Genomic DNA, 72,089 nt, shown 5'->3' on the forward strand with positions numbered 1-72,089 from the left:
AGCTGGGTCGTGACACATAGTGACTCAATTATAAATTTTAGACCATGATGAGGCAAGTCGCGAAGCCTTTAAATCACTAAGTAAACTATGGGAGTTTTAGTGGCATCACTATATCTATTTCAGTTCAGCTATATGTTGGATAGGATCTTAATCAATGTTGAGTTGCCTGATGAATTCTCTGCAACCTCAGTGATTCATCTTATTAGGGTGTGTTCAGATCATGAACCTTTACTGGTGTCTATGAATTTTTTTTACTTATACTCCTATTTCTATTAAGTGAAGCTGAGCTAAACAAAGCAAAGTCAGAGTATGTTCACTCCCAAATGCTACAAGATATCGTTTTGAGGCAAAAAGCTTAAGCTAAATGGCTAGAACATAGGGACAAAACCACTGCATATTTTCACAGTGTGATCAAAAGGAGAAGAAGGATATTGACAATTCAAAGAATACAAGATGATAACTGACCTTGGAGGGAAGTCAATACAGAGATTTGTACTCCCTAAAGCTTATTGAAAGTGACATTGCCATGACCCAACCGGAGGGCCATGACTGGCACCCCAGAGCTAACACACCGAGCACCTCTAAACATACGTTTCATAATCATTTCTGAGTGGACCATAAAGATAGCTCATGGATATCATAATCTGTAAGGACATATATCACAACATAACGACACATCTCTATATAATCTTCAACAATTATGCCCATCATCACCAGCCGACAAGGCTACTAAAATGTTATACAACGACATGAACCAGTAGGGTTATGAAACGTCTAACTGTAAACACACATGTCTACGAGCCTCTACATAGAATACAAGTGACCATAAAGACCAATACTTATAGACAGCAGCTTCGAAGCAAATGGAGCGCTCCTGAGATTTCGCTGATGAAACTCCTATGGGTCAGATCCGTCTAGCTATCTAGCTGCGGGCATGAACGCAGCGTCCACAAGAAAGGACGTCAGTACAAACAATGTACTGAGTATGTAAGGCATGGATAACATCATAACAAGAAATAGGGAACATAACATGAGATAAGGATAACTTGTACATCTGATTGCCTCATTAGGCGGATACCATGCATGCTAACTTTAACTTTTTAAATCAACATTATAAGTATAGATATAAACTGCCGGACCATGTAGGTACGTGTTATGCTTCCCAGCCATATAGGCACGGTGTTATCATAATTAGCCCGCGTTCGGGGTAATCATCTCACGCCGCCCACTAGTGGTGTCTGCTCATCCATGTAGGCATGATGTTATTATCATTATCTATAAGCCTCCCACCGTAGTGGTGTCTGCCCGGCCATGTAGGCACGGTGTTATTAAAATACATACATATATATATAAAGCATGCATGAAAGCCCAATTAAAAGCCACAACTCTATCGGAGTGACGTAAGGTCGGTAGCCTCCGATTATATTATGGAACAATCATTATCGCTACATGTCACCTTGAAGGGACGAATATCATAAGGTGAGATCAATAACAATGAATAAAATTAAGGAAATCGTGAAATAAGCTCAATAGTCTCATAATAGCATCAAATCCATAAGCTTTGGAATCTCCAAAAATGGAATCATCATCATCATCATCATCATGGAACATACTTATCTTTAGCATCATAAGAAATTCTAAGAATCATGAACTTCTAACTTTTGGGAATAAGAATGTTATGGAAAATATGTATGGGTTCATAAGAAAAGAATCATGCCTTTAGAAAGAAAGGGACTAGTCTTAACATACCTTTTTGGTCTCCTACTACTTAACGCTTATCCTTCCAAGCTCTTAAATCTACATTCAAATTCACACTATTGTTAGGCTTATCGTCATATGCTTATCTTAAGCCTTCAAATTAAACCCCCTTAGAATCTGCCAAAATTCGGACAGCATCTCTCCGGTTTATATCCCTAGCCCGAAATGACAATATCAACAACCAACACAACAACAACAATACTAACACCAACAACATCATCATCAATACCAAAGTATTCCATAAAACATCCCACACAATGTTTATCAACATACAATAACAATATATACTTCCTTTCTTCCCAATCAAGGAGCATAATCTCATCAACACACCAACAACATTAGATACCATCCATATACATGGAAATTAGCTCAACAACACATCCACAACATGCTCAAAACAGTCCATAAACTCAACAACTACAATACAACACTTTATGACCTTTCCTCCATAACTATTTTTCACTTTTAAGACTTGCTAAACCTTCAAATCAACTCAACATAAGAGATGGGATGAAGAACATATCTTATACTTGAAGAAATTTAGTCACACCAACTTTATTCACGACCAAACTCACCACAACATCAAGTAGAAACAAGAACAATCACTTTTCATAAACTAGTTTAGTGTTATCTTGTTGAATTCTTGATTTAAGGGGTTATAAGTGTTTAAGAGAAGTGTGTGGATGTTTCTAGAGCTCAAAAGAAGTGTAAATGATGAAAAAAGTGGAATAATAGGGTATTTATCTTGAAAGTGGGGCCCGCGGGGAAGCCATTTGGCAGCTTAGAGACTTATCTTGAAATGCCCATAACTCCCTACTCCGATGTCGTTTTGATGAACGGTTTGTTGCGTTGGAAACTAGACTTCCTGAACTTCAATTTAGGCTTTTATTTCGCTTCAAAACTCCTGATATACTAGGAGATAGACCCCTCTAAATTTGACCCAAAATTTCTGTCCAAAATTCTGCCAAATTTTCCAAATTTTTGACAAATTTATTTTCTTCGATTTTCTTGGTCCCGGAATCTTTCGAAACTCTCCATACATGATATTTATCATCAATTATACTTGATAAGGGTCATGTCCTTTGGTTCCAAGGTTGTCCTTCCCGGTTACGACTTACGAGATCGTAATTCATCCTTTACTTCATTATTACGTACTTCCCATGGCTAGTACCTTCCAAAACCTCATGGGACGTCTCTGATACTCCATTCATACGATGAAATACGTGGCGTGCTCATGTTCTGAAAGTGCGAGGTGTAACAGACATCCATTTTAGGGTAGAGATATTAGAAGAGCTCTTCTAATATAGAAGAACTTAATTTATAATACTACAAATAAAGTATCTCCAATTTTTGAAGACTTCCAATCTCTTTGGATATAATCCCTGCCAACTTGTAGAGATAAAAAAAGATCAATCAATGTGTTTTTCTAACTTCAGTGAAAACCCTCAGAAAGAGCATATCTGGATTAAGTTTGTCTGACTACTCAAGTTTACCAATGTTGCTTCCATGTATAGATTATGATATACACTATCAATGATCCAATTTAACTTCTATAGACTTCATATATCAACAATCAATAACTTCATGCATAATGCAAGTAGAGACGCAGTTTAAACTTTCTATATTTTAAATTTTAGGGTCGTGACATCAGGTATTAGTAACTAGGTTCTAAATTTAATTTTTGTTCATATTTAGTGGATTTCTTAATACAAATACATGATTTGAATTAAAATTACTAGATTCGACCGAACCCGTCTGTCAACCTATAAGTCAATCCCTGCATTGTGAAATGCAAGCCCCCAAGCAATAAAAGGGGAGGTCAGTACATTTGAATTATACTGGTATATAAAGCAACTGAATGAAATAAATATGGCACATGAAATAATAGAACTGAAACTGTATCTGTAAGCTGAACATGAACATGAGTATCATCTGAACATGCAACATGAGTAAAACATTTTAAGTGGAGAGCCTTAGTATAACCGACATGTAACCACCACGTGAGCACGTGGCATCTGATCTCTGCCCGATCAGCTAAGCCATCTTGTACCTTGTCGGGGTACAACACATGAACATGACATGAATGGATCCAATAGCTCGCAATCGGTAACATGAAGGAATCGTCGCGATTCTTATCCTACACTGGCATATGTAGTTCAGGTTGTCCGAGCCTTCTCGGTAATCTATGCAACTCCCAAACATGAACATAGATATAATTGTCTTAGTAGCCCATGAATTATATAAACATGATTGTAAACATGATTCGTGATTGTATTATAACATGAAGATAGATATATAGTATAACTTGTATGAAAACATGGAAGCATGTAGAGGTTCGTGCAAAAAGCATAACAGTTCATCTTTTACATTTAAGAACCCATGGAATGCAAAGCATGGGTGTACATGGATTAGGATTCTCAATAACCAAAATGGAATATCAAGAATACAACAACGAAATAATACTACAAGCGTGGTATAACATGGCACTTGTAACTTAGGGTTATCATGAATTATAATAGAAACCCTAGGTTTATGGAACTTCGTGTTTTCATGGATGAACATGGCGTGAAGAAGAACAATGATGTTCCCACATATAGATAGAAATCCTACATACCTTCGCTCCAAAACTTGTTGTAATGGTCTGAACTTGAAGAAGAAATCCAAAAGCTTTAATCTTGAATCCTTGTGACGGGTTTTCTTGAAAACCCTAGGTTAGAGCAATGATTTTCTATTTAGAATTCATATACGTATGTTAGAATTCACTTGGAGGACTTGGAATAGGCTTAACTTGGTGTATTGGATTGATAGGAGAATAAAATGTTTGTGCTAGGGCTTGAGAATATGAAAAATAGAATAAAAGGCTGAAGTCCCGTATTTATACTTTTATTGCATCCGCAATCATACAGCCCATATTTAGATATAAGGTCCGTATATCTTGGTCATATTTCAATTAGTCAAATTTCCATAAACTAAGGTTTTTCCCATGAGATATACGGATAGGAAGTACAGCTCGTACTTAGATATACGGTCACAAATACTGCCCGTACTTAGACGTACGGTCCGTATAAATTGGACGTATTTTACTTTGGCAAATTTCAGTAGCTCAAGATTTTCAACGCATCGATACGGACCAAAAGTACAGTCCGTATTTATTTATATGGTCAACTGTATGGCCCGTATAACTGGGCATATAACTAATACTTTACTGAACTGAAACGAATTTAATTCTAACAATTCCCGTCTAGTTTTCTAAGTCCCGAATCATGAACATAACTTAGTTTGAAGGTACGAGGTGTCACAGGGCACATGTCAGTTTATTGATGTCAAGAGTCTTATCATCTGATTTCTTGCCAAATGAAAGTACTCTTCCACTTCTAGGGCATAATATGCTCGAAAAGTGGGGGACTATTTGTATGGGGTAAAACCCAGACTTGACGGTTGTATGATTCGGGAGGCGACATATGGAGAGTAAAGACAGAATGGGCATGATTAAGCAAGGATGACACTGGTCTCCACGCTTGACCACGATCGGTGAGGTTGGTTTCTCTCATTGGAAGGAATGGGATTATGATGCGAGTCCATCTATCTCAGGAGATACATGATCGTGTAGAAGATAATAACCGGTCAAGATAAATTCAAACTGTAACCATCCTCGAAGAATCCAGAATTCACTCATGAAGACTCTCAACCACGTACATAACACTGAATTGTGTAGATAATGACCATCAAGAGGGGAGTGCAATACGAAAAATATTACTTGGGGTTTGGCTATAAAACTTCCCTTCCGCTCACTTGTATCCCGTTTGATTTTTCATCACTAAGATGACTACTTTACATCATTGTTGCTCTCAAGCTCTTAAGTTCACAAAGCTATTGTTATAGGCGTATAATAAAGTCGTTATAAAAGCCAAAAAAATTCGGAATGAACGAGATTGTTATAGAGAGGTTTGATTGTACTTAGTACGCATTTGAAGTTTGAACATAAAAAATGTGAAAAAACTAGCATTTGAAGTTAAGTTAAAAAAATATTTGAAAATCGAAGTTGTGTTTGGATATGCGTTTGACTTGAAAAAAGTTAAAATTTTGTGACTGCAGTTGAAAAGTCTTTAAAATATTGATTTCTTCAAAAAAAAATTTAATTCAATATATAATCAAATAATGTTTTGAAATTACTCACGGGGGAGTATGAGGAGGGTCTAATCATGTAGTTGGCAGGTGTTGGAAAAAATAGAAGTCTTTTCATAGAAAGTGAAATAAAGTTTATTAAAGACATCTTTCTTTTCTCTGCTATGCACCCTAACTATCATCTGGTTTCCCGCCAAAATGAAAGAACTCTTCAATTTCTCAGGCATAATTCCATCTTGCTCGAAAAATGGGGGACTATCTGCATGTGGTAAAATCTAGACTTGACAGTTGTATGATTTGGGAGGCGGCATGTGGAAAGTAAAGACAGATCGGGCATGAGTCAGTAAGGATGACACCGGTCTCCACGCTTGAGCACGATCGGTGAGGCTGGTTTCTCTCATTGGAAGGACCGAGATTATGATGCGAGCCCATCTAGTTTCAGAGATACATCAGTGTGTAGAAGATAATGACTGGTTAAGATAAGTTCAAATTGTAACCGTCCTCGAAGAATCCAGAATTCACTCATGAAGACTCTCAACCACGTACATAACATTGAATTGTGCAAATAATGATCATTAAGAGTGGCGTGCAATACGAAAAAAGTTACTTAAGGTTGGACAATAAAAACATCCCTTCTGCTCACTTGTATCCCATCTGATTTGTCTTCACTAAGACGATTACTTTACATCATTGTCGCTCTCAAGCTCTTAAGTTCCCGATGCTAATGTTATAGGTGTATAATAACGGTCGTTATAAAAGCCAAAAAAATCTCGGAATGAGCGAGATTGTTATAGAGAGGTTTGACTATATTTGGTACGCATTTTAACATAAAAATGTGAAAAAACTAGTATTTGAAGTTAACTTTAAAAAAGACATCTGGAAATCGAAGTTGTGTTTGGATGCATTTCACTTGGAAAAAGTTGAAATTTCGTGAGTGCAGTTGAAAACCGATCTAAATTAAAAAAAAAATTTCTTCCAAAAAATAAAGAATCTAAAATATAATCAAACAGTAATTTGAAATTATTTGCTTGGAAAAAAGAAAAAAGAAAAATAATTCTATGGGCAAACTCCTTAAAGAAACAAAACTTTCTTCCCAAGGAAAGTGTGTGCGCTAGTGTGTATAGACTTAAAAGTGAAGGGGCAATATGGGTAATTTGTTCTAGCTTAGAGGGTTTTTGGAGGGTTTTAGCTTCTTCCTGTTGTCAATGGCAGTTCTGAGTAAGTAGCCGAAACTAATAGACGAGCCCATCAACATCCCCTTTTGAATTGATAGGAGTTTGCTGCAGCCATGTTGAAGGTTCTCAAATCCTCATGTCTTCTACAAAGTCGTTCCCACGCTCAAGTTCGGTCCAATACGCCATTGCTTCGGGTTTTAGGTTCAAACGGAAGAGGTCCCTATTTGTATCGACGATTCTTTTGTTCGGATTCTACCGAACCAAACTCCGAGGCCAAGCAGGCCGAGGCCGAAACCGAAGGCGGTGGAGATGCTGCTGATTCAAAGGCTTCCGCAGCTATTGTTCCCACTGTATTTAGGCCTGAAGATTGCCTAACGGTCAGTTGGACAGACCAATAGATATTTACACGTGTCTTTTACACAATTTTACATATAAACTAACATGTTTGGTGTTGGAAATACACAATAGTCTAATATTTGGTGGCTGCGCACCTCTCTACCTCACAAGGTAGGCCCCCTTGTGGGATTATACTGGGTATGTTGTGGTTGCTAATTTGGACCCCCAAACAAAAAAAATGTAAAGTGAGATGCTTCTGTTGGTTTTAGTTTTGCATTGGGTAGTTGTGGCATGATTTGTCATGCAAATTTGTACATATGGATGACTGCTTATGATGAAATTTCTATTCATTGTGGTTGGCACTGACCAAGAATTGGAATACTTTCATATAAGATATTCCCTCCGTTTCAATTTATGTGAAGCTATTTGACTGGAAAAATAGAAACTTTCAAACTTGTGGTGTAAAATGAGGCACATATATTTTGTGTGCCTATAAATCATTGCATAAAGGTAAATTATTTTCAAATATGAAAAGGGTTCACATAAATTGAAACGGAGGGAGTATAATTTCGACTTTGGTTACCCGCAAGGGTGGCTCAGTTGGTTGAACATAGGGCTTTCATAATGGATGTCTCAGGTTCGAACCCCCCTGCCTACGACAGCAGGGGATTTGCCTTCTGGGTTGAGCTCGTCGCACGGGGCTTGTCTAGTGCAGGTTATCTCTCCTGTGTGGTTTGCGAGCTATACACAGGAGCTGGGTTTACCCTGTGCGCACCCGAAGGGTAGCGGCTGTGGGTTCCCATGTCATCAAAAAGAAAAAAATCGACTTTGGTTGCAACACTATGTTAAGATTAGGGCAATAGCAAGGGACGCTTGGTTAATAAGTTAATTTAGCTTTGTAAATTAAAAATGTGGATCACAAAGATTATATTTTCTAGTTTAATTGTATCCTCATTATTCTGTAGTGAAGGGCCTTCCCTACCTTGAGTTGTCCTCCTACAACATTGTGAAGGTCTTTCAACATTTTTGTTTTCAAAGAACAACTCTTGATACTCTCTCCATCTCAAAAGAATGGCTTTATCATTAGATGCTTTGATGCGAACCCTGCCACTCCATTTGGGTCAAAATGAATAGTATTGTAGACCTTTTTTAATCATGTTGTAGTATTAAAAGAACCTTGATTTGCATCTTAGGATCTTACCAGCCTCACATCGCTGAGCTACTCTTTTAACGCTATTGGAGCTTCAATTAGCATTATCATTTTAATGAAACAGTCTTGGAACTCTAAGAAATTTTATGAAGGCAGAAATTCGAGATGCCTATGGTTAGAGTTTGGGGATAAAAACACCAGATTCCTCTACAAGATGGCGAACACTTGTAAAATATTTAATTGCATTGACTATTTGGAATCAAACTGGAGAGTTTTTGGAGGATGAAAAACACATAAGCAGTGAGATCTTGAGAATTAACAAATCCTTGTACACTGCCTTGACCAAATGAATACTTTCAGGAATCAGGACAACACTCCATCTACTTCTTGAGGAAGAGAATTAGTGGATGCAGAGACAAAGAAATTTTAGGTGTCATTACAGATTCTAATGGGGACAAAGCAGCAGGAGAGGATGTTTTCATCATTTCTTAAAAAAAATGTTTGAATACTATCGAATTTGATCTTTACAACACAAAAATGCTTGAGGTGAGGGGTTCCACTTTCCCTATTATACTCTACAATGATTATGGAACATTTAAGTAAGATGTTTTCAGCAGTGGAACGTTAGGGACGGATGCACCTAACGGTGTGGCCTAGTGATCAATGAAGTGGGTTGAGAACCATGAGGTATCATGTTTAAAAGCCAGCAGAGCCAAAAAAACTAGGTGATTTCTTCCCATCTGTCCTAGTCTTGGTGGATAGAGTTATCCGGTACCTGTTGCTGCCTTGTTGGTGGGAGGCGGCTATCTCGTGGAATTAGTCGAGGTGCACGCAAGCTGGGCCGGACACTTTGGTTATAAAAAAAATTAGGGACGGGTTCAGGGGTTCAATCCTAGTGTGCGGAGTCATGGGGATTTTCATCTTACTCATATTCTTTACACTGATGATTCCCTAATTTTCTGCGAACATAACTGGGGTCAGATTCTCCATCTTAGGTTGATTGTTTGTTTTTTGAAGCAGTGTGCAGGCTTCGTGTTATTACCCATAAATATTTGGGCCTTTTTCTAGGTGCGAAAACAAAAGCCATAACAATCTGGGATGGCATTTTGGAAAAGTGTGAGAAAAAGCTTCTTTGGAAGAGAAAATATCTTTCACTTGGAGGCAGGCTCTTATTGACAAAAAACATGATTCTCCACCCATGTGCACGATGTCTTTGTTTTGTGTACTTGTTTTAGTGGCGAAAAGGTGGGATCCAGAGAGATTTCTCGTGGCAACGGAACAAATATCACAAAACCTTCAATTTCAATTTGGTAAAATGGGATAGTCACTTTAGTTAGGAGAGTACGGGGCCGCTTAGTTAAACATTTCAAGGTTCAAAACATCTGCTTGATCTACAAGTGGCTCTGAAGATTCAATCAGGAAGAGAAGGCTCTTTGTAGGTCAATTATTGAACTGAAATATGGGCTCTGGAATCCTTGGACAACTAAACTTCCAGAGTCACATTGCTTCTACGGCATTTGGAAGCACATTAGCTCATTGGAACAAGTTGAAAATAAGAGGAAGATCAAGTTTTAAAAGGATGTTTGGCTTGGCCAAACAAATAAGGGAGCAGTATCATACCCTCTTTAATGTTGCAATGTCTCAGGAAGCTATAATGTCAGGATTTCAGATGCTATGACCATATAAATTGGAAATTCTTATTAAATACTCGCAGGCAGATGGGGTTTGGTAGTAAATGGCTGAGCTGGATTGAGTTTTGTATTAAAACTGTCAGGTTTTCTGTTCTTGTAAATGGAGAATTTGTGGGGTTTTCCATCTGAGGGGGTTGGAGACAGCCAGACAGGGTGACCCTCTATCTCCTTTCCTTTTTATTCTGGCAATGGAAGGATTTGATAGCATGATGAGAATTGCAATACATAATAGATGGATCAGGGGATTTCAAATTGGTGGTAGAGCTGGGGAGGAAATAGAGATCTGCACTTATTGTATGCTGATGACACTGTTATTTTTTGTGAACCCAAGGCTGAATAGATTTGCTATATCAAATCGATGTTGATAGTTTTTGAAGTTGTAGCAGGTTTGAGGGTCAATTGGGAGAAAAGCAGTCTATTTCCTGTCAAAGAAGTCCCTCATATTCTAGAACTGGCAAGCATATTAAGGTGCAGAGTGGAGAATTTGCCTACAACTTACCTAGGTATGCCACTGGGTAGCCAAGCATAAGGCACTGGAAATCTGGGATGGTATAGTGGAGAAAACTGAGAAGAAGCTTGCAAGGTGGAAAGCATAATATTTGTCACTTGGGGGAAGATTAACCTTGATTAACTCTGTGCTAGATTCTCTTTCCACATATGTGATGTCCTTATTTCCTATTCCTTCAACAGTAGTGACAAAATTAGACAAGCTAAGGAGGAAATTTCCATGGCAAGTTTGCAAAGAAGGAAAGGGTTACAGTTTGGTGAAATGGGATAAAGTAATACTTAGTAAAGTAAGGGTTGGATTGGGAATCAGAAATCTAAGACTACAAAACAATAGTCTTATGATAAAGTGGCTATGAAGATATAATGGGGAGGAAAATGCCCTATGGAAGGAAGTGATCATGGCTAAATTTGGTGAACTTAGTCCTTGGTATACATAAATAGTCACTGAACCCTTTGGGGTTGGAGTGTGGAGAACTATCAGCGCTTTGTGGCCATTGATGGAAGCAAATCTGAAAGTTAATGTGGGTAATGGAGTCAAGATTAAATTCTGGAAAGAAGGATGGATTGACCAAACTCCTCTAATGGAATCATTCCCAGATCTGTTCATTATTTGTAATAATCCCGATGCAAGAGTGTGTGAATGTTGGGCACCCCAGGGGTGGGACCTTTCTTTTAGAAGGCTGCTAAATGATTGGGAAGCGGAGATGGTGGCATCATTACTTGGAAAACTAAGAGGCTCCAACGGTATCAAAACAGAATCTGACAAGATTATATGGAAGCATAGCAAGGATGGTTGTTTCACAGTCAACAGAGCATACAAGATAGAGATGCAAGGTGGAGCTGGAAGGCCATAATATCAATGGAATTCCATCTGGAAAACCTTGTTGCCTACGAAGGTGAAATGTTTCACATGGTTAGTGGTAATGAGAGCCTGTCTTACTCAAGAAGTTTTACAAAAGAAAGGGATGCAGTTAGTACCCAGATGTTTTCTCTGCAACAAAACAGGGGAAACTAACAAACATCTGTTTCTTCATTGTGAGTTCACTGCCCATCTTTGGGAAATCTTTCTCAAACATTCTAATACAAGATGGATCATGCCAGAGCACACTTCAGATCTGTTCAGTTGCTGGATTAGAAGGGGAGGGAGCAAAATTCAGAAAAGGTGGAGGATAATACCAGCGTGCATATGGTGGACTGTATGGAGAGAAAGAAATGGGAGATGTTTTGAAGATAGATCCAATTCTATTCAGAAAGTTAAATGGAATTGTCTTGTATCTTTACTTTTCTAGTGTAAACAACTTTGTATTGAGGAAACAGATCAAATTGTAGATTTACTAGGTTTTCTGTAAGTATTTTTTCTTTCTTTTGGTTACTCACTTTTTGGAGGTGGCTAGCGTACCCATAATGCTGAGGAATACAACTTTAGCCGTTTCAAAAAAAAAAAAAAAAAAAAAAAAGAAAGAAAAGAAAAGAAATTTCAATATGAGATACCACTCTATGACTGGGAAGTGGACACTGTGTCCTCATTACTGCTCCAGCTTCACAACAACAATACTCTCTGATTTGGAAAGGTGATGCAAAATGTAAATTTATAGTAAATGCTGCAAGAAACTAAGTGACCTTTCCAGTACTTTACCTCATTGGCCTCAGTGTTATCAAAAGCGAAAAGCGCAAAAAAGCTCTAAGGTCACCTGGAGCTTTAAGCGCAAATAAAGTGTGGGTTTTAACATACAAATATATATATATATGTTTAGTCCAAGACTATTAATAATAACCATGAATAACAAATATATGGACAAGGAAATTGTAGAAACATTACGATAAAGTGAAATATCAATTATCTAGTGTCACCTCATCAAGAGAGGCTCATTGGCAAGGAAAAGTATGTCTTAGAGCCTTGATGATGACACTGAAGCGCACATAAAGCGAGGCGAAGCGCTCAACATGTTTTGAGCCTCGCTTCAGGGCTTAAGCGCACTTTAAGCGCGCCTTTGACAACACTATTTGGCCTTGGAAGTGTATTTGCAGGAACAAGGTACCGTGAAGGTGGAGTGTTCCACCTAGCTGCTAGTGCAAGGGAGCATGCTTAACTCATGAAAATCTTCAAAAAAGAGGGTTCAATATATGTAGCAGATACTCACTATGTGAAAGGCAAAGTGAGGATATCGATCACATCTTCTTACATTGCTTATCGATCACATCTTCTTACATTGCTCATTCACCAAGCAAATCTGGCATCTCATACTAAACGTTGTGGGAGTTAACCGGATAATGCCAAGGGCAAACATAAAGCTGCTGTAATGCTGGTGCATTAAAGGGGTGGGAAAGGCAAAAATGAAGACATGGAAGTCAACTCCCTTAGCCGTCTTGTGAACTATTTGGATGGAAAGGAATGCTATCATGTTTAAAGCAAAGCTGGATCAGTAATTAGCATTAAATACAGATGTATCAAATGATATAGAGGCCATGATAGACTTTTTGAGTTTGTTATGGATTCAGCAGTGATGCTCTCTCTCAGGGGCGAATTTACATTAAAAAAATGGGTCACGTGAACCCATGGTCATCCGACTAAACTCGGTATATTATAATTCTTAAAATATATCTAATATTAAATGAAGGAACACATGGTCAAATGAGATTGAGTGGAGCACTGGTTAAGCATTGTATTTAAGCCCTTAAGATCACGGGATCGAACCCTACTAAATGCACTTTTGCGTCTTTTTTTTTTTTAATTTCTAAAATGGTGAACCTATCTTCTTGAAATCCTGAATTCGCCTCTGCTTTCTCTGTACATAGTCTAACAGCACCTTCTGGTTACTGGTTATTCAATATAATTACCTTTAGTGATTAAAGAAATTATTCTCTTTTCAATCATCTGAAACTAAATCTGTTATGACTGATTCTTCCTAATGATCTTGAATGATTTCTCACCTGCAAGAAAGCTGGTGATTCACATTGTTCAGCAAAAGTAAAAACATTGTTTGCTAATTGTAATTAAAATACTCTTCTTCCCATATCCTATTTCTAGAAGCCAGTTTCAACTAGTTATGCCTCTTAATTGTGGCTGTACAGAAGGCACTTTGATGGATGTTAACTTTTAACATTTCGTCTTCCATGTGGAGGCCTAGGAGAAGGTCACTTCATGCTTTAATTTAATTTAATGAACAACTTTTAGGTTATATAAAAAGTAAAGAATTGGATAATACATTAAAGATAGTGTAATAGGATTAGTCGGGGCTCAAAGAGACCCGGACACCCGGTGCTTAATCAAAAAAAAGATAGTGTAATAGGATTGTCCTAGTACCTCATTTTTTTTTTCCAAAAGAACTTTTGGTTCATTTATGTATCCCGAATTTTGCTAGTTGAGATAATGCAAGATCCGTGTAAAAGTGGTACTTAGCAACCTTCCCTAGAAAAAGAGAGGTACTACTGCAATGGAAACATCATTTCTTGTAGGCTTCTTATTTGCTCATAGTTCTATCTGTTCGTAAGATTTAAGGGGTGCTACCCATTTATTGCCTTCTTGTTTGGTTAAAGTTTTACTTTTGGATAAGATTTATCTGTAAGACTTGCAATTAAGAGCTTTATGTCATTTATCATGCTGAAGATACATGAAGTGCGCTAATTCTTTTTAATGATGCACGTTGTTTTCTTGGTGCAGGTTCTAGCACTGCCACTTCCTCACAGACCATTATTTCCAGGGTTTTATATGCCTATTTATGTGAAGGTATGGTTCCTTGTCTAGGACAATAACTATGTCTTGCTTTGTCTTTTAGATGTCCAGAATAAAAAACTTAAAGCATTCAGAGCATAATTACTGCCATATTTCTGAGAGTTGTACTGTTTCAACCAGCATTCAGCTTTAAGAATTCTACTTCATTGATAGAATATTCCTGGCTGTATACGGCTAAGATGGCATTGTTAATAACAATGAAACTTTTTACTTGATCAAAAAAAAAAAATAAAAGAGAGAAGATTCCTGGCTGAAGTTGTAAGATTGAAAAGCTAAAAACCTTCAATTAGGAGCACTGAGCATCTTTTGCTCAATTGTAATTTTCTTTTTTCCTTTTGTTAGTTTCCAGAACGATACGTAATGACATGCAACAAATTGCTCTGAGGCTCCATAAAATCCGTAAATTTAACTGCAGGATCCGAAGGTATTAGCAGCCTTGGTGGAAAGTCGAAAAAGGCAAGCACCTTATGCTGGTGCTTTCCTTCTGAAAGATGAGCAAGGGACTGATCCTAATGTTGTCTCTGCGTCAGATACAGAAAAAAACATCTATGAGATCAAAGGAAAAGACTTGTTTAACCGTCTTCATGAAGTTGGTACACTTGCTCAGGTACATCTTGTTGTTACCTTATGTATTCTGGTGCTTTATTTTTGGTAATTGAAGAAGTTTCTGATCAAGGTTGATGCAATTTATGATGAGCCAGATAACAAGTATTCAAGGAGACCAGGTTATTCTTATTGGTCACAGGCGGATACGTATGACAGAGGTGGTAAGTAGATGTCTGCTTATGTTTTGCTGTTATTAGTAGCTCCATATGTTTTTTTTTTGTCCTCTTTACTTCTGTTTTTAACCACATTTTCCATCATCACCTTATTTTGAAGACTGTGGATTTGACATCTTGGGTTCGTACCTTTTCCTTTGGGCTTCATATATCTGAGAAGCTGTGAATTGTTAATCGATAGTGGTCTCCCTTTTGGCTAAATGAGTTGTTTCTCCGCTGTGTGTATAATGTGTTACCAATAGAATGAAACACTCTTATTTATTCTTGATTGCCTGTTTGCTAGAGAAAGTAGCACTACATTGTGTTAATTTTGGACAACTGGTTTCCTGCAAAGTCATACGAATATATTTCTTATTGAACTTCGGGGTTGTAGAAGAGAAAAGCAAATGAACTAATTCTATGTTGTCTAGTTTAGCATGTGTTTGATTGTCGACGCATTTGGTTTGAATGCATCCTAGACTTTTCCAATATCAATATTTTTGAATGAAATCCCGAGGGCAAGTGGCGTATGGTTCAGCACTCGCGGATAATGGGCCTGCCCCTATACCCTTCTCCACCTTAATACTAAGCTTTTATCTGCAGCAAGGTTTGAATCCGTGACGCGCGCCTAACCCACATATCATCTTGCGCTCTTACCACTAGACCAAAGCCCCTCCTTGAGGCCGTCACAACAGTTGGCTCCAGCATCTGTAGATCTGCATCGTGACAAAAAAGATGAAATTGAAGAGTGGGCGTACCAGAAATTCATTCATGACAAATTTGAATATAGAAAATAGATAACTGCAGTCGGCGCTTAAACATATAGTAAACATATAGGAGTTTGAACAGAATCCTAAATGTTGCTCTCTAATCTGGTACAGAGTCATCTTCTTTGTTTTAGGTGTAAAGTTGGATACTGATGTCTCCTTATTTTTCCTTTTATTTTGTGGTTGAGGACCTCTTATCCTCTTGTATTGGACTTAAGTCTCTCAATCCCTCAGCTTTCTCAATAATAATTTTCCTATTATATTGTACATACTATTTGACATTTGCAGTCAGTATTCCTTATATAGTTATTTCTTTTATTTCAATAAACCTTTCTTCAATGTGGTTATCAAAAAGAAAAAACCTTTCTTCAATGTATTTAGTTTGTAACAATTTGTAGACTATGCAGTTATATTTGACCCGCTGTTGAATGTCCGCTGTCAGCATATTGTTGTTTCTTTTGTCTCGATAAACCATTTTATGAAATGTACAAGAGTATCACTTACTGAAACTGTGACATCCATTTGCAGGTCAGTGAGGAACCCCTTACAGTGAAAGTTGATCATCTCAAGGCATGCCTCAATTGTTTGCGCATTCTTTCTACCCGGCAGTGGTGAACTCTTAATGCCTGATGTTCAATTTAAAGTTATTTCAAGTTTGTTTCCTTAATTATGATGCAGGAGGAACCGTACAACAAGGGCGACGATGTTATAAAGGCGACATCTTTTGAAGTTCTATCAACCCTAAGAGATGTTCTGAAGACAAGTTCTCTTTGGAAAGATCATGTTCAAACTTATATCCAGGTGTGATTCATTTCTTCCTAAATGTTAAGCCCTAATTGTTTGATTTGGTGAGAACTCCGATATAAATATTTCATTTGCTAATCCACTACTTTCTTGCCCACTCATAATTGCTTGCCTTTTGATATTCCGAGCGACGCTATTGTGTGAAGCTCCACAATGACGGTGATTCTGCTTAATTTCATGCCCTATGTTTGGCATTTCATGCCGTTCGTTTTGGAAAATCGTTGTTCGTCTTGGTGGTACTCAAAGCCGTGACTAGATTCTCTGCCTTATATTTGGTGCCCTACTGAAAGAGTAGACTAACAAAAGACGTAAGGCGGCTAAGAACTGGAAGTTGATACATGTGGATGTGGTTGTCTGAACAAAATGTATAGATTTATAGGGAGCTGGGAAGTTTATATGTATGGAGAACCTCCTGATAAATTTCTAAAGAGACAATACTGATTGTCTTATCAATAGTGCCATATCCAAAAGATAATTTGGTAGCATGTTTCGCTGAAGAAGTGGAATGGGATGGTAAAGGGACAGCGACTTATTGCTTTCATTCTTCTAAGGGAAGCATTTGCGTTCTGAGTCATCTCCAGCAATCTGTTGATGCTTTCAGTCTCGCAATCATTGAAATTTCTTCTACACTGAAAGATCCAGGTGCTGCCATCACAACTGTCTGATATGGTAACATCTTTATTCAACACTAGACTGCATAAATCAGGCAAAGAGTTGGCTAATGTATCATTCCCAAGCCGCTTGTCTTGCCAAAATCTAAACCTCTTCCATCTCCGATGCTTAATCTAGTGTATGTTTTGAATTCCTCCCACAGATTCTTGATATGTTTCCATATTGCAGTGCCCTGGGGAGATGCTATTTGAGTTGTTTCCCCAAATATTGGAACCCATATTTAGCCTTGATGACCTCCTTTTAGTGCTCTTACTTATGTCGCTCCATCTCCATAGCCATTTGAAGAGTAAACTTCTATTATGGAGCTTAATGTTCCCGACACCCAAACCACCTCCTTCCTTGCAAAGTGTGACTATTTCCCACTTTATCAAGTGAAACTTCTTGGAATCCTGATTACCTTCCCATAAAATTTCCATCTGATCCTTCACATGCTCCTCCAACTTGGTTGGCATGGGTATCGCTGACATTGAAGATGTCAGAATGCCATCAAGTACGCTGTTAAATAACATCAATCTTCCACCCAAAGAAAAGATGTCTTTTCCATGTACATAATTTCTTCTCGCATTTTTCAATTATTCCTTCCCATATTCTGTTATCTCTATATTTTGCTCCAGGAGGTAGTCTCAGAAGAGGTGGGAAAAGTTTGTAGCTTGCAACCCAAAGTGTCTGTCAGTGGCTGAGCATGCTGGTCAGCATGTATTGAAAATAAATTGTCCTTCCTCAGGTTTATATGAAGTCCAGATACAGCCTCAAAAGCAATAAGAATCCCATTCCAATGTAAAATTTGCTCCTTTTCTGCATCACATCACATAACATTAAAGTGTCATCAGCATATAGTATATGAGATATTCCTATGCAATTACCACGGTTACCGATTTCCACCTCTCAGCCAGTTAAGTGACACTGCTTTAGATATCATTCTGCTGAGGCTTTCCATCAACATAATAAAAAGGTATGGTGAGAAACAGTTACCCTGCCTCAATCCCCGTTGGGGCAAGAAAGAACCAACGGGAGCGCCAATGAACATATCTTACCTCTCTTTTTACTTCCCCTCTTCCAACTCCTCCTCTTGTTTACCTCTATTCACTAAGAAGTTATATGTTGGTCTGTTCTGGTTGTGACTGGGTACCATGTGCATCTGCTACACTTATTTTTTGGGAATACTTTAGGAGATCATCGTACTATTACTCTGTACTTTCTTGTCCTTCGATTTCTGCTACTATTTGTTGTTTCATGTACTTCGATTATCGTATTAATTTGTGGTTGTCTTGTCACTACTCCTTTTGTGGTTGTTACTGCTCTATCATGTTTTTGTAGTATTTTGCCATGGCCTATTCATTTCCTTTATTTCTTTTTTTGTACTGCTTTGAGTTGCTTGTCCTTATGCCGAGGGTTTACCAGAAACAACCTCTCTACCCCCCAAGGTAGGGGTAAGGTCTGCATACACTCTACCCCACTTTGTGGGATTTCACAGGGTATGTTGTCATTGTTTAGGATATCATAGCTGTTGGATAGAAGAGGGAGAACCGTTTATGCTGCAAATGTAGTTACCCCATCCAATTCTAAATGCACTTTACTGACTGATCTTCTAGAGGAAATCATTTTTCCTTTAGAGTCATTACAAGTTCCAATTAATTCACAAATACTCAAAATGTCCTGATAAAAACAAAATCACAAATGCTCAAAATGTAAATATAAATTTAGACTAGTTGAGGTTGGCTATCCTTTTTTTGACAGGTTGAGCAGTGTACTTGTATTTATGTCTCTGGAAAGTTTACTAATGATGTAATATTGTGCTTGAGCACCAAAGGAACTACCTCCCTATGTCTCTTCCTCCGATATCTCGACCCCAGTAGCAGATTCTTACCATTGCCCAATATCACCCATTCAATTCCAAACATCTACCAGATGTCACCACAATTGTTATTATGCCATTCCACCGATCGGGGTTAGTCATGAATGGTTCACATCTTATACCTAAACTTACATATGAAGCATCAAGTGATGTAGACTTCACGAATCTTGACTAGTTTGACAATGAGTCTTAGCTTAGTATTTGTGTTTTTTGGATTTATGATCTGTATTTGTCACACTCTATTTGGTCTCATTCCCATTTTGTACACAGAGGGCACTATGACATTGCCATTCGTTTTTTAATAGAAGGATGCCCATATATTGCTAAAATATTGTCGCACCTTCTATTTTTTGTGTGAGAAATGATGGTATATATCCTGATGCATACCTATTGCTGATCAAGTCCCAGCATCTTCTCCTATCCTTCATAATTTTCAGTGCAATAGTAGATATCCTGATCTTGGAAAATCATTCATTTTAGAAGATCTTCTTGTTACGCCTTTAAATCTGTTACAACTTCAGATTAAAAAATCTTGCTGTTCCACCATACGGTCTCAACAGAGTCAGAAATGTGCGATTTTTCCCTAGCCTGTCCTCTCTACTTCATGAAGAAACAGAAAGTATTCAAAAGGACCTCTTGTAATTTTTGGTGCAATAAAAATAGAAGCTCTTTTATCATTATTGCCTATATAATGATTCAACCAATAGATTTTTGTCTTTTTATGTATTGCATGCGTATTGCTATGTTTATCACCATTCAATATTCTAACTTCTTGAAGCTACAGCATATCGGTGATTTCAATTATGCAAGGTTAGCAGATTTTGGAGCAGCAATATCTGGAGCCAACAAGCTACAATGCCAGCAAGTGCTTGAAGAGCTAGATGTAAGTTCCTGTGGTTCAAGAAGTTAGATACATACCATTTTCTGTATGTGCGTTGTGTTAATACAAACCCCTTGGAGAGAGGAGCCTGTGAACTTCTATAACATAATGACTACTGGGCAGAACCTACATAGAACTATATAAGTGGATGCATTGGTTTACCAGTATTGTCAATTCTATCCACTCTTGGAGACAGCGAGGTTTTATTACTAGGAGGCAGGTCTAAGAAATTTTCCTCGCCATTTGTTTTCTATAAGATTTAACTAAAAAATTTACTTTTGGTTAATCTTCTTTCAGAGAGAGAGAGAGAGAGAGAGAGAGAGGAGCCTATGAGCTTCTGCTAATGTAATGACTGCTGGGCAGTAACTACGTATAAGTGGATGTATTGCTTTACCAGTTTCGTAAGTTTAACCACTCTTGAGGACCACGAGGTTTTAGTGCTAGGAGGCAGGTCTAAGAATTTTTCGTCACCATTTGTTTTCTATAAAATTTATCCACACAAAGATTTATGTTACTTAGTGCTTCCTTGATCTAAAAAGGGAAAGGGCTGAAAGTTCAAAAAGGGAGGATCAAAGAAAACATCTTATCGGTAAACTCTCAATTTCTCGCTGATAGGCAAAATCCCTCTCATTGGCTTTCTTTGCTTGAAAATGGCTTAGGAACCTAAAGTTTGTTAAAGTGAAGCTACTTATTTTGAGAAATTAGAAAGGGAATATATTCAGTTTAGAACAGCTAAGAATTTTATTTCCTCATTCGATCATCAGAGACCAATTGGTGGGTTAAAGGATCATTTACTCGCATTAATGGTTATTTCAAAATTTTCAATTGAACTGAGCGCTTGAATGTCAAAACCAAGCGGTGGTTGTTTTTCCTTGGCTCGTATGGACATTCCCCCTTTGATGACTCGCAATAGAGAAAGCCTAAATTTCCTATGTGGACTGAAAGGAAGTTGGAGATGGACATAGATCCCTTCCTGTCCGGCGTGTTGGAAATAAAGCAATGTCTTTTTTTTTTTTGTTGTATTTTTTTTGGAAGCAATCTTCACTGGCACAAGGATCTCCCTTTTTGTCTGCTGAGGGATCAAAATACAGTGTGTATATAAGATTAAGTGAATGTTCCCTTCATTTTGTTTTATAGCTAACCTCATAATACCCACATCAGGTGCATAAACGGTTACAACTTACGCTGGAGATAGTGAAGAAAGAAATGGAGATTAGTAAGATTCAGGTAAATGCACGTACCAGAACTTTGAATTGTTATGCATGCATTTAGAAATTTACGTCTTCTTTGTTTTCTGCAGGAATCAATAGCAAAAGCAATCGAAGAAAAGATAAGTGGAGAGCAACGCCGTTATTTGTTGAATGAACAATTAAAGGCCATAAAGAAGGCATGTGGCTATGTGCAGCTTTTTATGTTAACATCCTTAAACTTAGTTAAACTTACATATGTTTATTCCTATATATGTTGAGCTTCTGATTCTTATGTCTGATTCATTGTGTTTTGAATGAAAGAGTTGATTTCAAAATTGCTTCCTCACACGGGCACTTTCAGTATGACTGTGATTTTGATTGCCTTAAATGCAGGAACTAGGTTTGGAGACTGATGACAAGACAGCTCTTTCTGGTTCGTTTTCTTAATTATTACTGAAATGGATGATGTACTTTTTGGATTTATTACGGCCAGACATGTCCAGTTGGCCAGTGAAACATCTTATACTGCCCTGGTAAAAATCCTGGGAGCAGTAGCATAAGAAGCATGAATAGCATTCAGGCTACTATTGGCTTTACTAATAGAAAGTTGAATGTTGATTTTTTGTTGTACACTGTCCAACCAACTTTATTGACACACCTTCTAAAATTATTTTAAGACATTGCTATTTGACAGATTAAAACACATTATTTGTAAGGGGCTTTTTGGTTCTTACTAAAGCACTTGATAAGACAATATTTGGAATCCTTCAACTTTGATTTCCGAAAGGTTAATGTCTACCATACTTGGTATTGTTGCAAAGTTACTTCAACATGGATTTACTGCACATTATCCGAGGCACTGCATTGTCGTTTATTCAAGTTATGGACTGCTCATGATTCAGATTTATCCTCCTCCTGCAATCTTTTCTTTTTCTCTTGAATTCCTTCCTGTTTCCCTTCTTAATATACTGCGGTATTTAGAAGGCTACTTGCTTTCTCTGTCATATACTCTTTCTTCTCCCCTTTGCTTCTGTTGAGGAATGTAATGCTTATGGAGGTTCCTGTTCTACGTTTCTTCTGAGAATGAACATTACAACATACTCTAAAATGTGGTTTTCACTGTTTCATTTCTCAGTAATTTACACAAACTAGGGTAAAGTTGCACTTTGTAACATTTTTGGACAGACCTTGTTTTGGTTTTGAAGTTGAGAGAAGATATTGCCTAATTATTAGGTTCGCTTGGCTTAGACCTACAGTGTGTTGTTTCCTTTTTATTACATCTAATGGTGTGGAATTACCTATGTTTATTACTGCAGCAAAGTTCAGGGAAAGGCTGGAGCCTAATAAAGAAAAAATACCGGCACATGTTATGCAAGTTATTGAAGAAGAACTTACAAAACTGCAACTATTGGAAGCTAGTTCAAGTGAATTTAACGTAACACGTAATTATCTTGATTGGTTGACTGCCCTGCCATGGGGTAGTTACAGGTTAGTTGCCTATCTTGACTCTTGTTGTTTCGTCTTGGGTTCAATTCAACTGATTTTATCTTTATCCTTGATTATCTATCATATTTTTTTGATGACATATCCTTGATTATCTATCATAGTGGAATCTGTTTGAGAGAAGGTGACTTAAATAACAAAATGGAAAGTGTTCTTATTTTTTGAGAAGGTAACTATATTTGTATATATATAAACTGGACTACACAAAGCAGTGTAATCTTCCATAATTAGAAAGTGAAGTACAATTATAGTTCCTACTTCCTAGCACTTTGTCTTCTTACAAGTAATCTAAAACATCAAAAATAGACCCAACATCTTCTAAATACTTTTGTGTACACCAAATATAGGAAAGGACTAGACAATTCACCTTCAGCTTCTGTATAGAACCGTTGTTGTCTTCACCACATCTTTGATTTCTCTCCTTCCAAATTGTCCACCAAATGAAAGCTGGGACAATCTTCCATCTCTCTTTCTAATTGGATAGGCTACCATCTCTATTCCAGCATGCTAGGATTTCATGAATTCTTCTTGGCATGACCCACCAAAGTCTTCCATAATTGATCTGTTATTCTACAGTACAAAAAGAGATTGTGAAGTTTCCTTTTTTTTTTTTTTTGGGGGCCAAAAGCCATGCAAAAGAAGCAACTTGTATGGAATTTCACTTTCCATATCAATTTCCAAGGCCAGTTAATCTGATTATTTGAAATGTTAAGTTCCTAATAAAGTTGACTTAACAGAGAATTCACCTTGTCTATTCCCAGGCCTAAAATTACCATCTTCAGTGGCAGAAAGTCTCTGAATTGTTCTAGGGTGTTGTTAGACTTTGTTAACCTGCCAATCTCCCAGTCATTTAACAGTCTACTGGAATTAGATTTGATCATGAGTTTACCCAGACCTCTCCCACAGTTGCTTCCTGCTGCTAATTGAAGTTACAAATATCAGGGAAGAGCTGCTTCAGTGATCTTAGGTCTAGGCTGTTGTCTTTCCAAAAGGATGTCTTCATTCATTTCCTACTTTGAAGCTGGGTTTGTTTTTGACTTTAGGCCATAAGCTTCTGATGGATTTCATAAAATGACCCCATAAGGGTTGTTCACAACTTTAGGTATCAATTTCCATACATCCCATATTTTAACTTGATAACATCCTTCCACAGAGATTGTTCTTCAGCAGCAAACCTCCATAACCATTTCATCATTAGGCTTTGATTCTAGACTGTCAAGTTCCTGATCTCAAAGACCCCCTTCCTTCTTACTAGCTGTAAGTGGCTGCATCTGATCAGATGGACCTTTCTCTTGTCACTGTTTCCTTTGCCAAAGAAAGTTCCTTCTAAATGCATCCAATCTCTTCACAACACTTGCAGGGTTTGGAAATAAAAACATCATATAGGTAGACATGACATCAAGTACACTGTTTTTTATAACCTTATTGCCTAGTGATATGACTTGCCTAGATTTCTATCGAGTAATATTGGGTTGTCTTCAACTTTTCTTTCTCCTTCTGTTCCTCTTATTTGGGTTCTCACATGTCATGCTTCTGGCTTTAATAATGCTTCCTTGGCATCCCAATTTATGAGTTTAGCCCAGGGTCTATCATAAGAAGAATCACATTCGTGAGAGCAAGATTAGGATTGTACTGATGATGGGCTCCTTATGTAGGATAAGTTGGGAGCTTGATTTGTCATAGTCCATGTCTGCTGATGGCGCTAGACTTGGCTTTATAGTTTTGTTCTCTGCCACGGTTGTATTGGCAATGGTTCCTAAGATTTTCTTCTTTTGTGATCGAAAATGCAGTGATGAAAACTTTGATGTACTACGGGCAGAAAAAGTTCTTGACGAAGACCATTATGGGTTAAGCGATGTTAAGGAAAGGATCTTGGAATTTATAGCTGTGGGAAAACTCAGAGGAACCTCGCAAGGTTGGTAAATGCCAGTTTTTTATTTTTGGAAATAATGACCCTCATTTTTTTAACATCTTTAATTTTGCAAGATCTATCCATAATCATATACTCCCTTTGTCCCAATTAATGTGACACTTTCCTTTTTATTCTGTCCCAAATAAAATGTCACCATTTTATATTTACAAAAAATTAAACTTCAAAATTCTCATTTATCCCTACTGAATTGATTTATAGTTAAGGCTTGTTGTGAAAGCACAAGTAATTAGATGAGAAGGCAGAGGTAGTTATTCTACAAAAAACTAAATTTGATGGTGATGTGGGCAGCCTAGTACCACACTTATAGGGATCTAGATGGGTCAATTATTTTTATCGGGAGGCAAGTGGAACTAGAGGGGGCATATTAATAATGTGGGACAAGAGAGTGATGGAAGGGGAGCTAGTATGCATTGGTCAACAATCAACTTCATGCAAGATGATAGTGTTTGCTCAAAATTTCACCAGGTTTCTCACAGGGTGTATGCTTCAACCTGTACAGAAAGAAAAGAGCTATGGTACGAACTGACGGGGCACAGAGGTTTATGTAATTGTCTATGGATAGCGCGTGGTGACTTTAATACTACTAGGTATTCTGATGGAAGGAGCCATAGTACTTATTCTAAAGCTATGTCTGATTTCTCAAAAATCATTAATAACCTCGAGCTAATTGATCCCCCTTTTGGAGGATCTTACACGTGTGAGGGAAAATAACTACAGAATTGCTTCTAGGATTGATAGATTTCTGTTCTGTAGAGTGGGATGAAAAGTTTAGAAACTGATGGTTCCAGATTTCTGTTCTGACCATAGACCTATTCAACTTCATCGGGGGACTGGGTCGCCAAATAATTGTAATTCAAATTTTAGAACTGGAAACTTATGGTTCCAAAGAGAGGGTTAAGGAATAGTGAGAATCTGTCAAAGCTGCATGTAGACCAGATTTTAGTTTTGCAACTAAGTTAAAGCTGCTCAAAGATAAGTTTAAAGAATGGAACTCAATAAAGTATGGTAACTCGCAAAAGAGAGTGGCTGATATTCTTAACCAAGTGAGCACTCTTGACAAAATACAAGAGTGACCAGTCTATCTGATGATAAATTTCTCATAGAGGCAAATCTACCTATGAAGTTTGAAGCGATAGTCAGGTTTGAGGAATTGCTTGGAGACAAAAATCTAGGGCGCTATGGTTCAACAAGTGGATAGGAAGACAAAATATTTCATAAGATGGCCAATCTCCGCAAAAGGTTCAACAACATTGATTATCTTGAGATTAATGGGAAAGTGATATCTGGAACGAGAGGGCATTAAAGAAGAAATTTTGACCTTCTAAAAAAATTTATATGCAGAAACTGAGACATAGCCTGCCTTTTACACTCAAAATTGTTTTCCAGTAACAGAAGAAGAAAAGACATAGATAGAAAGACCTCTCAGGAGCTGGAGGTGCTGAATAGCATCAAAATATGTGCAACTGACAAGGCCCGTGGACCGGATGGTTATACCATAGACTTCCTCCAAGCTTGATGGGAGATACTGAAAGGGGATATTATGAAGACTTTGAACAATTTCTACTCACAAGAATATTTTGGAAAAAGCTTTAATACTACCTTTGTGGCATTAATTCCTAAGAAGAATGGCTGAAAGATTTCAGGCCGATTAATCTGATTGGAAGTGTATACAAAATAATTTCCAAGATTCTCCCAAAGAGATTGAAGCAGGTGGTGGACACACTAGTAGATAAACAACATATGACATTCATAAAAGGAAGGCAAATCCTGGATACAGTCCTGATAGCAATGAACTAGTACACACTAGACTGCAGACTGGGATTTATCATTTAGGAGACTTTTGAATAATTGGGAAGTGGACAGGGTGTCAAATTTGCTGCATGAATTGGTGGGCTTCAGTGGCACTAAATCAGATTCAGATTCTATAAGATGGAAACATAACAAGGATGGGCAATTTTCAGTTAAAAGGGTCTATGAAATTGACAATGCACAACAAAACAGAAACCAGCAAATTTTGTGGAAAAATATAGCACCAACTTAAGTGAAATGCTTTACATGGCTGGTAGTTAGAAGGGCTAGTTTGACTCATGAAGTTTTGAAGAGAAAGGGACATATCATTGTCTCCAGATGTCCACTATGTGGGGAAACAGATGAGACCAACAGCCATCTCTTTCTACATCGTAAATTCACTGCACAGTTATGGGCTTTATTTTTTACCCTCACAAACACAAAATGACCATGCCTGAGCACACTGCAGATCTACTGAGTTGCTGGATTAGAAGAGGAGGAAGAAAGAGCCAGAAGAAATGGTGGAGAATTATCCCACACTGTATCTGGTGGACTGTGTGGAGAGAGAGGAATAGTAGAAGCTTTAAAGATAGGTCCAATTCCATTCACATAGTTAAATGGAATTGTATTGTATCTTTTTATTTTTGGTGTAAAGAGAAAGAAATAGAGAAATCAGAGCTTGTAGATTTGTTAGGCTCTCTGTAAATAGTATCTACCCCTTTTTCTTATTTTTTGTTGTTGTTGTTGTTTTTTTTTTTTTTTTTGTCTTAAGGTTGCCAGCATATCCTTAATGCTGAGCAATACAACATTACAAGTCTCCAAAAAAAAAAAAAAAAAAAAGAAAAGGAAAATTCAGTTGAGCTCCAGATGCTTTCTATGCCAGGAGATGGAGGAAAGCAATAATAATCTTTTCCTGTACCGTAAAGTTACTGATATATAAATGGCAGATGTTCCTTTCCTTAGTTGGGATCAATGTTGCTCGGGCTCTTCAAAAATGTTGTTGCATTCGTGTCGGGTCCTCCAAAAATGCACTACTTTTGGAGGATCTGACATGCACCTCTCGACATTTTTGAGGAGTCTTAGCGACATAGGATGTGATCCAATGGGTAATGCCAAAAGACACCAAGGAGCTGTTATGGTGTTGGAACAATATTAATACAAAGGACAAACAAAAGATGTGATGGAGGATGACTATTGCATGCATATGGTGTACTACGTGGAAGGAAGGAATAGTAGATGTTTTGAGGATAGAAATAGTTCTATACAGAGAATAAAGCCGAATTGTTTTTTGTCTTTTCAATTCTTGTGGAAAGAGAATTATATAGAGGATGCAGAACTACTTGTAGACTTTTTTGGCTTCCCGTAATTTACCAGGCTTCCTTGTTCTATAAGTACTTGGCTTACCAGTTGAATAATATACTGTTATCTTATTCCAAAAGGAAGTGTCTAAAGCTTGTTTTTGACACAAATTTCGCAAGTCTTCAATTCTTTCTTAAACTTCATGCCTAATTAAACAGTGCCACATAATTGGGATGGAGGGAGTATATAAAAAAAGAAATGATCCAGTTATTGCTTACTCTCCATTTTCACGCATTATAATGGACCAATGGTTTTTTTTTTTTTTTTGAAACTGGTAACTTTGTATTCCTCAGCATTAAGGGTATGCTGGCCACCTCCAAAAATTTACACTTTACTGAAAGAGAAATACTTACAGTAATCCTAAAAAGTCCACTAACTGAACTTCCTCTTCTACGTATTGTTCTTTACACCAAAAACTTAATGAAGTAATGACCTTCCATTGGATCTTTTGCAATGAACTTTCCCTGCATTTAAAAATTCTGTCGTTTCTTTCCTTCCAAATGTTCCACCAGATGCAAGCAGGAACTGTTTTCCACCAAATCTTCTGACTCTTGCTCCCACCCCTTCTTATCCAACATCTTAGAAGGTCTGTAGTGTGTTCAGGCATAGTCCAGTTCACCCTTAGCCAAATTAATGAACAATGCCCAGACTTATGCCGTAACTTTATAATGAAGGAAAAGGTGATTGTTTGTCTCTAAGGCCTCCTTGCATAATGTGCATCTTGAAGCAATGTTTATATTAGGAAAAAATTTAAAAAATGCTCCCAGGCACTTATCCCGAGGCAATGCACTAAAGTTGCTTTGTGATACAGGTCACCAACTCTGATGGTCCTTCGGATCACCGGATTTCTCACTCTACTTCCTTTTCTTTCAACCTTCTAGGAGATGGATGATAGCATTTATTTCGCGGTTGGCTTTAAGTCTTATGATATTACTAGATCCTCAAATACAACAGAACATTGGTTTGACGGGACCGAAAGAGGTAAAAATTTCATCAGAAGAGTTTCTTTGAACAAGAAGACTTTGGAATGGATATTCCAGAACATAAGGGAGGCATCAAAGGTACGAGGCAATGTAGTGAGAAGATGGAAGAGAAGAGAATGTTTCTCTGAGACTTTTTGCTCCAGGAATTTTAATGGCTTTGACAGATATATTAGCATTATCAGTTTACGAGGGAGAAAGAGAGCGGTGATAATCATACCCGAAGTATCGTTTAATGCTGGCTGGACCTATCTGGCTGATAAGATTGGCAGATTCATTAATAGCTTTGTTGACAAATTTAATGTGAGGGAGCCTAAGTTTGTGGACAACGAGTTCCAATATGCAGAAGCAATTAAAAGCTGTAAATGGTCGAACAATGGAGTGGTTGGAGGTTCCGCATTAAAGAGGGGAGAAGTTATTCAGATAAAGGAAGGTATGACACGTCATCAGAATATGGTACTTGGCAGATGCTTGGTTGGTTACTTTGTAAATAAGGAAGTTCCAACTCTGTATGACCTACGAAGATGGACTTCTTCCACTTGGAAACAGATCCATTGGCTCAATATTTATGCCATGGGAGAAAATCGATTTCTATTTGAATTTCCATCCAAAAGCATAGCTGAGCAAGTCCCTGAAAGGGGAGTGGCACTGGAAAAGAGCCCAAATCAATCTTCAGTGGTGGTCTTCTTTATCAGGAGTCATAGAAAAAGGAAGTATGCCAAATTCCATCTGGATTAGGGTTGTGGGTGTGCCGCTCCAATTCTAGTCATCTGAAGTCTTCAAAGTCATTGGTGAATTTTGTGGAGGCTGGCTGGAAACAGAGGAAGAGACTCAACTCCGGAATCATCTAAAGTGGGCTAGAATCAGAGTCAAAGGAGATGGTAGAGAGGTTCCTAAAGAAGTCACCCTGCAGCAAGGCAGACATCTCTTTACCCTCCAGGTTTGAGTGGAATTTCCGGCGAGAGTTGTCATCGGAGAAGAAGAGGAGAAAGAGGTGTTACATTCTTTTACCCAACAGATATCGAAGACACCGGGTAAAAGTACAGATACAGTCGCTAAGCAGAAGGAAAAGTCAGATGTTGCTGACTTTGCACGTGATTCTGCAGTGGCACGTGCAGTAGGTTCAAATTCAAATAGTGAGAAGGGACAGATTTTGTTGGATCTACGAAGGGTTTAATTCTGGGCCTAAATAAATTTAATTGTTTGGCCCAATATGAGTCTGAAAAGGGACTAGTTTTAAGTGAATCACATGGTGGGTCACGTGCATCTTCTACAGACTTAAAACTCCCGATAGTTCCACTGTAGATGGCTATAAGAATCACTTCAACAACTTGAAAGAGATGGCATCCAAATTCCTCGAGTGCTTTGCCAATTGGGAAGCTTCTACCAACATGCAAAAGGCAATTTCAATTCCCTCTTCTAAATTACCACTTCACATAGATTCCCCAGTTTTAGAAAGTGTCGAATTTAAATATTGGGTCGAGGAGGAAAGATGCAGGAGATAAAGGAATGGATCAGTACCAAGAGTTTGAAGAAGAAGAAGATGGGCAGATGGTATTGCCAACTGAAAGTCAAGAGGATGAAGAGAAAATTGAAGAACATGGGAACACAAACCAGCTAACTCTACTGGGAGAGACTACTCCCATACAAACTGATTTTTCTGAATGTGAAAAGGAGGCAGTGACGAGATCGAACCTGTGGGTTCAGGGTAATATTGTGAGGATGAGCCAGGAATTCGGAGCAGCATTTGAAGGTTGCTTTAGGGAGGTCGAAGCTTTATTCACAAAGATTGACTGGAGGAGAGAAAAAGGGATAACTTCAGCTATCTCAATAGAACATAATGCTGATAAACAGACAGTTCCTAGGCAGCTAAGAAATTTGATATTTGATATGAATTTCAAAGATAGGGAACCAAGGAGTGAATTAAGAAGTAGGGGGAGGAAACTAATAACTCTTTTATAATGAAGATAAAAATAGTTTCTTGGAACGTGAGGGGGTTGAATATGGAGAGTCAAAGGAATACTGTAAGGAGTAGAATACAACAATGGGGGGCTGATATCTATGTTTTGGTGGAAACAAAATTGAGCGGGGAAGTGGGAAATTATCTACAACAACTCTGGGGAAACAGATGGGTGGGGGTGTATGGCTTGAGTCATTAGGCAGTAGGGGGGGGGGGGGGGGGCATCATAGTGTTATGGGATAAGAGGCAGTGGAGAGGGGAAATAGTGGAAAATGGGAATCAAAGTTTAACTTGTAAATTGTGTGGGATAAATCAGGATTTCATCTGGTTTATTACAGCAATTTATGTTGATTGTGGGAGAATTGTAAGGAGGGAACTGTGGGAGGAGATAGGTGCTATGAGGGCTTTATGTGAGGGTCCGTGGGTGGTTTGTGGTGACTTTAATGTCACAAGGTTCCCATCTGAAAGAATTGAATGTAGCAGGCTATCTGGTGCTATGAAGGAATTTTCTGAGTGCATCAATGAGGTGGAGTTGATGGATTCTCCTTTATTTGGGGGGTCCTATACTTGGAGAGGGGGGAAAAATCACAGAACTGCCTCTAGGATTGACAAATTTCTCTTTTCAACACTTTGGGATGAAATGTTCCTACAGATCAAACAGGATGTAATGCCAAACCTGGGGTCTGATCATAATCCAATCATGCTAATATGCGGAGATTGGTCCTTTAAGAAAACTTATTTCAAGTTTGAAAATTGGTGGTTGAAGGTGGATGGTTTTAGAAGCAAAGTGCAGGAATGGTGGAGCTCCTTGATGTTACAGGAAGACCACCATACTACAAGTTAGCTGCAAAGTTAAACTTGTTAAAAGGAAAACTTAAAGAATGGAGCAAGGAGAATAAGGGAAACTGGAGGGAAAGAAAAGACCAAATACTGGAACAAGTTGGCAGCCTAGAAGTCATTCAAGAACAAAGACCTCTGACTGAAGATGAGCAATTGCAGAAGGCTCAGTTGGCTATGGAGTATGAAGAAGTGGCTAGAAATGAAGAGATAGCCTGGAGACAAAGATCTGGAGTGTAATGGATCAAGAGTGGAGACAAAAACACAAAGTATTTTCACAAGATGGCCACATCTCACAAAAGATTCAACACTATTGACACTTAAACGGTTGATGGAGTTAGCTCCTCTGAACCTATGGATATTCAGAATGCAATTCTAGAATTCTATCAGAACCTTTACCGGGAGACAGAAGCATGCGGACCAAACTTGAACATTCAAGGTGTCCAAAGCATTACGGGAGAAGAGCAAATATGGATGTCAAGGAAATTTGAAGAAGATGAAGTATTGGAAGGGATCAAACTGTGTGCTGTTGACAAGGCACCTGGCCCGGATGGATACACAATGGCCTTCTTCCAGGCATTTTGGGATGTTTTGAAGGAGGATTTGATGCTGACTTTTCAGAATTTCCATTCTCAACAGATGTTTGAAAAAAGTTTCAATGCCACCTTTGTGGCCTTGATTCCAAAGAAGGTGGGTGCAACTGAACTAAGGGACTTTAGGCCCATTAGTTTGATCACTGGTGTGTACAAAATAATTTCCAAAGTGCTGGCAGAAAGGTTAAAGAGAGTGGTGAGCAAGTTAGTCAATAATCACCAAATGGCATTCATAAAGGGGAGGCAAATTATGGATGCTGCTTTAATAGCAAGTGAGTGTATTGACACCTGACTTAGAGGAGAAGAGCAGGAGTGATGTGCAAGTTGGATATTGAAAAAGCCTTTGACCATTTGAACTGGAATTTTCTTATCAACACTCTAAGATAAATGGGGTTTGATTGCAGGTGGCTAAAGTGGATGGAGTTCTGCATTAAAACTATCAGGTTCTCTATTCTAGTAAATGAAGAACCTGTGGGTTTTTTTCCTGCAGAAAGGGGGCTCAGGCAGGGGGACCCTTTATCCCCTTTCCTTTTCATTATAGCTATGGAAGGCTTGGATAGCATGATGAGAATTGCTTCTCAAAATAGCTGGATCAAAGGATTTAATGTGAGAAATAGGGCTAATGAGGCTATGGAAATCTCCCATCTACTGTATGCTGATGATACAGTAGTTTTGTGAGGCAAATCAGGAACAGATCTGCCATCTGAGGGTGATACTAGTGGTTTTTGAAGCATGTTCTGGGCTGAAAGTCAACTGGAGGAAGAGCGGTATATTGCCGGTCAAGGAGGTGCAGCAGATCCAAGTGCTTGCAAGCATTTTGAATTGCAAGATTGAGAATTTGCCTACTGTTTATCTTGGAATGCCTTTGGGATCAATGCATAAAGCAGTGGAAATCTGGGATGGCATCATAGAGAAGACTGAAAAGAAACTAGCTCTATGGAAATCTCAATAACTATCCTTGGGAGGAAGACTCATCTTAATCAACTCAGTCTTGGATTCTTTGCCAACGTATGTGATGTCCTTATTTCCTATCCCAAGCAAGGTGATTAAGGCTTTGGACACTCTAAGGAGAAACTTTCTATGGCAAGGAAACAATGAGGAAAAAAAGTTCCCACTTGGTAAATTGGGAAGTAGTTCAACAAAGCAGAATGCATGGAGGATTGGTAGTGAAGAACCTAAAATTACAGAATAAAAGCTTACTCATGAAGTGGTTATGGAGATATAATCAGGAAGATCGGGCACTATGGAAAGAGGTAATCCAACATAAGTATAGCCAAAATGGTAAATAGTGTACAAATGAGGTGACAAATACCTATGGTGTGGGGGTATGGAGGACCATTAGAGCTTTCTGGCTGGCTCTGAAGGCAAATGTTAACTACAAGGTAGGTAGGGGTGGGTAGTGGTGACAAGATTCTTTTCTGGAAGGGAAATTGGAGTGGACAGGGGACATTACAACTACTGTTTCCTAGCTTATTTTCTATAAGCACAAATCCAGATAGTACAATAGAGGAGATGTGGTCTCCCCAAGGCTGGAATTTAGTTTTCAGAAGACTTCTAAATGATCGGGAAATAGCATGGGTAGCAGAACTACTGACAGTAATTGGTGGATTTCAAGGAACTAATTTTGAGCCAGATAAATTGACATGGAAGCATAATCAAGATGGACTGTTCGCTGTGAACAGATTGTACAACAAGGTTTGATTGAAATTTCAGGGAGGACACCAGGACCTTGGAAATCCATTTGGCAGAGTGTGGCCCCAACTAAGGTGAAGTGTTTCACCTGGCTGGTAGCTTGGAGAGCCTGCTTGACTCATGAAGCACTGCCAATGGAAAATATATCCACAAGACACTGAGATTTATGGTTCCCACATGCTATTTGGACATCACGGTGTAACAAGAATCTGGGGAGAAGTGAATTTTAGGTGATTTAAGAAATATTTAGTGGTCAAACTTAGGTAATATTTCTATGTTAGTCGAGATGTTTCTCCTATTTTTTCAGCCACGACTGCTTGCATTAGGGTAGGCTATCTACATCACACCTCTTGGGGTGAGGCCCTTCCTGGACCCTGCTAACGCGGGATGCTTTGTGCACCGGGCTGCCCTTTTCCTTTTTCTTCCATTAAAAAGCAACAAATGTGATTTAAATAGCTGCACCTTGGGCCATAGTTTGTTCTAAGGTGCTTTTCTTACTTTCTGATATTGTGCTGACCATGATTGGGCATTCACCGTGTGGTGTTCTATTGATGATTGACTTTCATTACCAGCTGTAGTTGTATATCTTTACGACATTGAACTTGGGATGTGCTTATTGTTGAGGGCAATTTTTGAGAACAATGAACTGCTGAGGAAAAACAGATATTTGTATGGAAAGCAACAATATGATTGAAAAACGAAGGGTAAATTAGACTCTACAAAAAAGTCCTTCCACTATAGCTAGGACAATATCAGTTTCAAGTGATGATATTAATCCCATACACTGATACTATCTTTCACGTGTGCTTCACCAGATTTATCTCATTTTAATTTATGATGTGGGTCAGGAACTGGAAACACTCATTGCTCAGTTTTACTTGAACAGGGAAAATCATATGCCTCTCTGGCCCTCCTGGAGTGGGAAAAACCAGTATAGGTCGTTCAATTGCACGTGCATTGAACCGCAAGTTCTACCGATTTTCTGTTGGAGGATTGTCTGATGTTGCTGAAATAAAGGTATGGAAAGAATCTTACCACCTCAAACAGAGTTAATTTGTGGTGCACAGAATCTTGAATTTCCATGGCTAACTTTGGAATACACATCAAGGGACATCGACGAACTTATATTGGCGCCATGCCGGGGAAGATGGTGCAATGTTTAAAAAGTGTGGGAACAGCTAATCCTCTTGTTTTGATAGATGAAATTGATAAGGTATGTTATGGTTCGCAGAGTTGCCACATCAGTTATATGCCTTTTGACTACGAGAGACGTCTTGGTTCTTTTTCACTTTTGAATCTCTCTTTTTGTCTACTGACCACAAGGAAGAATTTTGAGCATGACCATATTGTGTTTTTGCTTGGATTTCTTCTGCACACTTAATGATTGGAAAAATGTGGATAACTATAGATTAATTTTTAATGATAGCCCTGTACTTTTTGCTTCTATGACAGCTAGGAAGGGGACATGCTGGTGATCCAGCAAGTGCTATGTTGGAGCTTCTTGATCCAGAGCAGAATGCAAATTTCTTGGATCATTATCTTGACGTCCCTATTGATTTATCAAAGGTTAGTTGTTTCCAGGTCCACTTATCAGATAATTCTGGCTGTTGATTGGCCCTTGTGAAATGCCTCTAAAAGCATTTGATGAGTGGTGGCTAACGTGATGTTAAAATCTTCCAAATATCTAAAATCATTCTGCTCTTTCACTTTTTTTTTAATTCCCCCTCCTTTTTATTATTGGTTGATATTTGCTCTTGCCTCTTATCTTTAGTAAGTTTGGTATAAGTTTCATGACTGAACCTGCTTTTCTATTGTCCATAATGAAAGGTTATTGGAAGTATTTTATTTCACGTATCTGCTACCTCAGTTTTTATCTCTCTGACTGTATTATTATTAGTGTAAGTAGAATGTTGTTTTCTTGATACTCGATCCAAAACTAGGTTTCTTTGGCATTGGGTTCTCGGTGAGCGTTCAATAGGAAAGGTTGATGCATTGAGCTTTCCTACTGTCTGTTGAAAGTATCTTTGAGGTTTTTATTGACGAGGGATATGGTTTTATATCGCTTGAAGTTTTTGATAATTGGAGCAGCATCATTTGAGTATTTAGCAGTTAGTTTACCTGTTGAGTAAAGATTTGTCCCTTAATTCAATTATGACAACTTTACACCGAGCAGTAGTATTTCATTTTGTCTTAACAAACATCAGAAAATCAACAAAATGACTAGAGAGAGAAGGTGTATGGGTATATTTGCATACAATTTCATTTTTTTTTTTTGAGAAGGTAGCATTCATTTGTATTTATCTTTTGACTGTGATAATTTACTGTTTGTTCCTATGTCTTTTCGTGATGGTAAATATTTGTGTTATATTTCCAAATTGCATTGTTAAAAGAAAATCATCTTTCTGTTATTTAGGCTGTACTTTTGGTCTGACTTGGTTATTGGCAGGGAGGCAAGATCAGAACCTTGAATTATAGATGTTGAGTTATATATGAACCTTATGGAACTTATAAAATTCAACCTCAAGGTTTTAGTGAACTTGTCCAAAGGATAATTATGATTGTAAAATTCTTTTTCTTGCCAATAATGGAAAACAAATCGGAGCTTTGACGCCTTCAGGTTCCTGAAGGCTTTCAAGCCTTGTTTTCTATCCTCTTTGTTTAATACAGTTACCAACTTCATTGTACTTTAAGGAGGAACAACACGTTTATTACTTTTTCGAATGCGAAATCTGATGTTGATACTCATTTTTCCTTTTTGTGGCTGCAGGTTTTGTTTGTCTGCACAGCCAATGTCGTAGAAATGATACCTAATCCTCTTTTAGATAGAATGGAGGTAATTTCAATCGCTGGTTACATAACTGATGAGAAAATGCACATAGCACGGGATTATTTGGAAAAGAGTACTCGTGAAACATGTGGGATCAAGCCTGAACAGGTATGTCTCAAAGAAACGTCCCTAGTTGCATCTCACTGGTTATCTCCTGTACATGCCACATTTATCGGTGGAGTTTGTGCATATTTTTAGGTTCCAATTTTGAAGTCTCAGAAGCAGACATAGGTCTGTCAGGAAAGTGTTCACAACTTGATTGGGCAAGAATTTAACTTCTTAAAGTAATATGTGAAAAGCTTTATCCGATCAGAAGTTTATGGAATAAAATATATGATTGTAAAAGTTAAGGGGATCAATCTCTCTGCACTCTTCCCTTTAGAAATGGCTAAAGAAAACATCACATGGATATAGTAAATTCTTTTCTAGGTTTTGCCATATGCTTTAATATTTCCTGGAAAATATACTGTTCGATCTAGTGATGCATTTTCATCTCTGAGCCTCATACATTTTAGCAATATTCTTACCTCCAATGCTAATGGATTATAAAATTTTATACTATCTCTTCCCCTCACTATCCCTTGCAAAACGTACTTAGGTAGTTCACATAAATAGCTAAAGAGTCCATGTTGCAGTATATATCCTCTCAAGCATTGCTTTCTCTTGAGGAATGTTTGCATGATCGAGCCAAACTGTGACTGCCTTTGCTACCCAATGTGCTCGTGCATCATTAACACAACTAGTGTGCCACACTTGGCTGGGGATATGAATTAATTATCAAGCTTTTTTTTTTTTTTTCCACCTAAAGTATAAGACTACCAGTAAAAGCTTACTTGGCAAAAATTACTGTCGAGAATGGATTTTGGGCCTAACTCAACCCCAAAAGCTAGCTCATGAGGGGAGGATTTCCCAAGTCCATATAAGGAGACCATGCACCCTTTAACCTTGTAAGTCATGGTTAACTCTAGGATTATGATCTATGGTGTTTTTGTGTTAAGGAGTTACCAATGTTTGTATTAATCTATAATTGTGGACCAGCAATGCTGTTGAAGGCTGATTCTGAGGCGAACCTAAGCCTGAAATTTAATTAAAATCAAGTTGTGCGCTTTGTATCGCTGAAGTAGCACTTTAATGTAGGTGCTTAGGTGCTAAGACGTGTGCTCATTCCCCTCAGGCTCTTTCTTTGAGAAAGCAGTACTAAACATCAAATATAGTTGGTAACCTGATATATTAATTGTTAGAAAACGTTGCAGATGAATTTTTGATGATTAAAAACAAGCGACTAAAAGTTTAGTATAAGAAAACTAGCTGCAGAAACGTAAAACTTCGTCTTTTGCATCTAAATCAGAAACTTAAATTGATTTCTAAACATGATTGCTATGGTTTTAACTTCACATATTTTGCTTAGTTGTTGTAACTTAAAGTTATTTTTTGTTGTATTATATATGTGTGTTCTATTGTTTTCATTAGCACTTTTCTTTGTTAAGGCTTATGTTTGATTCCATATTGCCCTTGGAGCCCCAACAGACTGTCCATTTTCTCTGTTTTTTTGCTTTTGACTGTGGACGTAAAACTGTTTATGGTGCTTAATTGGTTCCCGGATGGGGTTTAATTGATTAATAAGGTAATTGAAAGGATGCAAGTACATATATATTCTCCCAGAGCCTTAAAGATGAAATTCGGGGAACTTTATATTTAGCTCTCTAATTTGGTCTTTAGTTGAGGTAAATGACATTTTTCGGAACACATCCCCCCCCCCCCCCCCCCCCTCCCCAAAAAAAAAAAAAAGAAGAGAGAAGATATTTTCCACTTTGAATATGGGCGTCAGAAGTTAATCAGTTGATATCTCGGAGGGCTTATGGATACCTTGGTTAGTCGTGACTGCTTTTTGCTTATCCAATGGCAGACAGAGACAGGATTAGGGAATAACTTTGCTGGAAATTCTAACTTCCGGATACTCCTGTAAAAATGTTCAAGTTGATGGGTAATCAAGTGGAGAAGATGCAGCGTTTGAGCCAGTGGCGGAAATTTGGCGAAGAGTGTACATATTTTATTCTCACTTGTGTTGAGGGTGTGCAAAAATAAATATATACTCATAATAGCTAACATTTAACCTATGTACACTGCGTAATTTTCAGGTGAAGGGTGTGTACTGGACCACCCTTCGCCTAAGGTGGGTCCGCCCATGGTTTTAGCTCGTGTATATGTCACCTCTCTCCCTCTCCCTCTCTCTCAGGCTATTTACATGCTGAGTGGTAGTCTCTCAGATGTAGAGAATGTGAACTCAAGTTCGAAAATTAAGTGTGCAGACATTATGTTAGTAATTCACTGCAAAATTCAAAGGGCTGAATTGTTGATGTTTGATTTTTATCTTTCCACATGTATAATTATCCTGACAGTTAGCATATGTGATTTTAGGAAGACTTTTGATTGATGCCTTGATGCTGTTTTTCATATATGTCACAAGGTACATTGAAGCATTGCTTGCAATAAGCTAATGCTATTGGCTTCATGAATTCTTTATTTCAGGTTGAAGTGACTGATGCAGCTCTTCTTGCTTTAATAGAAAATTATTGCAGAGAAGCCGGTGTTCGCAATCTGCAGAAGCAGATTGAAAAGATCTATCGCAAGGTTCTGTGGCCTGCTCCCTTTTGCTTAAAACATCTGAGATGACATTGTCTGAATTTCATGCCTAGTGAACTTTCAAAAAAGCGAAGGTTATTTCATGAAATGCAACACGAACACTCGGAAATCATTTTCATGCTCTGATACTTCGCACTTCCTGTTCTTGCTTTCCAGATAGCTTTAAAGCTTGTTAGGAAAGATGGAGAGATTGAGCCTCAGAATGCGGTGGTAGATGAGGTAAAAGCAGAATCTGTCCATCTATCAGACGAAATCAAGTCTAAGGAAGAAACTCAAGCTGGAGCTGAGTCAGCAGAGGGTAGCAATGATGACAAGTCCTCTTTAAATGTTGCTGAAGCTGAAGCACAGAAGTCTACCGATGAAGATATTCATTTACAGGTAAATGGAAAATAGTAAAAGGCAAAAATATGATATTAAACTTTGTACTTCAGGTGATTCTTGCCAGTTGCAATTATGTATGTTACAATGTATTTGAGTGCTTTTATCTATGCTTGAGATATAAATACAAGATGCAGTGTAATAGGTTAGTCTTGTATGCACAGAAGATATGTCTTTTTATACCTTGTTTTATTGTGTCATGTTGATTAAATGTGCTTAACAGATGAATGTAAGAAGTCACTTATCTGACAACTATATAACATCAAACCAGCAAGGGAAGCACTTGGTATTCATTTGTACAACTAATTCTGCCTGGTATCCTTAAAAAGGTATCTATGCATGATTTGCATCTGGCTTAATAGCTCGGGACCCCCTTGAACTCGACACCTTTTGGTTGGTGTACACGTGGACTATTGTTAGTCCTGATTACCCCCTTGAGCCTAGTATTTTGATAGCCTTCATTCCCTTTCTAAACGCTGACATGGAAAAGAGTGTCTCCACAGACACTCTTTTAGGTGCGTGAAAGTGTAGAAAATCAGCTTCCAAGTGGGGTATTTTTCCACAGTTAATAACCAGTCATATACAAAAGTTTATTTGTTCCGAACAGTGCATTTCTTCTTACTTAGTATACCACACATGTTTTACCTCAACTTTATATTTTTTTATTTCTTCTTTGGGTGCAAGGGTTATTTGTTCCAACTGTGTATTTCTTTTCTTCCAGTCCAAATTTGTAAAAAATACTTGACTGGAATTCTATTATTTTTAGCCGCATAAAAGGTTGTAACGAAAATAATGGAGTTCTAAGTGTAAAATTTTCTTTTTATGTCTTATTAGAGACAAACGACTATTTTTGCCTACTGCATACATTTTCTTTTTTGGGTGAGATCTGTATAAAGAAATTGCTAAGCTTCATTATTTTTGCCAAATAATGAACTTTTCAACTGTGTTATGTTTGTTTAGATGCGGTGACGATTTTTTTCAACTGTGTATTTCTTTATTTTGGGGCTAAATCTGTAAAAAGAGACTTAGGTGAACCTCCATCATATTTATCCAAATAAAAAAATTTAGCTTAAATAATGGAGTTCCAAACATGTTTTTTAGAAATTTGTCTCGAAAAATGATTCAGAAAATTTATGAATTTAAAAAGGTAAAAAATTAATATTATAAAATGCCACGTGGAGAGAGGGTAGCACATCTCCTTGGACTAAGGTCGTCCAGGGGGTGAAGACTATTAAAATATCACATTCAGAGGGGTAATTAGGACCAACAGTAGTTCAGGTGTAGATTGAACAAAAGGTATCAGGGTCTTGAATTATTAAGCCTTAGCATTTAATATCATACATTGTAATTAGATTAGTGGTTTAAAAGCAAATTCTTTGGGGATGGAGGGGTTTCTTTAGTCCGACTAATTATACTTGATAGTCAAATTCGTTTCAATAAGTTGGCTACAATGTTTGAATGGCTTGCTTAAACTCAATTGTTCTAATATAAAACACGCGCACGCACTTTGATGTGTTTGATGCTATTTTTCCGCGCACACGCATACACTTTGATGTGTTTGATGTTATTTTTCCCCTCATATTTGCTTGTACTGAAGGAAGAAAATGTAGAGTTCTACAAATTAAGCTGCTAGTGAATAACGTCCTTATATTTTCCTGATATTGTATGATTTATACTTGGAAGTTTACATAATCTATGTTTAATTATCCAACTGAATTTTGGTTACGGTGGTTGTGATCTTAACAGGATTCTCAGGAAACTGAGAAAGCTACAGAAAGTGAAGCAAGGAAAACAATAGATAAAGTGGTCGTGGACTCACCAAACCTAGCTGATTATGTAGGCAAACCTGTTTTCCATGCTGAGCGCATATACGATCGGACCCCGGTTGGAGTTGTGATGGGTCTTGCTTGGACTTCAATGGGTGGCTCAACACTCTATATAGAAACGTCCCTGGTGGAGCAAGGAGAAGGAAAAGGGGCTCTCAATGTAACAGGACAACTAGGCGACGTAATGAAAGAAAGTGCCCAAATTGCCCATACAGTTGCCAGGATCATTTTGCAGGAAAAGGAGCCTGATAACCAGTTCTTTGCAAATAGTAAGCTTCATCTTCATGTTCCTGCAGGTGCTACCCCTAAGGATGGCCCTAGTGCTGGTTGTACTATGATAACGTCCTTGTTATCTCTTGCCATGAAAAAGCCTGTTAAAAAGGATCTGGCAATGACTGGGGAAGTCACGCTAACTGGAAAAATTCTTCCTATCGGAGGGGTATGTTTACAATTCTTACACCTCTCCTTAATGTGCTTTCTAATTTTCGTTGATTTTATCTTTTAAGGTGTTTATGCTTTATTATTTTCCTGTGTCGTGTGTAAGCATAATAAGAGTGGTCTATTCATTTTGACCATCATTAAAAGGATTCATGAGAGTTTCAAAGCTGTATCAACTATAGTGTTTAGTAGCATTTGGAACATAATTGAGACCCTGCCAACGTTGAGTTCATCTTGTGAAGTGCTTACTTTTTTTGGTTCAATAATAGGTCAAGGAGAAGGCCATAGCAGCACGGCGAAGTGGTGTGAAAACTATTATCTTCCCTTCAGCTAATCGAAGAGATTTTGATGAACTTGCTCCTAATGTCAAGGAAGGGCTTGATGTACACTTTGTGGATGAATACAAGCAAATACATGATTTGGCATTTTGACAGCCAGAGTACATAATATTTAAGTTGTTTTGGTGACAAATTGTCCAGCTGTAGGTTTAGTTCGCCTGCTCATTCATTCTGGTCCTTATGCCCGGAGACGTAGTTTTGTTTTCCTCCTTGTTTCATGTTTGCAAACGTTTATTGATGTCAAAACAAGCAGCTTTGATATTTTACACCATTGTATCACATAATTCATAAATCTCATGAAGGTAAGATTTGACGGAAGTTTCTGATTTATTAGACTGCACCTACTGTTGAAGTTTCTTGGATATTGTTTTTGACCTCTTGGCATCTTTTCTCTCTTACAGGCGAAGAGACAAAAGAAGGAAAAACGAAAGGAAGAAACGGAGAACAGTAAGGAACCTTATTTCCGTTTCCGTCAACGTACAGACAGTTGGTTCTTTATGTTAGCTGTCTAATCTGCGACCAGTATGCAAGCATAGCTAGTATTGATGTATGTACTCTTTCTTGGTCACGAGATGGTCGTCTTAGTCTCTTTTTGTTGTTTCTTTCTTTGATAGTAGTAGCTTGCAAAGTGCAGTTTCAGGAGCAAATTATGCTACAAAAGAAAAGTAGATATATCGATGCTTTCATCAATAAAATAACACCTGATGTACTTGTGTTAAAACCCATTAAATGGGTATTAATAGAACTGTTAAGAGTAGACTACCCCAAAAATTCATTTTCACATTCTACTTTCCAAGGTCTCAATTATCGTTTGATCGCTAATACAAACTTTTTACCTATCTTCCTTTCAATAGTGATAAGAGAGAACTATAGTTTGGTTACGATGCTCTAACTGCAACTTTGGAGGGAGCTTCCCTTTTTTCTTGGTCTTGTCAATTTTGCAACTCTTGATGAATGGGTTCCCTTTCCTTAGAAATCTATAGATCTTTGGAGTCTATTGAGAGATGCAGCTTAAATAATTTGCCATTATGAAGTCCAAATGATTGAGCCCAAATACATAGACGGTGCCTCCCGTCGAACTGGAGCGTGTCTTGCCAAACATTTACTTTCCAAACAAAAAACATACTTTTTAAGAAGTTAATGGTGAAATCAAAATGTAGGGTCAAGCGATGATATTTTGCCGCCTTAAAATTGTTTAGAGAGTTCGACAAGGGATGATTCTTATTGGTGCTAATACTTTAGAGGGCGATACATATGATCTTCGTTTTTGTAGACGTACTACTGGGACAAGCTTCTGCTTCCATGAGAACAACCTCGTGATCGCGAAGTTCGGTCCTGAACCAGAACTTAGCTTTTGTGGTCCAATACTACGCGATCGCAGAATGAGTTATCTAGGACTCACCATTTTCGCGATTTTTGACAAACTCTGCTTTCATGGTATTTGAGCTTGCTATTACGAACCCTAGCTGACCCATGCTTTCTTGATTCATGCTTAACCACCGCGATCATGATTCACGAAGACAATTTTATGTTTCAAAATACGCTGGCACGTCCAAATCTCGTGGTCACCTCCCAAATCATCCCAACAATTTAGAAATACTAGTTTAGTGTACACGAGATGCGCTCGTCCTTATATCAAGGAGCATTAATTATTTTAAATATCACATAAATATCTTTGTCAAAAAATTATGTTGGAGTTATAAAATAAAAGTGTAAATTATTGAAGATGTCGGGTATTGATCCAAGTTCTTGACGTAACTCTAGATGAATTAGAATACGATAGAACTTGAAATTACGATCATGCACCAAAAGCAATTACACCACTGATTCGGTTAGAGAATATGGGCTATCAGTGCGGTGGCTTTGGCTGAATGGAAAGCTGTTAAGAGTATTATTGTTTAACAATTCCATAAGAAATAATATGTACTCTTATTAAAATTAACTTGAGCAAGGAAATGTCTTAGATGCTAAAATTAAGGAATATGACTCATAAAAAAAATACTTAAAAGATTTATGGTAGTCTTAGAAAAATTCGGGGGCTTTATATTTGTGGTTTTCTTCGTGCTACAAAATGCTGATGAATTGATTGCTTCTTTCACTATCTTCTTTTAAATTCTTTAAAGTAGTTTTACTAGGAAATTTGGCAAAGAAAAATTATATGGACTCAAGAAAGGGTTTTATACAAGTTAAATTTTAATGGACTTTAAAGTCCTAAATATTAGGAATTCATACATTTTTAGAACTAGTATTAGTACCCGCGCGATGCACGGACAGGATTAAAATAAAAATAAATTTAATTGCAAAACTTATTATCTTATTTATTTAAGAACATTTAATTGTTATTATTAGTATACATCTTCCTTTGCAAAACTACAATATTAATTATATAAAAGCATCTATTGAACTTTTATTAGAGCAACAATTGACGTGTTTTGGCTTTATCTATATTAAGAATTAAATTACGTGCTCTTTTTTAAAATTTAGCATGCAAAATTATGATCATCTCAAATTTAAATAGGAATTATCTACCTATGTTTCCATGATGATAATTTGAAATTTTTAATAATTCCTTTCTTTTCCTTTTCTCTTTTTTTTTTTTTAAATGAATTGAGTACTAAATTGACATTAAGCTATTTTAAAAAAAATTGCTTATGGAATTCACAATATCTTTTTAGCTCAAATTTAAATTGGACTTATGTTTATTCTAAAATTTAGATATAGATTTTTTTTTTCTTTAAATAAAGTGAATATTAAAGAATAGCTAATCTTTGTGAGTCACATTGCATAAGGAAAATCTTCTATACAATTTGTTGTAGTACCTCTCAACAAAGTTGAATTCTCAATATATCGGTACTGTTCTATTCCTCCTTTTCTTTTTTCTTAGACTTGTAAGCTTAATTAATTATGCAGTACTCAGCTTCTCCATGCAGGACAGATCAATCACCTTCAACTCCATAATCTTGAAGCGTTGGACACCAAATTAGCTCCAAATCATCTTTTTTTTTTTTAACCGCTGGAGAAAATTGATAGATGTTAGTTCTCTATGCAATATAACTAAGAACAAAAAGTTATGAGAAATGTAAATTTAAAAATCTTTATAGGATAAAAATTTGACTCCGACACGCATTACCTGATCATGAATAATAAAAGTTCAAATGTTTTACTTCTTGCTTTAGTGTCCATGTGAGATAATGCTTTCATTAGGATACACTGTCTACATTTGACCCTTTGGGATATGGCGCTTCCGCGAACCCTATTAATACGAGATGCTTTGTGCATCGGACTGTTAGGGTTGACGTGAGAGATTCTTTCAACCCAATGACAGTGCAATATTATACCTTGAGATTTTGCTGATTTTGCTTTCAAACCCATTGACCCATAAGACAGTTAAGACTTCAATAAAAAGTATTTTGAAAGTAGTTTTTGAAGCAATATTATTCTTGATGCACATTGATTAATACTCATCAGTAAATTTCCATTCTCTAAACAATAATTTCTCCATAGAAATATTTATGTACTAATACTGAAAGTAGTATATAGGTAATAACATATATTTCTCTATGTGCTATATATTCCATAAATAAATTACCTCCAAACAGCTGCAAGAATATGTGCAATGTAGCCAAGAAATGCAAAAGCAAAATGATTAATCAAAATACAGTAAATCATCACCCCCTCGTGCAACCTAAAAGGATAAATAAAATGAATTACCTATTATATGACAAATTAGATAAATTTTGCATAATATTGTAGACTTAGCCAAAGGAAGGTCCCCGTAAACCTCTTTCCAATTATTTACGATAGATAATAAATTGACACATAATTTTTTTCCATGCATCCATTCCAGAGATCAAAATAATGAGAAAAGAAGAAGACGACGAAGAAGAAGAAACTACAATTAAGTCTCACCATCCTCACAATCATAATCTCAGTTCTATTTCTAAGACAAATCAAATTAATTTTACATAATATTGTACACTTATCCAAAGGAAGGTCCACGTAAAATTCTTTCCAATAATTTACCATAGATAATAAATTGACACATAATTTTTTTCCATGCATCCATTCCAGAGATCAAAATAATGAGAAAAGAAGAACGATGAAGAAGAAGAAACCACAATTAAGTCTCACCATCCTCACAATCATAATCTCAGTTCTAATGTTCTTCCACCATGATTGTGTGTGATGATGCATGAGCGAAATGGGGAATAGAAAAGTTATGCAGACGTGGGGTTGGTTTAGGTTAGTGAATCCTTTTTTATTTTATCCTTGAGTAGGATAATGCGGAGAAGTTGTAACTATATCCAAAACTGTAAGTATTAAATTCAAGTTTTAAATCTTTATATTTCAATTAATTTTTTTTATATCATTTCAATCAGTGTTTTAAAAGGCGGGGGCGTAAGGCGGGGCGTTTTACATAAGCCTCGAGGCACGGGGCATAAGCCCCATGGGTATTTAATTTTTAGTATTTCTTAAAATAATATAATTACAATAAATATTTTTAAATAGGTAAAATCACATTAAAAAATAAAAGAAAACTGTAAATAAATGAAATATATATATATATATATATATATATATATATATATATCTCTGTGTGCGCGCGCGCGCGCGATCCTCACAAAAAAATGATCAAAGCAATCCATTATGCACCGCTTATAACTTGTAATTATATATAACATAATTTTACAAGTATAAACAATACAATGAAATAAAAGCTATTATGAAATGCAAATCAATTCTAACATTTTAACTTTCAAACACGGAAAAAACTATAGTTTCTTAAAACACTATTACTATCATACTATTCATTTTATCTCCCTATAAGCAAATAATCAATAAAATTTATCAATATTACAATTAAAACATAACTTCTTCATGAACAAAAAATAAAATTATATGATAATTCTGATATATAGGACTTATGACCAATGACAAGTGAAAATGTACAATTCCGCTATGTGTTTTTTTTTTTTTAAAAAACAATTAAGTGATATTCACCCTCACGACGTTCTCAAATAGTAAATATCCAATACTACGACTTGTTATATGAGTTACACCCAATCTTCTATTTCTATAGATGAAAAACTATTAAGTATCATTATTTTGTTAAACAATTATGAGGGTGAATGATTTTAATTAGGGATTTAAAATATAATTTGTGTAAGAACTGTTAGGCGAGCCCTGGGCGTTGGGCGTTAGGCGTGTTTAGGGCGTACGGTTGGGCGCTTAGGGCATAAGCCTCATAGGAACTAAGCCCCGCACATTAGCCCCAGGGCGTTTTGCCACTGCCCTGCCCCGAGGCGAGCCCCGGGGCGAGTCCTGACACTGCCTTTTAAAACAATGATTTCAATATAAAAGTTTTATTTGTCAACTCAAGTTCACATGCAAGAAGCTGATATTATTTAAAATTAAAGTTTTGACTTTTGTCGTATAATATTACTACTAAAAAAAAGGACGTTTTCGACCAAAAAATTTTGATCACATTTTTGGTCGAAAAAAAAATCGACCACGCGCGGTCGAAAAATCAAGAATTTAATTTTTATTTTATTTTCAGTAGGATTTCGACCACACGGGGTCGATTTTTTAAAATGAAAATATAATTTCGACCACGTGTGGTCGAAATTAAATTTTGTATAAATCATAAATGGGAAACGTTTAAATTAAAAATAAAAAAATAAAAAAGAACAATTTTCGACCACAGATGGTCGAAAATTGGACCACATTTGTATATACACATCCGCTGGCTGGTCTTTACTTTTCATATTGAAGATTTTTTTCTTTCTCTCTCTTTCCTCTCTCCCTCTCCTCTCTCTACCCACACACACCACCTCTCTCCCTCTCCTCTCTCTACCCACACACACCACCTCTCTCCCTCTCCTCTCTCTACCCACACCACCAGCCCACCCCCCCACCAGCCCAGACCCTCAACCCACCGCCTTCCGACCACCGCCAGTCCACCGTCGGCGGCGCAGCCCTTGCATTTTCAGGTACGTTTTTTTTTTCAATGTCATGAACACTTACCAATGCATAATAATCTGATGTTATTAGCTACATTACCTTCTATATTTAGTAGATTTGATAACTTTATTTAGTGTTCAATATTTGTTTTAGGGTTTATTTTATGTTTTTTTTTGGATTTTGAATTGAAATTGAATGTTATTTTTTGGGCTGTTTTAGTCCTTTTTTTGGGACTTTTAATTCTTTATTTAGACACTTCATGTTGATAGGGAAAAGGAATAAGGGACAATGTACTGTTGAATTGATTTGCCACTCCATACTGTTGAAATGGTGATAAGAATGAGTAAATGGATCAATACATTATATCATTTGGGCTTAAGACACTTGGGTTTTGACTTGATGGCTTAAGCAATAGATTTGATTGGATTTACGGGTTTGAAATCTGTGGATCCAAAGCACATTTGTTGCTTATCAAATATTAAACTAGCTTAAATTGTCAATTCTCATTCTTTACATCCAGGGATTACTAAGTCCACTTTTTACTTTCTATTGATTTAAGACTTACGAATTCTTCAATTCGAATATTTTATGCAAGCATATAACCAGATTTTGCTTTAATGTTATAGTTCTAGAAATTTATTATCTCAAATCCAAGCAATGACTGATCAAAATTAGAATTTGAATGCTATCAAAGTGAACAATTTCAAGAATCAGATCAACTTCTTCTCCTTACCAAGGATGAAATATCTGTGCATTTTACGTGGTATTTATTTGTGATTGGTAATACCTTTTTATAACGGGTTACTAGAGCAATCTATTCAATATGTAGATATAACAATAACCTATTTATGGATATCTTTTTGCAAACAAAATGGCGTTTATCGCTTAACTAGGCAGCTTTCAAACAAGACAAAACTCATACACATGGACAAAGTTCAGTTGAAACAGGAAAACCAATCACACCTACAGATCTACACTCAGTAACTCAGGATGTGAGAATGGGGATGGCTAGGTGCTCAGATTTTTCCATCCACCATTTGAATGATGTACGATACGATTTTCCCGAAAGAGTCTAATATTTCTATTTGAGCACATACATTACATATAACTGGAAAAGAATCCTTTTTTTTTTTGCAAGGTACTAGATAAGAATCATTTCTGAAACCTTATGCTGATATGTGTAAACACAATTTGTTAAGAAAAGTGATTGTCAGAAGCTTCTATAGCTTGGCCTTAGCTCTTAAAGTTTGGAACCAATGAAAATGTATTTATTCTCTTGCAGTATTGTAAGCACTTCTCTCACGTCTCTCTTAATTCGTAACTTCTAATTCTGCATGTCTATTTAAAAACGTCAAGTTGCTCCCATTGACCAGAATCTTGTAATTCACAAATGGGCAGATCCATTACCTCCAAGCTCTCCACATAGTTCTGTCCTTTCTAAGAGGAGTCTTTATCCAATAACTGCACCACAGGGACTTTATAAAAAGTCCTCTTTATGTTTGTGCAAGTTACATTTGCCTTCATGGAACCCATTTGGGTTATTTTGCAACCCAGCTGGAGTTGATTAAATCCGAGAATTTGTTCGTCTTGATAGATCACAATAGTGCTGTCTACACTACTTGCTCTACCTCAATGTACCTCTAATAGTGTGCTTTATCATCTAGTTTGTGGATAACAATGTAGGAATTCAGTGGTCACAACTTGTTAAGGTATAGCTATTTGTCATGAAAATAAAACCTTAAGTTACTGGCAGTGCAATCAGTAACATATTTGCTTACACATTTCGTGTTCAACTTCATGCATAACTTTAAGAACTTTGACTTTGTAAGCACAAATATGTGATGTATCTTAAGTTTCAGAAATGATGGTACTTTGTATTGCTTGGGATCAGGAAGTTTTACTTGCGAATGCATTAAAAACCCATGCATTACATGACTTTCCTTTTCTTGTGTTCCGAGAGTCCTGTTAAGTTTTCTCTGTAAACTCACTTCTTTTCAAGGTTGTCCTAAACTTACTATGTTTTTAATTTGAAGCTTTCATTTTCTTATTTATCATGTTGCAGTGTCAGAAGTTCATGGGAGGACGTTCGGAGTGTGGACTTTTCTAACCTGCACTCTTTGCTATCTTTGTGCATTTAACCTAAATGACAGGCCTTTGTATTTGGCAACCTTGTTATCGTTCGTCTATGCATTCGGTCATTTCTTGACAGAGTTCTTGATCTATCAGACAATGGAAATAAAAAATCTGGTCACCATTGGTATATTTGCAGGTAATGTTTTTATTAGCGCCACTAGATTTACACAACTAGTGTTTTCAAAATGCAAGAATTGCTTTCAAATGATATAACCTGTGATTCGTACTTTATTCACCTAGGACCATGTGATTTAGAGTTTCTGCTTAGCATCTATTAGTATGGACCTGGGTTCATTTAGTTGTGCCATGTCACTGAATCCCAACTTAAAGATGTTAGTTATACTTTAAGAAAAAAGAGATGATAGTTTCAGAAAAAAAGTTTCAAAAAAGAAAAAGGAGATGATCAAGCAAATCTTTAAGATGGTTGTAATGAAGGGTTAAATTAGTTATCAACTTCTGAGCATCTTCACCTATGTTTGTGCTTTAACTGTAAAAGGAAGTTTGAGGATCTGGAAGTAACTATGGTTTGGACTTTGGTTCCTGCTTGTATTTTATGGTGTATTTGGTTGGAAAGAAATCAACTATGTTTTCAAGGCACCACATGGTTGGAAAGAAATGAAAGATGTTTTTATGACACTACAACTGCCAATCACACTCTCAAAACCAGATGCTTAGTTAATATTTTTAGTTGGGCCAACCTAACCCCTGTAATCAGTTGTAACACCCTGTATCTTGGAACTAAGTTTGGACTCATATCATTAGAGTTTTAGTGGAAAAAACTGAAGGTTTGAACGTTTTGCGAAAATGGTTGATAGGCCTACTTCGGGCAGCCATAAATCCTTGATTAGTTGGGAATTTGGGAAAGTACCCTTAATGAAAGTTGTAGTATGTAGAAATATCTTTCTAACGATATAAGGACCAAGCCAATCAGAGATCGGAGCAAGGAGATATGATCGTCTCAATATGGCTAATAGTAAGGCACTTAAAATTCTATAGAATCGGCTAAGTTTTCGATATGTCTGCCTTCTAGTCCCATTTCGTGCAAATACATTGGGAAGTTGAGGAAACTTAAAACATGAAAGTTTTAGCCCTTTGAAATATCTTTCCAACGGTATATTGTGGAGCCCAAACAGAGCTGTGTACAAGAAGTTATGCCTATTTTACCGAACACTGTGCAGAACCGACACTCGTCGCTTCTCGGGGCGCGTGAGGGCGCGTGAGAGAGTGCGCGATGGCCCCGCTTCGCGGACCGATCGCATAACTCTGTGTTTTTAGCTGCAGAATGTCGCGCGATGCACCCGCATCGCGGACCCATCGCGAAACAGGTCGATTTCGGGTTAAAAGTTGGGATTTCGCGTTTTAAGTTATATTTAACCTTGGGGTTTATTTCCCTAACACCCCTAGTCACGAAAAATTACCCTAAAGTCAGGAAGAACAAGTCCCAAGCCTCAAGAACCTTCCAAGGTAAGTTTATCATGATTCTAGGTTGAATTCAAGTTCCTAATCCCTTTCTAACTTGAGTAAACCTGTCCAACTCAATTCTAACATATACTCTAATAATCTAAGCAAGAAATCATTGTTCCTAATCTAGGGTTATCAAGAAAACCATCTCAAGGTTCAAGAATCAAGATTTAGGAAATCTTCTCCAAAATTCAAGTCTTTAATTCAAGATTTTGGAGCAATTAAGGTATGTAGAACTTCCATCCACATGTGGGAATCTCTACGTTCTTCCCCATGCTCCGTTTCTTGATATCAATGAAGTTCAAATCCTAGGGCATTAAACCCAACATATTGGTAGCCCGTATTTATGTATTTATGTACATGGATTTTGTATCTATATTCGTTGTTGTATTCCTAATCTTCCATTACGGTTATTAGGAACCCTAGCTTAATCCATGAATCATGAATTCATCCTCATGTGTTCTCATTATGTTTATATGAAACTTTATGATTTTATCTCGCAAGTTACAAGCATGTTTTCAAGTCAATTATATATATATGATTACGAACTATTCTTATTACTCATGAATCAAGAACATGTATGCAAGACTTTACAAGTTATTTCATGAAACCATGTTTACAAGTTACTCCATGAAACCATGTTTACAAGTTATTTCGTGAAATCATGATTACAAGTTATTTATAAGTTATTTCATGAAAATCATGGGCTTCTTAGCCAACTATATCATGTTCATGTTTTTGGGAATTGCTTAGTTAACCGAGAAGGCTCAGATAGCCTGAAACTACGTTGCCACCGTAGGATAAGGGTTGTCAGCAAGGAGGCAACACCTTCATTATGCAGTTTGGATCCTTACATGCTTATTATTACTTAAATCTCATACCCCTGGCAAGGTGTGAGTGTTCTGCTGGTAGGACGCAAGTACCAGAATCATGTTGTCGGTTATACTATAGCGTTCCCCACGTTACAAGCAGTTTTACATACATGTATTTCCATTGATTTACTGTTTTCAGACTTTACTCACGTTTCATGCTCATGTTCAAATTACATTCAGTTTCAGTTCATGTCTTATATCTATGTTGTGCCATGTTCTTCGTTCCAGCAGGTTTTACATACTAGTACTATTCACCATGTACTAACGTCCCTTTTGCTCGGGGCCTGCACTTCACGGTGTAGATACGGGTTTTCAGGAGCATACACCTGCGCAATAGGATCACTTCAGTTATCAGCTTATTGGTGAGCCCCACCCCTCTCGGGGTTCAACATGGAGTCTGCATTAGTATTCAGTTTATGGTAGTCCAGGGCTATGTCCTGGGAGTTAGTATTCAGACATGTTTTAGAGGTTTCATAGATAGATGTTAGTTCACAGAGTCAGTTATGCTTTCATGTTTGCAAACTATTATGTTTTCATGATACTTCATGCTATGAGATAATTTCAAGACTTATTCCGCAAATTACATTTTTCATGATTCATTTAAATTGCATCATGTAGATTATATTGTTTTGATGCCCATGTTGACAAGCAAGCCATGAGGTTCGCTCGGACACATGCAAGCAAGACCCGAGTGCCGTGTTACGCCCAGGCCATGGTTCGAGGCGTGACATCAGTCTCGACTCTATCATGGATTTTATCCTTAGTTTCCGTTTAAAAAAGAATGTCTCTTTCTTTTGAGAACTCTTTAATTCCAACTTTCCACGTGACATATCCAACTCTTTAGTACATTCTATAAGATTCGTGATACCTGTTGCATTCTTTGCTAATTGAAATAGTTTATCTTTATGTAAATATTTGTTTAAGCTTTTCTCATACATTTTGATTTATTTATGTAGGACCTGCTGCAGCAACCTGTTATGCTTTTTATCAACCAAGAAGCAAAACGAAGTGGGATAAATCCCCAAAGTATTGATGAACCTAGTCCCTTGGATTCTTTTGAAGGGAGCGGGGCTCTTCTAAATATTGTCCTAGATCAGAAGCAGTCAAATGTGGACAGGTGGTATTGTCTCCTTGTTGATGTCTTTTAGTTAGTTTCCTTGAAGTCTTATTAACTTCCTGCGTTTCAACCACAACCCTTCATGGTTTTCTGATTGGTGGAAGAAAGTAGAGAATGCTGTACAAGGTTTGCACCTCGACGTATCGAGAGATACTGATTTGTCTAGGGTTGTAAAAGGTTAATTATCTTCTTTTCCTTTTGAGTGTGTTGGTTCAGGCAACATATCATTCCCTTTTTCATGTTGTTGAAGATATTGAAAGTTGCATAATTCAAAATCAATCAGGGGTTGCAAGTGTCATCAAGGATGGTCAGGGCTTCAAGTCTTCATGCCTGTTATATCTGGATGAGTGGAAGCAACTCAGGCAAACAATTGAGGAAGTATGTGTTACTGCTAGAGACTATGTTGATGTTTGGGCGGATGCAAGCAAGAAAATGGGGAAGAGAAGAGTATTCTCAGAGTTTTTGAAGCTCTTGGACACCGAACATTGACCTTTTTGATTAATGTGCTTTTGGATTCTAATTCTGCTATGTTTAAATGGATATGTATATTATGTTTAAGGGTTTGAACGTAGTTTTAATTTGAACTACAAGTTCTTTTAATTTTAAGATGTTTAAGTGTTTGAACGTAGTTTATGATGTTTAAGTGTTTAAATGGACAATGTTTAAGTGTTCAAGTGTTTGAACATTGTTTATGGTTGTTGTGTTGCATTGTTGATGAATTGGATGACTGTTTTGGTTGATGAATTTGGTTATTTGAAAATTGGCAGGAGGGATGTCAAAAACAGGCAAATGCTAGAAAAAATATTCCAGATTTTCGACTACTCAGCCCAGATATTTCACAATTTCGACCACATGTGGTCGAAATTATACCCAGAAAAATACAATTTCGACCACGTGTGGTCGAAATTTAGCAATATGGTTGCCAAATTTCGACCACATGTGATCGAAAATCTGGGCCCAATTTACAATTTCGACCACATGTGGTTGAAATTGTGAAAATAATTTTTTTATATTTAAATATAAATAGTGTTTTCGACCACACGTAGTCGAAAAAGTTAAATATATAATTTAATATAAAAATAATTTTTCGACCACATGTGGTCGAAAATAATTTTCCTTTAATTTCGGTAGAATGTGATTGCGACCATGTGTGGTCGAAAAAAAATTTCGACCTACCTATTAGCGACCTACGCGTGTGGTCGAAATAAAGGCCTTTTCGACCTCGTGTAGTTGAAATTTTTGGTCGAAAATCCCGGTTTTTTTAGTAGTGTATGTTACAAAATCTAGGATCTGAGTTGATTTGGCTTAAAGTAGCGTGAAATATAATATTGAAAAAAATATTATAGATCAACTTTTGAATAAGTAATATATCGATTTGTTTAAAAAGATACTTAAATTTTACTCACATAGAGAAAGTATTGAATTTCAAATCAAACTGCACATTAGGATTAGATTACCGAAAATTAATTTTCAAGTTTAAAAATTTAATGTAAAATTTCCAAAATTTATGATAACAGTTATTTTTCTTGTCCTAATTATTATGTCACTTTCAATAGAAAATAAGGGATACATCTCTTAAATCAAGCCTTAAGTTCCTCAAAAGTAGGGTGAAAATCGTTTCCTACTTTTTTGAATGACAGTATTTATTTTTTCTTTTTCTATTTTAAAATAATTTGACACTTGACATTCTAAGGTGATTACACTTAACATCCTCTCATTCTTTTGCCCCTCCTACTCTATATAGATAGATAAGGAAAGATTTAATTAGAAAATTATTTGCCAAAAATAACGCCAGATTTTTATTTTGAAAGGAAATATATATTATTAGTGTTTATGTATATTAAGTAAAATAATAAATGAAAATTTTGTCTATTGTAGAGTCCTTTTAATGAAGGGCAAAAAGTTCAATCAATATTTCTAATGCCTTCGTACTTTTATTCTAGTTTAGTGTTCATGCGTTCGCACATGTATATCGCGTAAATACGTAAAAAATTGTATTGTATTGTAATCAACTATCAAGTTCATATTAATGGATAACATGTTCTGCTTAAGGATCGAAGAAATCAACTAAGATAAAAAATAATACGTTCAAAGGAAAGATCATTTTTTTTTCTCAATTTCAAACTTGTTGGGTTAGACTATGCAGATCCTATATATTCATTCAACGGTTAGAGAATTCAGTATTATTAAGTTTATTATTATTTGACTTTTATACTGGTTAACAATAAACCTTGCTCTCAGATTTGCTATGGTACACATGTGAGGCTCACTTGGAAAAAGACAAAAACATTTAACTTTTTTTACGGGTCTCTAAATTGCAAACCAAACACGTATTAATTTTATACATAAATAACTTATCTCCTAACCAACTACCAAACATGATATTACTTATCAAAATTTACTACATGCATAACTCATCTCCAAACCAGCTAGAACCCTGAAAGGAATTTGAATGTTGTTACAAATATAACTAAACCAAAAACTTATATGGGCCGCTCATGCACTTACAACTCGGGGAAATTCCTACCATCATCATTTCATCGCCACAAATGGCAAAGTATTAAAAACTCATGACCTTGTTTTTGCAACGAGGCCAAAACTTGTCGTGGCCGACATCGTCCACTACGGTAGTACGGACATAGCGTTTTCGCCTTATGGTGAATACTAGAGACAAATTCGTAAAATTTGCATACTCGAACTCCTGAGTGCTAAGATGGCTAAATTTTTTAGCTTGATTCGTCAAGATGAGCTATCAAAGATGGTTTCTTCTATACGAACGATGCCAGATATTCCAGTCAACATTACGGACAAAAAATTTTGGTTTACGAGATCGGTAACTTGTAGATTAGCTTTGGGAAAAATATGTCGCGACCAAGATAAATTGATAATTTTCATGAGGGAAATAATATCGTTGGCAGGTGGATTTAGTGTTGCTGATTTTTTCCCTACGTGGAAAATGCTACATGACGTTGGTGGTTCGAAATCGAGACTTGTGAAGGCACATCGTAAGATTGATGAAATTTTGAAAAAAGTAGTGAATGAGCACAAACAAAATCGGGCAGATGGCCAAAAGGGTAATGGTGAATTTTGTGGGGAGGATTTGATTGATGTTTTGCTAAGAGTTAGAGAAAGTGGAGAAGTTCAAATTCCTATAACGGATGACAATATCAAATCAATATTAGTCGTAAGTTTTCTAGATCAACCTTGATATGGTAACTTGACAGATACATTAACAATTTGCTATAAACGATCAATTGCATTTATAGTTTGAATTCGTTATAGCTTAAACTCGTAGTTATTCTATGGGATAACAGCCCTGAAAATTAATGGCTGACAAATGTATATGTTTTGTATATTAAGTATATATATACATATTATATACACAAATATACTAATATACATAATCAATGTATACATTTTGTATATTTTGGCTAGCGCCCGTTCCGATAGGACAATGAAAAAAGCCCTTATTTTATGGGATAATAACCTTTTTGGACTGCCAGAAAACTAATAGCCGGCAAATGTATATGTTTTGCATATTAATTACCTGTTTTGTGCTTATTTCTTCATCATGTAGGACATGTTCTCTGCTGGATCTGAAACATCCTCAACAACTATAATCTGGGCATTATCTGAAATGATGAAGAAACCAAGTGTCTTAGCAAAGGCACAAGCTGAAGTGAGACAAGCCTTGAAGGAGAAGAAAGGTTTTCAACAAATTGATCTTGATGAGTTAAAGTACTTGAAGTTAGTAATCAAAGAAACTTTAAGGATGCACCCTCCAATTCCTCTGTTAGTCCCTAGAGAATGTACGGAGGATACAAACATTGAGGGGTACAATATATCTTCCAAAACTCGAGTCATAGTTAATGCATGGGCAATTGGACGAGATCCTCAAAGTTGGGATGACCCTGAAAGCTTTTCGCCAGAGAGGTTCGAGAATAGTTCTATTGACTTTCTTGGAAATCATCATCAATTTATTCCGTTCGGTGCAGGAAGACGGATTTGTCCGGGAATGTTATTTGGTTTAGCCAATGTTGGACAACCTTTAGCTCAATTGCTTTATCACTTCGATTGGAAACTCCCTAATGGACAAAGTCATGAAAATTTGGACATGATAGAGTCACCTGGAATTTCTGCAACAAGAAAGGATGATCTTGTTTTGATTGCCACTCCTTATAATCCTTGAATTTATTGAGATGTTGTAGAAATAAAAAGCAGGGTAAAATCAGAAATTGGCTACTGCTTCTAGGTCATTTTTATTTGAGAAAAACTTAAAGTTTCGACCTATAGTATCTGCTAGAGTTGGTTTAAGTTCCACTTTATATCATCTTTGGTGTACTCAATAATTGTTTTGGGGTATAATATTACAAATAAAGGTTTTTCTCTTTTACATATGTATTTAAATGTTTGCATAACATAAACTTGTCAATAAAAAATTTCACTTTACCCTCTTAATGTTTGAGGTGAAGTATCTCCTCAATTTTGTAATAGGACAAAACTCTCTTACCATATGGGAAAAAAATGTTTAGCATCAAAGTCCAAAACTCCAAATCCCTTGCCCTTCTTCAAATATGTACTTTTGACTGAAATTACTGCACTTCTTAATTTCTCACCAAAAATGGACAAACAATGTTAACAAGAATAATTAAAAGGATGTTGTAACATTCATTGATCAAAATTCATGAACTTGACCCATATTCTTCAGTGCTTAATCTTATCAAGAAAGAGTACATTTCATCTCAAGTAGTTATCGTGGACTCGTTCGATATAAGTAGATGGTTGCCGTATTTAATTAGTATAACGAGACCTTTGTTGTTTAACAAGATTGGCATCTTATTTGTAAAAAGCTCTTCAGGTCGTACATTGTGAAACTAACTGCAGAATAAAGGCGTGAACTTATTTTCAGTCAGCTTTATTATGTTTCATAGTATTTTGCCATTGCTTTTTATACTGCTTGTTCTTGGCTAAAGGGAACTATGTTGAATGATGTTGTTGTTATGTTTTTACAAAAAAAATGAGAAGTTGTGTTTCCCTAGGATTGCAATCCTCATCACGCGGTTCCAGATAGAGTAATTCTCGGATCCACTCAGCTACATAGAGGTCAAAAACAATCCCTAAATTGTCTGTCAATTGTAAGTAGAGAGGATGATTGTGACTTAGGTTCTCTGGTAGCTCATTATCAACTTATATTGTCCAAGTTCCTCAATAAACTTGAATGTATGAATCTCGAGATGAATTAAAAACACAGATCTTCAGTCCTCGGGGTCTAAGACCATATCAATGTCCGAATAGCTCTGAACCATGGCTCAATGGAACAGTGAAGGTGTGAGCTCGGAGAAGAAGACTTTAGAGAGAATTTGTGGAACTTTTCTGTATATTCAATATTAAATAAAAGGAAAAGGGTCAAATATATCCCTCTACTTTATTAGCTAATTTTATCCTCAGTTAGCGATTGTGAATAAAAATACTTTTGACGTCTACAAACTTCACACTTAAACCCCTATTTGGATGAAAACCCTCCAAATCATCTTAAATTACCCAATTTCAAAAAAAAAAATTACCCTCCCTTTGACCCGCTCCGACCCACCTACCACCACCACCACCATCATCATCATCATCATCAAGCTTGAGCTTCTTTCATGGAGAAAAAAAAAAAAAAAAAAAAAACACACACCCAAATGATTGATTCTTGATTCCTTGAGAATTGAGATGTTTCCAACAAGAAACAATACCCACTCAATTTGAACTCCAACTTTGCTGTTCCGGAATTTGAGGCCAAGCTTCGAACAAACTTCTTCAATGGAGTCTTATGCTCCATAATATAAAACCCATATTGCATTCTGTGTTTCTGATTTGGGTTTTAAGTTCCACATCTTTTACTTTGGACAAAACAAAAGAATTCACAGTTCATTGTTCTTTTTTTCTTGAAGAATGAAGTTTTGTTAATTTTTTCAGATTTAGAGGGTTAATTGCTCTGGTTTTACTCAATTTTGTAGAATATGCTCCATAATACAAAACCCATATTGCAATTTGGTGTTTCTGCTTTGGGTCCCGTGTTCCACATCTTTTACTTAGGACAAAACACAACAATGCTTTGTTCATTGCTCTTTTTTTGAAAAAAAAAAAATTGAAGTTTTGTTAATTCATCCAGAATTGGAGAAGTTGATTTGCTTTTGTTTTTCTCTGTTTTTTATAGAACTAGTATACGTATCCGCGCGATGCGCGGATTGTTAAAAAAAAAAGGAGTTCAGAGAGATAATTATATTAACAATCTTGTCGTTTAAGTTCTGATCATCTTGAATAGTGCTGACATATTAAGAAATTATATTAACACAACATCGTACTAACATGAAAGAGTTGAATCGCAAAAAGTTTGAATACATCTTAAAAGTGTTAGTGATGTAGACAATTCAATTTTACCTAATTTACCCCCATCATCGGGAGGTTTTCGCATCGTGTTAATGATGTAGACAATTCAATTTTACCTAATTTACCCCCATCATTGGGAGGTTTCCGCATCTACACATTTTGAAATAATTTGTGTTTTCAATATTGGAGATTTCAAATGATTTAGTTTTAAACACTTTCACATATAAAATTAGAAAACTGTTTTACACCAAAAATGTAGACAGTACAAAAAACATTTTATTTGTGAAAAAAAATAATTGCTAGAAATAAAATAATTTTTTTGGCATTTCACGAAATATAAATATACTTATTCAGAATCAGTAACGACTTTGATTATTTCATAATATATCTAAAACGATCATTGAAGTTATCGAGATCTAATCTTCCCCACAGATCACCTCCACCCACATAGCTAAATATATTCTAAATCAAGCCCTCAACATCCTAACCGAGCATATATAGTAAAAAATCGACTTAATGATTTTAAAACATAAAAAGATTAAACATTTTATTTTCCAAAACTTTGCAATTTGTGTACTTTTGGTATCTTTTTGCCATCTCATCAACATAACTTTGGCTTTCTTTTCCTGTTGCAGGTGCTCCATCTGTTTTGCCCTCTTTAAGAGTACTATTTCGCAGAGCAATAAGATATGGTAGGCCTAAGTTCCCATCGCTTAAAAGTGTATAGTTTCAATGCAAAAACAGCAACAAAAGACAGTAAATTATTCCATCATAAAGTCGAAGATTTAGAAAAATATATGTATCATAACCAAACACCAAGATATATATTCCTTTATGTACAAAGCTAGTGAATGTAGGGAAAGAGCATCCGATCTCTCTTTTGTAGGCTATTTCCTCTTTAAAAGTGTCATATATGTCGTCAATAGTTAGCCACTTAGCCCGTGGAAAGATACTCTAATATGTGCGGTCGATATTTATTTGAGCACATCGAATGAGTAAATTTTTCTTTCTATGCAATATATAACAAATAAAATTATAAAATCAAAGATGGTAAAAGCTTACTCGCGCTAGTGTTTACATCAAACTAATGGATAAGCTAGTAAAACTTGATTAATTCAATCCGAACGGCTATGTAGCTAAGCAAATATAAACATCTTAAATTATTGTTGAAGACCAACAATAATTTATGGTACCTGGTAGTGATTCTTTTGTCAACATTTTGATCAATCAGTGAAGAATTTTTTTCCAGCAAGCCTATCAACAATAAGATGGACGGTGAGTGACTTAATCCAAGCAAAGAGTTGAGCAACTTCAATATAAAACCATTGTAACATTTTCTAGGCAGATGGATTGGAAAAAACATGACTATGTTTAACAACATAAAACTTTTAAAAGCCCACATACTGCAAAGCTATATGTTGATGTTATAAAAGAAATAAGTCAAGAACCATACGTGAGATTATCACCTCATATAGCTCCTTAAAAGTCACAAATAAATCGAAGAGCCATTGTACAATCTGTATTCGGATCTGTAAAATCAGGTTTCCTTCTCAAGTAGGTATGCCGAAGTATCAACATGTTAAAGGAAAGCAATTATAAGTACATGGCTTCCACAGATTGCACAATAAATAATCTTTAATTCACAGATTGCATATCCAAAACCATCCATGGCTTACCTATGATATGTAAGCTTATATGACTATGCTAACACAAATCAATGATGAAGAACAAAATAAATAGTAAATAACTTGAAGTAGTAGCCAAAAAATAATTAATTTCTCAATAATTAAAATTAGTTACGAATTCTTATTCAGAAAGATTTAATCAACTCACGAAAACAACTTGAATGATGTTGTGGCGTAGCAGGATTGAAACTCAAATTTCCATATTGCATATTGAAAAGACTTGAATCCATAATCTCATTCACCAAAATGCCTTTACCCTTCTTCTGGTTTGTATTTGTAGAAGAACAACTTTCAAAATCTGCCATTAAAATTAAGATCATATAAACTTATAATCTAGATCTTCTAGAAAAATATAGATAATTTTAGATACAAATGAACATCAGCTTACAATTCAAATAAGATATTTTTTTAATGACTCGTGGTAGAAAATAATTTAATATCAACCGGTGTCTTCATGATAATGTGGTCAAGTTTGAATGGTGAAAATGTAAAATAATTCAAGCTTTACCATCATCACCTGGAGCACAATTTAAATCAGACAGTATATCTTGACTTTGGATACTTGTGATTAATTTTTTTGATCATAAAAAGCTTAATTAATAACTCAAGCTAGAAGCAAAAGAAATATTTTATTCACAGTTCTAAATTTAGTTGCCCAGCTCACCAAAATAATTCGAATGATTCTATGGCATAGCACTATTTAAAACTCAAATTTTCATATTGCATATTAAAACGACTTGAATCCGTAATCTCTTTCATTTATATGCATTTACCCTTCTTCTGTTTATTATCTATGGACAAAGAATTTCCAAAATTTGCCATTAACGAATTAAGATTTTCAAATAAACTTAAATCTACATCTTCCGGATAAATTTAGATACTAATTTGGTACAAATTTAGAAATAGAACACACACAAAAAAAAAAAAAAAAAACACTAACATTCTCAAATCTCGTAGCGGAAGGGTCTTTGAATTATGTGGAAGTGGTTGTCCCTTTGTTTTATCTCCCTCAGATGTATGCATTCCAAACATCTAATTATACTCAATCCTGATTTATCTGAATTCTTTTGTATTGTTCCCTGACATACAGTTCTATTAATTGACATGTTTGAGCTCATCACATTCTCTTGTTTTCTCATTTCATTGACATCATGGTTTAGAAAACACCTCTTTTTTTTTTCTTTTTTTTTTTGACCGGGCAACTGTTCGTGAACATTTTCAAAAAGGTAAGCATGTAGAATGTTTGTAAAAATTCAACATTATACATATACATATATTGAAGCTGACTATTCGTTATATCACATAGAAGCCAATGAACTCTTTTCTCTTTTTCGATTCCATTCCCTCTGCAATACGTGGGTCAACATTCTCTATAGAAAAAATGACATTGTTTTGAAAATAAGATAGATAAAGAAACAAAATGGAAAAGTAATAATACGACTCTACACATCTATTACCAAAACATATAAATGGACATGCTCACCATAATCTCACGTGTAATTAGACATTAGCAATCCTTTGCAGTCGCCCACAACTTCGTGCATGAGATCAAAGAACATAAGCATCTAATTTTACTACCACAATGATTAGTGCCTATTCCATTCCTTTAATCCTTGATAAACGAAAGAAAAAAACAAAGTAGGAATGTTATGATGTTCATCCGGGCAGCAACAAGATTAAGACTGGTTCACCAATATGTTCTCATAAGGTAGCCACAAAATACAGAAAGTTATAAATAGAAGTTATAATCAGTTTTAAGGAGTAAAACCGTGTGGAGAAGTTACAATAATCAGTTTCAAATTCAAAAATATCAATTAGATATGAGTAGATTAATTCAAATTCAAATTCAATTAAAAAAAAGAACGAAAAAGAAGCTTAAATTTAGGACATGATTGAGAGTTTAGTTAATAATTTTTTTTTAAAAAAAAAATTAAATTCAAATTATACAAAATTGTGGATAATACTAACGTACATTGTAAAGAAAGGAAAATAACATGCTACTATAAAACAATTTGTTTCCAAGTAACCAAATAAGAAAGTAAATACACAATAGCAACATGAATTTGGAAAACACAGACAAACAACAACAGCAACATAGAACGTGTGCTTGACTCTAATATTTAGGAGCACGTCCCTTTTAATCTAATTTTATATTTTTAAAAATTATAAGTAGTTTAAATTAAAAAAAAAAAAAACTAATACCTAATTATTAACTAATAATTATTTTTTGTCTTAAAACTACCACATGTCATTATCTTACGTTGTCACTTATCAAAATCTTATGACAAACTATCTTCTTTTTAATAATATATAGAATAGATATAGATATGCTCCACAATAAAAAAAACCCAAATTGCATTTTGTGCATTTTGTGTTTCTGACTTGGGTTTCGCGTCTCACATCTTTAACATAGGAAACAACACAAGAATTCACTGTTCGTTGCTCTTTTTTCAATAAAAGAATGACGCTTTGTTAATTCATCCAGAATTAGATGGTTGATTGCGTTAGTTTTACTCTATCTTTACAGAATATGCTCCTTAATACATTTGGGGTGTGTGTTTAAAGGTGAATTTTGGGGTTTATCATTTGAGCGTGTTTTTGCTTCTTTCTTTTTTCTCCGAGAAAGAAGTTCATGCTTGATGATGATGATGATGATAGGTGCGTCGAGTCGGGTCAACAAAGGGAGTGGATAATTTTTTTGAAATTGGGTAATTTAAAAGGATTTGGGGGTTTCATCCAAATAGGGGTATAAGTGTGAAATTTGAAGACGGCAGGGGTATTTTTAGAGAAAATGACCAAAATAGTACATTATCTTTAGGTTTACACTTAAAATCCTACATGTTCTTTTACATGAAGCATTAATAGTTCATTATATTTGCATAAGTAGTGCACTTTTAGTCAACTCTCAAATATTTTGTTAAAAAATTAACGAAAAAGGACAAAAATGCCCCTGAACTATTAGAAAATGTCTAAAAATACTCTTCATTCATCGATTTTGCTAAATATTCCAATTCAACTTTTTGGCTCATTTATGTCTTTTGACTAACGATCAACTTTTAAAAAAAATTATTTAAATTACATATGACATTTTATTACCGGAAAATAGTTTTTTTTTAAAGAAATCTGGAAAATGGGTTTTTTTAGAATCAGGAAAATATTTTTTTTTAAATCTGTTAAAAGAAAATGGAAAACGTGATTTTTGTAATTAAAATATATGGAAAAATGTTTTTCTTTTTTAAATCAGGAAAATTGTTTTTTTCTTTTGTCCTAAAAAATTTAAATTTCATGATTTTATTTTTAGGACACTTTAAGAAAAAACAAGAAAAAGTGGATTTTTTTCAAAATCTGAAAAACTGGATTTTTATAAAATCCGAAAAAAATGATTTTTTTTTACAAAAAGTGTGGAAAACCCGTGTTAAAAAAATAATCCAAAAAACTATTTTTTAAAATCTAGAAGAAAGTTATGGAGTATTAGTTTTGCACATTTTACTTGAAAAATTCAATTTTTCAAATTTAAAAATCCAAATTTTAGTAAAAAAATCAATTTTCATATTTAAAAAAAAAAGGGTTTTGCCACCCTTTTAAAGAATCTAATCCTGATTTTTCTTTAAAAAGAAAAAAGGGGGCTTACCACATTAAAAAAAGTTAGTTGTTCGAGATTTTATAAAAATCCAATTTTTTCTGATTTAGAAAATCGGACTAATAATAAAATGTCATGTGTAATTCAAATAATTTTTTTTAAAAAATTTAATGTTGACCGCTAGTCAAAGAGCATAAATGAGTCAAAATTGAGCTGAGGGGTATATTAAGCAAAATAGATGGATGAAAGGTATTTTTAGATCTTTTCTAATAGTTCAGGGGCATTTTTTTCTTTTTCCATTAAATTTTAACAGAATATTTGGGAGTTGACTAAAAGTGTAACACTTATGCAAACATAATGGACTATTAATCCTCTATGTAAAAGAATATATATGGTTTTAGGTCCAAACTCAAAGATAATGTACTATTTTGGTCCTTTTCTTGGTATTTTTATTCACAATCACTAACGGAGGATAAAGTTAGCTAATAAAACAAAATAGAGGGGGTATATTTGACCCTTTTCCCTTAAATAAATGCTATACAATGCTAATCTGCATAACATTATTTCTGAATAAGGATGTTCTATTCTGTTGATAATAATGGAACAATTCTGTTCGTAGGAATAAAGAGAAGCAAATTTATTCTATACTAAATAAGTACCAATAGTGGTGGCACCTCATTGACCTCGTAAGAGTTATGACTTATAGAGTCTGGCCAATGTAAAATGGGTTACATCAAGTATTTGCCGTCTAGTTCACCACTACTACATTTCTTGTTTTTGAATTTTGGGGAGGAAAAATAGAGAGCCGAATTTAGAATTTTTAGTTATTGGGTATAATAATATTTTAGAAATGTTTATATATAGGGGAAAGGGTCAAATATATCCCTCTACTATTGAATATTATTCACATTTATCCACCGGCAAACTGCCGTAGCCAAATATACCTCTACCGTTAGCAAAGTTGTTAGAAATACCCCTCAATCTGACGGAATGACACATGGCAAGTCAGATTCGGAAGATGACCAATTAAATGTGACCACGTGTCATTTATGCAATTTATTTTAAAAACTATTTTCCTAATTAAAAGAAACTGTATACAGTAAAAACCGGGGTCTACGATCCCAACGATCGTCAGCCCGAACTAAGAACTAGGGGTAGTGGATCAATTGAGCTCGTCTAATCGGATAGGAACGTTTCGGACTCAGTCATCTGGACCCAATAATTCTCGAAGAGTTACGTTTCTAGTTGGTAATAGTGCGAGACATCCGGTTCTTTGCGGAGTTCGCTCCGCACGGCACGTCATGCAGTTGTGAAGCCCGAGATTTCGGAGATCACTATCCATAATTGATTTAGTTACCTTGTCAAATACAAATACTTATACTATAAATGGGGGGGGGGGGGGGGGGGGGTGGCTGTAAATCTTCAAGGGATCATCTTGTTTTACTGTTTTCTACACAATTATATTGAAACCCTAAATTGTCAAAGTTCTGTAAGCATCAAAGTGATATAAATTCCCACAGATTGGTTCGAGGAGTTCAGGCCTCAGTCCGGGCCATTCGTTGCAATAACACTATTTCTTACCTTCCTATTCACAATCTTTATTCGTCATTGTTATTCTTTTGTTCTATAAACGAATCAAGTTGCATATCTTTTAAACCACGTACAAATTTATTGTTACCTTTTCTAAGGGATAAATAGAAACTACTATGTATTTCATTTTAAAAAAATAATCTAAACCCACCCCTACTCAACTAATTCTGCCCCTTCCCTTTTCTAATCCCGCAGGTGATGGGAATCAATGGCATACTTGTCATCGAAGGGTACGGCTTTAATTTCGCTTACGTGATGAATTAATACTTGACTGGTTCAATGGAACTGCTTATTAGTCACATTTTTTATCTGATTTATTCCAAAGACGATACATAGGTACACTTTTTTTCTTTTGAAAATTATTGCCTCTCTTTTTGCCTCATTTTCTTTCTGGGCTAACTTTTCTTTGCTGGGAAAATCACCAAGTAATTTTCCGCTTTAACGTATTGCTAAACTGAAAGTCTGATTTTCCATGATCAGATTGTAGATAACCATAACCTAATGATCAGATTGTAGATAACCATAACCTAATCTTAATTAAGTAACTCATTGACAAATGACAATCAAGTGCCATCAGTGGCAAGTTCTTATTTGTTGATTTGACAATTCAATTTGCTTATTTTTTTTGCTTAAATAAAAGACTCTAAAGAGAGCAGGGAGATTTTACCAATAATTTTACGGGCGAGGGTAGAAAAGGGAATGCACAGGGTTATAGGTTTTTTTTTTTAATTGAAATATTAGTTTCTTTTGATTTAGAAAATAGTTTTTAAAATAAATTGCATAAATACCACGTGGTCGCATTTAATTGGTTATCCTCCAAATCTAACTTGTCATGTGTCACTTCCGTTAGATTGAGGGGTATTTCTAACAACTTTGTTAATGATAAGGGTATATTTAGCCGCAAAGTACAACCCAGGATTGTTTACCCCAAATTTGGATAATCAATTAAATTTATGAGTGAGATATGGGATATGTGGTTGAGCCTTAATCTATTTGATAGAGGAAAGAGATATATGAATATGCTACGAAGAAGCAACTGATAATCAGTGATTTGCTATAGATTTTGTATCTAGTAATATATGAATATTGTTTGATCGAGCAGATCTAAAGGATGAACATGATAATCCGGACCAAAATCAGATGTTAGAGAGAGAGAGATTTTATATATTTTGCTATTACAAAAGTTCTTGATCTGAGAAGCCAACCCCTCAAAAGTGGGGCAATGACCCCTATTTATAGTATTACCCCATGGGCTTCATACAACAAGTGTTTCTAAAAAATAAAGAAAAACTCTGAAATGGATTAGGTTGGATTAGGTTGGTCGTACGGTCTGACACCCGTACAATTGGCAGTTAAACATAACAGGACGGTATCGACGCGTGGCAATCGCGTAACGGATCTCCCGGACCAATGACCACGATCAAACGGACTAACGGCCACGATCAACTCGGCTATGGAGAAGCTGGACCAAATAACGTTCTTCCCTCTCTTCCTTCGGTCTCTGGTCTTACCGGCTTAACATATATCCGGTTTAAGGTCGATTGAATTCGTTGATATTTTAGGTGATGCTTCTACTGACGAAACCCCTCTGCAAAGGACAAGAAGATCTGGGGAGGCACCTGTTGCCGGAGTCGGTCAACGGACTGAGCCGGTCCCCGAGACCAAAGTCCCCACGGATATTGATCCGCTGCCCCACTACGAGACTGCCGCAACTTCGGAGTTCCCTGCCTTTGCCGAAGCTGCTGAGGTCCCTCCGAGTTCTCCAACTTCGGCCTCAAGACCAGATGAGTTTGATGAAATGTTCGCGGACACTCCTCCTACTATCGGCGAAGCTGCTGGTTTCGGTCATCTCCCGATCCCTCGAGCTACGAGGGCGGCTAGTCGGACCACCGAATCCGGTGCTAGGGATAGCTTGGTGCACACCTTTCCGGCCCCAAGTGTGGAATCGAGGAGGACGAGATCGGTTGTGATCACCGTTCCCGAGGATTGCAACTTTCTTTCTCGCCCAGTGGGTGTGGTAAGCTACCTGAGGCCCCTTGTCTCGGACTCGGACAAACGAAAGATGAACGGAGTCCCTTGACAGTGCCTCATTAACGAGGGTACGCATGCGGGCAATCGAGTAAGTTTATCAGCCATCCTTGCATGATTTCATTAAGAATTTTAATCTCATTTATTCAAGCGTTTAACTTGCCTCATTTTGCAGAGTGTGGTGCTCGTTAACGAAGCCTTCGTCCGTGCCCAGCAAGAGGTGGACGATCTCAAGGGCCAACTGGATGCTCAAGGCCGAGAAACGGAGAAATATCTACACCTTCTGCGGGTGAAGGAGGATGAGTTGAACCGAGCAGTTACTCTTTCCAACCTCCAACCCGAGCTCGATGCAACAAAGGCCGAAAATCGTCAATTAAAGGGTGAGCTGGCCGAGATGGTAGAATATAACCGGCATCTCGAAGCGGACAAGATCGGCCTTAGCCGAGACAACACCCGTCTTTCCTCAAGGCTTGGTGAGCTCGAGACCACCGTCTCTCAACTCCGGGAGGAGCTGGACTCTGCCAAGTCCGATGCTACGAGCATGGCCGAGAGGCATCGGCTGCTCGAATCTAAGAGTGCCCGGTACAAAGGGCATATGAGGGTGTTTGAGGAGAAGGCGGAGAAGAGGGCCCACATATGTGCTGATCTAAAAACCGAGCTCGAAGAGACGGTTGATGCTAATGACACTCTCAAGGCCGAGCTCGAGTCGGCCACCCAAATGCAAAATGTCCTCGAAGAGGCTCGGGATGTTCTGGCGGCAAAGCTGGCCCAGGCCGAGGCCGATTTGGAAGAAGCTCTAAAGAGCGTGGAGGCCGCCGAGGCTCATGCCACTATTGCTGCTGAGTATGAAAAGTGAAAGTCTCGGAGGATCACCATTGAGCAAGCCGAGCATGGCTTTGCGGATCTTCCGGCCCTAATACTCGAGGCTAAAAGAGTCGAGGAAGAGGCTAAGGCTGCCCTCGGGGCTGACTCCGACGACTCCGAGCGGACAGTGTCCGAACACTCCGGATCCAGCCATACCGGATAGATTAGGGCCTTTCTTTTATTTTTTTTGCCTTTGTAGGAGTCTCCGATGTAAAATCTTTTGTATAAATAGAACATGCATTTTTCTTTATTTTGTTTGAATGTTCGTTATGACTTCTGCCTGAATTGTCGGTCCGTTTTAGGGAGTCATTATTTCTGACAGTGCCTGAATATCATCTTTTCTCTTCATCCGGTAATTTTTGTCCGGGAATTTAATGGAGTTTTTGCGCGTGGACTTATCTTGTGCTTTGTGAATTCAGACGTCTCCGAATCACGATGGGCATTTTTAGGGCCGGTATTTTTCGGACACCTGAATTTCAACCTTAGCTAAATTTTGATGTAAAAGTCCCCGTTTGTGGGATTAACGATTTTTGCTCGGTTCACTATGACCTTGTTGCCTTTGTCGAATTACGACCGTAGTGCCCGGAATAGGGTATATGAATGAAGTAATGCCGAAATACGGCGATAATCATCGGGGTAGTGTTTTAAGAAGAAGACATCCGAGATATCGTTATCCGAACTTTTGATGATTTTTGTATTGCAAGTATTCGTACATACATTATGGGAGTTTTGTTTCCTTCTGCTTTTGCCGTAGCAAATACTAAATGGTTGAGCCTTAATCTATTTGATAGAGGAAAGAAATATATGAATATGCTACGAAGAAGCAACTGATAATCAGTGGTTTGCTATAGATTTTGTATCTAGTAATATATGAATATTGTTTGATCGAGCAGATCTAAAGGATGAACACGATAATCCGGACCAAAATCAGATGTTAGAGAGAGAGATTTTATATATTTTGCTATTACAAAAGTTCTTGATCTGAGAAGCCAACCCCTCAAAAGTGAGGCAATGACCCCTATTTATAGTATTGCCCCATGGGCTTCATACAACAAGTGTTTCTAAAAAATAAAGAAAAACTCTGAAATGGATTAGGTTGGTCGTACGGTCTGACACCCGAACGATTGACAGTTAAACATGGCAGGACGATATCGACGCGTGACAATCGCGTAACGAATCTCCCGGACCAACGGCCACGATCAACTCGGCTATGGAGAAGCTGGACCAAATAATATTCTTCCCTCTCTTCCTTCGGTCTCTGGTCTTACCGGTTTAACATATATCCGGTTTTTACCGTATACAAGGATAGATGCGTATATTTAGCTCAGCTGCAATTTGAGTTGATTTGTGTGTTTATACATAATTGTACACCGATAATATAGTGGGATACATCGACTGCAAATTAGATGTGCAGGCCGTAAATGGGTTATTTCCACCTTTTTAAGTTTAAGCTTTGATGGGATTTGAATCCTCGTCATTCTTTAGGGTCCACATACGCATTAAAACAAAATATCAGTACCTAACTTCCCTTATGACCTATCCACCTTTTTCAGGGTCCACCTCATAAAATATCTCTGCTCCACTATGACTTCGCCACCATCTATCTTTACTATCTACCCTTCACCTACTCAAAGTTCTAACTCAAAGTTCTAAATGTTTTCAATTAATGAGATATAATTTAATTGGACACGAAGTGTATGAAAGAAAAGAATTTTTTTTGAAAATTTATAATTTAAAATAAGTTATAAATATTTGTGAAAGTGTAAATTATTTCATTAAGGATAAAAAAGAAAGTTTTAAGTTAAATTATTTATAAATATAAAAATATATTATTCTTTTTGGGACAGATTAAAAAAAGTATATCATATAAAGTGACAGGAAGCTTATTAAAAACAAACATATTTCTGGGCAGTTTGATGTTATTTGACCC

At 36.5% G+C, this 72,089-nt stretch overlaps 2 protein-coding genes and 1 long non-coding RNA gene across 10 annotated transcripts; all 3 read left to right on the forward strand.

Moving 5' to 3' along the window:
* Nucleotides 1-7,001: 7,001 nt before the first annotated feature.
* On the forward strand, nt 7,002-43,267 carry LOC132621092 (lon protease homolog, mitochondrial-like). 2 transcript variants are annotated; one of them, XR_009575411.1, is made up of 21 exons: nt 7,002-7,435; nt 14,404-14,469; nt 14,891-15,082; nt 15,177-15,242; nt 16,529-16,570; nt 16,679-16,801; nt 20,116-20,214; nt 21,373-21,438; nt 21,512-21,598; nt 21,795-21,834; nt 22,718-22,889; nt 24,695-24,819; nt 34,933-35,063; nt 35,155-35,259; nt 35,499-35,612; nt 36,814-36,981; nt 39,403-39,504; nt 39,673-39,894; nt 41,641-42,159; nt 42,428-42,798; nt 42,898-43,267. XR_009575411.1 is itself a non-coding variant. In XM_060335244.1 (20 exons), the coding sequence occupies exons 1-20, from the start codon at nt 7,172-7,174 to the stop codon at nt 42,587-42,589; spliced, it is 2,865 nt and encodes a 954-aa protein (XP_060191227.1). In that variant the 5' UTR covers nt 7,002-7,171; the 3' UTR covers nt 42,590-42,799. The 2 variants fall into 2 exon arrangements, 1 of the variants encoding a protein (XP_060191227.1); XM_060335244.1 differs by lacking the exon at nt 42,898-43,267 and having other exon boundaries at nt 42,428-42,799.
* Nucleotides 43,268-48,267: 5,000 nt separating this feature from the next.
* LOC132623378 (uncharacterized) lies at nt 48,268-54,730 on the forward strand. Of its 7 annotated transcripts, none has more exons than XR_009576219.1 (6): nt 48,268-48,486; nt 50,520-50,726; nt 52,182-52,277; nt 53,152-53,285; nt 53,880-54,217; nt 54,324-54,730. It is a non-coding gene; the product is annotated as an uncharacterized LOC132623378 (long non-coding RNA). The 7 variants fall into 7 exon arrangements; XR_009576218.1 differs by having other exon boundaries at nt 53,155-53,285; XR_009576223.1 differs by having other exon boundaries at nt 53,226-53,285.
* Nucleotides 54,731-56,576: 1,846 nt separating this feature from the next.
* Nucleotides 56,577-58,345, forward strand: LOC132625091 (premnaspirodiene oxygenase-like). The gene is made up of 2 exons (XM_060339863.1): nt 56,577-57,224; nt 57,618-58,345. The coding sequence occupies exons 1-2, from the start codon at nt 56,754-56,756 to the stop codon at nt 58,227-58,229; spliced, it is 1,083 nt and encodes a 360-aa protein (XP_060195846.1). The 5' UTR covers nt 56,577-56,753; the 3' UTR covers nt 58,230-58,345.
* The last annotated feature ends 13,744 nt before the right edge of the window (nt 58,346-72,089 follow it).

Source organism: Lycium barbarum, chromosome 12, assembly GCF_019175385.1.
Source record: "Lycium barbarum isolate Lr01 chromosome 12, ASM1917538v2, whole genome shotgun sequence".
Taxonomy (NCBI): domain Eukaryota; kingdom Viridiplantae; phylum Streptophyta; class Magnoliopsida; order Solanales; family Solanaceae; genus Lycium; species Lycium barbarum.

Bases quoted from the DNA above. Each gene is read 5' to 3' on its own strand.
- LOC132621092 (XM_060335244.1), top strand. From the start codon at position 7,172: ATGTTGAAGGTTCTCAAATCCTCATGTCTTCTACAAAGTCGTTCCCAC. The intron at 35,260-35,498 runs GTATGTTATGGT...CTTCTATGACAG, and splicing joins TGATAGATGAAATTGATAAG to CTAGGAAGGGGACATGCTGG. The intron at 42,160-42,427 runs GTATGTTTACAA...GTTCAATAATAG, and splicing joins AAATTCTTCCTATCGGAGGG to GTCAAGGAGAAGGCCATAGC.
- LOC132625091 (XM_060339863.1), top strand. From the start codon at position 56,754: ATGGCTAAATTTTTTAGCTTGATTCGTCAAGATGAGCTATCAAAGATG. The intron at 57,225-57,617 runs GTAAGTTTTCTA...TTCATCATGTAG, and splicing joins ATATCAAATCAATATTAGTC to GACATGTTCTCTGCTGGATC.